The sequence below is a fragment of the Schistocerca piceifrons genome, chromosome 8 (assembly GCF_021461385.2).
Source record: "Schistocerca piceifrons isolate TAMUIC-IGC-003096 chromosome 8, iqSchPice1.1, whole genome shotgun sequence".
NCBI lineage: Eukaryota > Metazoa > Arthropoda > Insecta > Orthoptera > Acrididae > Schistocerca > Schistocerca piceifrons.
Window position 1 is genome coordinate 107,084,078 of NC_060145.1, and position 72,089 is coordinate 107,156,166.

General features: G+C 43.1%; 1 protein-coding gene across 1 annotated transcript; it reads left to right on the forward strand.

Moving 5' to 3' along the window:
- Positions 1-14,971: 14,971 nt before the first annotated feature.
- LOC124712107 (skin secretory protein xP2-like) lies at positions 14,972-29,510 on the forward strand. Its single transcript, XM_047242404.1, has 2 exons — positions 14,972-15,855; positions 29,297-29,510. Exons 1-2 carry the CDS (start codon positions 14,972-14,974, stop codon positions 29,508-29,510), a joined length of 1,098 nt encoding a protein of 365 aa, XP_047098360.1.
- Positions 29,511-72,089: the final 42,579 nt, after the last annotated feature.

Consider the following 72,089-nt stretch of genomic DNA (forward strand, 5'->3'; position numbering starts at 1 on the left):
GCCGCAACAGCAGACCAAGAAACCGACGATGCAGATCGTTCAACAATCGACAATGACAGTGACGACCAGCAAACTGGACTGTGAGGCAGGAGAACAACAGCCATCCGGACCGCTCCAAATATCAGTTACCCTGCAGAAGACTCCAAGACGACAGATTTCACGATCCTATGCAGACACACTGTCGCCTAGGAGAGATCAACCTGCAACGTCTGCCTCCACTACAACCACACTAGGCACCTTGACGCCAGCCATGTCGGACATCGTAGCCCTACTTGTACAGCTTCAAAAAAAAAAACTGACAGGAATCCTCACGCTGGTGGAGGGAATAACCAAGGCGTTTCCAGCTCCTTAAGGAATGGATAACGGCCGCAGAACAAGACACCTCCAACTCTGCGTTTGGAATACCAATGGCGCAAGAAGTAAACAAACCGAACTGAACGAATTTGTTAGTCGGCACAGGTTGGACATAGTTCTGATATCGGAAACGCACCTGACGGAGATGGCTAGTTTCAAATTACTCAACATACATGATTATAGGACGGACCGGGTTGGACAACGAGGTTCCGGAACTGCAGTGTTCGTCAAAACCAACATACGACATCATCAGGACGATCTACCGCCCCTGGACTCGCTGCAAGCCACAGCGGTTACGATCTTCTCGCCAATAGGAAACATAACTTTGGTGGCGACGTATCTTAGCGCCAAGAAACAGTTGGTGGCCAGAGATCTTCATGCTGTCTTCGATCGATTCAATAAGGTCTTGCTGGGAGGAGACCTTAACTCCAAACATGGGGCTTGGCATTCATGGAGGGCCAACCGCAAGGGACAGAAACTCTACGATCTAGAGAACGATAACAAAGTCACAATCTATGGGCCACGGGAGCCGACTCGCATTCCTGAGTTCGCCGTCCAGGAGGCTGACGTTCCCATGTCGCTGCAAATCTACAGCTCAAGACCATCCAGGACCTGTCATCTGATCACTACCAGTTCTCGGACTTCTCGAGGATGACGGACTCCCAATACGTATTCCTAGTTCCAGAGCTGTTAACTGGGATCTCTTTGCCACGTTAACAATAACGTCCGACCGACCCAAGCAGACTCTACAATTCCGGAAATTGACATCGCTGTGGTAACTTTGACAGCTAAAATCCAACGGGCCACAAGAAGTGCGGCGACTGGTATATTTCGTCATGAGCATCAATTTGAAACAGTCCCTCCTCATCTCACCGACATCAAGTATCGCCGCAATACTCACAGAAAGTGATGGCAACGACGTAGAAATCCAGAAGAGAGACGGCTGATGTATCGTTTGTCGTGGGAGCTACGCTGCCGAGCTGAAGAATGACGGCAAGACCTCTGGGAAACAAACATGAACGAAATGTTTCTCCATACTAGGAAAGAGTGGCAACTTGTCAGGGCACTACGCCAATCGACACCACCAAAGAGAGCAATACGAGGTGCCGATGGCCTCTTATACGACTCTCTTGGCCAAGCTGAATTGTATGGCGACGTTTATGAACACCACATGACAGCTCTGTCACCCACGCAGGATGCAGAGGACGCAATGGAAGAGCGCCGTATCCGACAGCGAACGTCGAGTTCCGCCAACTCCCAACAGAGGTCTGTTCTTAGTACTCCTGTTGAAGTTAGAAAATTCATCAGGAAGACGAACAACTCGGCAAAATACTGGAACGGGTGCTATTACAGCGTCTTAAAGACTATCTGGAAGAAAATAACATCATCTGCCACGAACGGTTTGGCTTCCAGCAACGGTTATCGGCGGAGCTTCACAGAGTCCATACAACTCAACCTGAGTTTTCCTAGATTTCGAAAATGCATATGGTCGGGTCTGCCGTGACAAGCTTATAGTCAAACTAGTCGATCAAACCCGTCTCCCCCGACTGTTACATCAAGCTGATTGATAGCTTTCTGCAGGACAGGCGTCTATTTGCACATATAGATGGAAAGAATTCACCACTGAAAACTGTCTCAGCTGGCATCCCACAGGGGGCGGTGATATCGCCAAGCCTGTTTAATTCGTATATTAGCGAGATTCCGACCATTCAGCACGTCACCGCCAGTCAGTACGCCGATGACACGGCCTTCCTAACCTCTGGAAGGCACATCGAACAACTTGTCAACAGGATGCAGCGACAACTTGTCGTCACCGAACAATCGGCGAAGAGCAATAAAATCACCCTAAATCTACGAAAATTGCAGCAATACTGTTTACGAAGAAACGGCCTGACCTGAGGACGCGACTTGCCATCAACGGACAGCCAATACCTGGACTACAATGACGAAATATCTGTGAATGATACTGGATAAAGGGATGACTTTTACCCCACACATACAAGACAGAAAACTGAATACTATGAAGGTGATCCGGGCACTCATGCCGTTTTTCACGAGCAGGAATCTAAACCCGTCAACGAAGTTAAAACTTTATAGAGCAATGGTACAACCCTCTCTGCTGTACGGCTCAACGTCTTAGGGAACAACGTGTGACTATAATATACGTAGTTGCAACCGCTACAAAACAGAAGTTTGAAGTGTAGTCTAGGCGCCCCACGGTGGGCCAAGACGAGAGAAATACACGAGCTGACTGGAAAAGAATACGTCGCTGAGAAGATGAAAGACCAGGCAACTCGTCTTTTTCACAGATTAGACGAGTATCGGGGAAACGTCCGCCAACTTACGAATGTAGGCCAGGCCCTACCACGACACTGGCACAAATACAAGGTGCCTCGAACCATTATTGCACCCGCCCAGGACCATAAAAGATGATGCTATCTTCAGTTATTCGGTGTAGTTACTGTCCATCACTCCTACGACTACCTAACCAATACCCTCAAAGGATTCAAGAACCCACAGAGAGCCCAGGCCCCTTTGCAAGCGAATACACAATGAAGTGAAAGCACTTCTCACACCTTGGCACTCCAGAAGAAAAATTGCCAAAGGCGATCACTCTTTGGACACAACATGACAAAAAAAGAAGAAAAGGCTTTTCCTCCTTTCGCGTCTGCGACGTTCGCCATGACAATCTCAATGCAGGACCCAGGATCGCGCTCTGCTTGTAAAGCTGTATTACAATAATGATGACTGTGGACACATCGCTCTGCAGGAGTTCTGGACACTGAAAAGGTGCTGGTCCGATGACTGCCATGGGTCTGGAGAAAGTGATTCGGAAATTCGTAAAGACGGGTTCTTTTGATGTGCAACCTATTAGATGGAGAAAACGAATTGATTCGACGTCAGTGAAAGCAGTGGCCACAGCAATGAAGGAGGAGACGAGTGGGGGTGTGCAAACGTGTAGTGCACGGAGAATTGTCCGACCACTGGACACACCCGTGAGCACGGTGTGTAAAATCCTACGAAACATCCTTCTTTGCTATCCATTCAAAATTACAGACGTGCACGAGTTGCTTCCTGTTGACCTCCAGCAAGAGAGAAATTTGCATTAGAATTTCTTGCTGGCATGGAAGTGGATAATGATTGGCTGTGGAAGATTTTGTGGACAGACGAAGCCTACCTCCATTTGATCGGATACATCAATACACAGAATTGTTGAATATGGGCAACGGAAAATCGACACGCAAGTCAACCAGTACCACTTCATCCTGAAAATGTCACTGTGTGGTGTGGGTTTACGGCATCAGTTATCATAGGGCCATATTTTATCGAAGAGACAGGTGCTTCCGGTCCTGTTACCTGTACCGCCACTAGTAAGCGCTATGAGTGTCTTTTGTGCAACCACGTGATTCCAGCTCTCCAACAGCGTGGATGTGTGGATGAGATAATTTTTATGCAAGATGGCGCAGCTCGGCACATTGCAAATCCATTTAAGAAGCTGCTGAAGCGCCATTTCGGAAATTCTAGAATTATCAGCCGCCATTTCCCTACAGCCTGGCAGTCCCGATCACCTGATCTTAATCCGTGTGGCTTCTGGCTGTGGGGCTGTCTGAAAGATGTGTTCAGTGTTCCGATTGCAAATTTAGCTGCATTGAAGGCACGGATTGAGCAACACATTCTGAACGTGACTTGAGAAACACTTCGATCAGTTGTGGAACATGTTGTTTCACGGCTGGCCGCTGTGACCGAGCGGTTCTGGGCGCTTCAGTCTGGAACCGAGTGACCGCTACGGTCGCAGGTTCGAATCCTGCCTCGGGCACGGATATTTGTGATGTCCTTAGGTTAGTTAGGTTTAAGTAGTTCTAAGTTCTAGGGGACTGATGACCTCAGATGTTAAGTCCCATAGTGCTCAGAACCATTTTGATTTTGTTGTTTCAAGATTTCAGCTTGTTGCAGAAAACGGTGGACAGCTTATTGAACATGATTTTCGCCAGTCACATGGAAATTAATAATCCGATTTGATTATGATTGATGGTTTTTATGCGGTTTTTGGTCTCTCAGGACAATTAAAAACCGATGTGATTAATGCTTTTTATGCGATTTATGGCCTCAGGACAATTAAAAACCGATTTTTCCCATCCCATGTGATATGACCTTGACGTGGTGGATGGGCATACGTGACTAACAGTATCACATCTGTACACCCATGCGTACTGAGTAGTACAGTTTGTTTAAAGTCAAACATACACCTTAGGCATTGTTGTATTATTCATTTGTCACTAAATTCTGATGCTTACAGCTCCATGTATTGCTACTTTTTGTAAGTATTTATTTTTCCATACGTTTTCCCCCTTCTCCGGTAACATTCCGTTGCAATTTGACATCATTCAGGCCAGTGGTGTTATTTCTACAGCGGTTTGAATGTTACACTTTAATTATAATCACACTGTAGATCCTCCGGAGAGAACAAATGGAATGCTCTTTGATAATTTATAACGTCAGTTTTCCTCAGCCCGCTTCGGCTCCTGCACAGAGGTCCGTAGGCGCTGTTGTAACTGCTACGTGTGGGTTCTTCAGTGCACGTCGGTGCCCTGTGCTGTAATGATTACTTCACGTTTGTATGCAGCGCCCGCCGGACCGTGCCTTCTAATCTGCGAACGCTGCTGTAAATTTGCCTCGCACAATCGTTTGCAACGTACCAACATCGCCCTCGGCTCCCAACTAACGTGCCAGTCGATCCTCTGACTACTGCCTTCCATCCGTAGCTGCCCGAGATTTATAAGTATTCCCTAGATCTGCTTATTCGTGTCGCAGTACAATTCACAGAGACTACATGTTGTAAACTAGCTGGTTAGTACTGAAGCTGGATTATAACACTACCGGTTATTACTAATTAAACAATTCACCAACAATGCTACTCTTGTGAAAAGATTTGGAAATGACCGTGGCTGTGCTTAATTGGTAAGGTGTCGGGTTCAACTTCGTTTCTGGGAAAGACTGCTGTTGAAAGAAACCAGTAACAAAACAAACGGGATTCGAACCAAGGTTCCGTTAATTATAAGTAAACCGTAATTAAGTAAAGAGAACCTTCGGCAGTCTAATTAGGAAAAGTTGTATCAGGTACTAGGACTGTTCATAAAGAAAGTTAACTATACTTGATACTGAAATTCTGTTTTGCAAATAAGATAAAATACAGTAGCACACTAAAGTGGACAGTGTAACAGAGTTTGACATGAAAAACACAGCAGGAATTTTAACTGTTTTTGCAGTCACTGGCTCTCAATAACACCGTCTGTATAATGAAATAGCAACGTAGTGATCATTATAAGTAAAAGGTTTGCTTTTGGCGAAACACTACTAACTTTGGAGCGGATGTTCTTTTCTCACCTTGAGTTATTGGAAAATACTCTCACAGAAATGGTTTACATATAATTATATTATTTTTACTTTTATTATTTGTATTCTCAAGGAGCAATCTCTTCCTTATGTTGGTTAGTCATATTGTTTTTAGTCATAACACATAATATGAGGTACACTGACCTTCCAAACCTGCCCAATAATTAATTCTCAAGCTGGCTTTTCAAATCTACTGGCTAGTAACTGCTATGATAATTATAATACTGTACTGAGATTTCAATAAGAACAGTCTTTAAGCTGAATACTTTAAATCTTTTCTTAGCAATTATACGTTATTAAAACTTGGAGCGCTTCAGAACTTAGGCTCACTGAATAATTTTGAAATTTGCTACTGCACAAAAGTTATTAAATTTCATGAAGGAATGTAATTACTTTTCAGATCAATAAACTACGATACTCGGATTATTGCAGCACTTCGGATACGACCCTGTCTAGGTAAATGACTAAGGATAAAACACGAGTGCCCAACACAAGAGTTAAAGAACACAAACTTATTGTTACTAAAGCACGTAACTGGTTCATGCAGTCATACAGTAGTCACCTGGTTCTTTGAGATGAAGGTGGTCGCAGTGTCGATCTCCTGTCGCTATTCAAAAAAGACTGCAAAAATATGCAGGGCTCTTGCTGTATAACAGGCTCTGGAAATTCTCTTATTGGCGTTGTGGTTTCGTATTTCAAAGCTAACTAATGAATGCCATTTATAATGAGCCTAATTTCATCTACATATATAAATTAATTTTGCTGCTCTTCTTGCCTCGTTCAGTTCACATGATACGAACACTCTGCCCTCTAGCCACCGACTAACTCTTGTGACAAAGAATATTATTTTTAAAACAACATCCAGAAATGTTACATCAAAGAGCGCGGCGATACAGAAGTCACATTAATTAAAGACGGACAGAGAAGTTGGATAACACAAACACAGGTAATATCGATAACAGTGTTAAAAGCTTATTCTCTTTCATATTTAATTTGACCGTTCCACGTTCGCTCCGCACTCGATCACGATACTGAACTATCAAGCCCAGATTTTTAATTTATACCCCAGGTATTTATTGTTCACTATTCTTTAACACAGAATTACGCACCAGAATGCGCAAGTAACACAACAACTTTGAAAAACATTACTTTCCGATTGCCTATGCCGTTTACAAACCGCAGTTACATCGTTTTACCTGTTAGGGCCGTCACACTACTACTACTACAACAACGCATAAGAGCTGAAGGCGCGGGAAGTCAGAGATACTCTCCAGCGACTACCCACAGAGATTTTTACAAAACCGCAGGGTAGTTATTGGGCACAAAGAATGGGGGGGGGGGGGGGGGGGGACGGCAGGGGGCTGCAGTGTTTCGACGTAAATAACAAGATGGCTGTAAACTTGTCATCTGAGAAAAGAAAATGGATTTTAAAGTGTCATTAGAAATGTGAGAACCTGAAAGAAGTGGAAAGACGATGGCAGGCAGAGTTTGATACTGCGCCATCGTCACGTGTAACAATAACGAAATTACGCGACAGATGGGAGAGGAAAGGAGGTGTGCGTGATGCGAAGAGGGGACGGATGTGGCAGGAGGAAATCTGTAGCGGACGAGAGAGGGACGGGCGCCGTGCTGCGAGCTTTCACAAGATCTCCAAAGAAGTCCAGACTGCAAGCTGCACGTGAATCTCGTGTAAGCAAAAACGTGTTCACGCCTTTCTAAAGCAAACAAAGTGGAAACCCTACACGACGAGGATGCTTTACGCGATGAATGAGAGCGATTCATGTAGGTACCTTGAATTTTGTGAATGGATTTGCGATAGCGAACAGTTGACTGATGTCATGGTTGGTTGGTTGGGTTAAAGATTAAAGGGACCAAGCTACAAAGGTCATCGGTCCCACTGATGTCATTCTTTGGCCTGAAAAGGTATGTAATAGACAAGAGATAATCTCCATGTTACGGGAGATCAGCTGTTAATCTTCTGGGTTATGAATGTGGTGTCCTACGTCGGTCAGAAAACTTGTAAGGCCGTTCTTTATTGAAGGAACAGTGACAGGTAGCAAATACCTTACCGTGGGCTCTGAGCACTGTGGGACTTAACTTCTGAGGTCATCAGTCCCATATAACTTAGAACTACTTAAACCTAACTAACCTTAGGACATCACACACATCCATGCCCGAGGCAGGATTCGAACCTGCGCCCGCAGCGGTAGCGCTGTTCCACACTGTAGCGCCTAGAACCGCACGGCCACTCGGGCCGGCTACCTTACCGTTTTTGCAAGAACAAATTGTACCTGCTGTACACAGACTGTGCCGGTTTTTTTTTCCCCAACAAGACGGTGCACCGTCACATTACCGTCGTGATGAGCTGTAATTCCTGCATGAAACATTTGTTGAGAGGTGGATTTCCGGATGAAATGTTGGGTTTCCACCAACATCTCCCGATCTAACGCCGTTAGACTTCTTTCTGTAGGGAAGTCATTAGGATACCTTCTACGCCACAAACCCACGTACGATCAGTGACATGAGGGAGAAGATTGTGACAGTGTGGGAATCCATTTCAATGGTAAACTTAGCACATGTGTGTCGATCAGTCCCCCAGCGTTGCAGACGTTATATTGCTGACGATGGAGGACACTTTGAACATCTTCAACAGTAAAACGTCATCAGTAATGTCGTCGTCGTTGTTGTTGTTGTAGTCTTCAGCCCAGAGACTGGTTTGATGCAGCTCTCCATGCCATTCTACCCTGTGCAAGCTTCTTCATCTCCGAGTTAACTACCGCAACACATAACCTTAAAAATGCTTCAAATGGCTCTGAGCACTATGGAACTTGACATCTGAGGTCATCAGTCCCCTAGACTTAGAACTACTTAAACGTAACTAACATAAGGAAATCACACACATCCATGCCCGAGGCAGTATTCGAGCCTGCGACCGTAGCAGCAGCGCGGTTCCGGACTGATGCGCCTAGAACCGCTCGGGCCACAGCGGCCGTCTCCCACAACCTTCTGAAACTGCTTAGTGTATTCATTTCTTGGTCTCCCTTTACGATTTTTACTCTCCACGCTGCCCTACAATACCGAATTGGAGATCCCTTGATGCTTCAGAACGTGTCCCGCCAACCGATCCCTTCTTCTATTCAAGGTGTGCCCCAAATTCCTCTTCTCCTCAATTATATTCAGTACCTCCTCATTAATTACGTGATGTTCCCATCTAATCTTCAGCATTCTTCTGTAGCACCACATTTCCATAGCTTCTATTCTCTTCAAGTCTAAACTATTTATCGTCCATGTTTCACTTCCATACATGGTTACACACCATGCAGATACTTTCAGAAAAGATTTCGTGACACTTAAATCTGTACTCGATGATAACAAATTTCTCTTCTTCAGGAACGCTTTCCTTGCCATAGCCAGTCTATATTTTATATCGTCTCTACTTGGACCATCATCAGTTATTCTGCTCCCCAAACAGAAAAAACACGTCTACTACTTTAAAGGTCTCATTTGCTAATCTAATTCCTTCATCGTCACCTGATTTAACTCGACTGTGTTCCATTATCATCGTTTTGGTTTTGTTGATGTTCATCTTATATCCTCTTATATCCACGTATGTGGGTTAAAAATTCGTAATTGTTTGCTCGTGTTATTAAAATTGAAATAGCGTAAAATGTTTTGTTGGACACGCTGTACATCAGGGCTATCTAATTATGACAGTATATCAGTTTCTTAATACAGCATCTTACAAGTTGCATAGGTCGTGGTGCACCTTTTTGTTTTATTCGGAGAAGGACGAGATTCGTGTTTAAGGTCCCGTCGACAACGAGGCGGAGCACAAGATCGGATTACGGAAGGCTGGGGAAGGAAAACGGCAGTGCCCTTTCAAAGGAACCGTCCCGGCTTTTTGTTTAGTACAGGACTATCACATCTTGATGTGCGTAAACTGCAGTAATTCCTGGCTATACAACAGAGCTTAAAACTGTTAATTATACACAAAGTTAAATCGTTATTTGGTGAAGGTCTTTTCTGTGATGTGACACCTACAATAAAATCTGAAGTAATTCTTTCTGTGATCTTCCGCTTCGCGGGCAGGAATCCATTATTGAAACGAGAGTCCACGGGCTGAGAAATTTGGCGTTTCCTTATCGGGATCTGCTCCATTTCTCCCGCAGCGGAGGCGGGCCGACGCAGACGTTCTGCCCTAAGCACGCACTAAAGAATGCTCGCGGCAGATAAGGACGGCAAGTTGCGGCTAATCTTTCGCGTCGCAGTCGCAGAAGACTGCCGCCGTCCAACTGGCTCCCAGTAGCGGTCCCAACTCTAGCGCACGGCCTGCCCGTAAATCCACTCCCCCAGCGTATACCAGACGGCCACCGCTCTCTTCCCATATTCGCTGCGCGGCATCTCGAGCCAGAACGATGGCCGCGATAAGAGCGAAACGGTCGTCTTCTTTTAAAGGAAACGCTCCGAACCCACAACGGACCGCTCGCACACTCATTTGCCTGCCTTCTGGAAACTGAACATTCTGACAAAGAGCTCTAAAGCGCTGTGCTGCATATAACAGGACACTGCGGTAGTTCTAGCTTTAGCACAGCTCATTCATTTTTAGATAAGGTAAAGCTGAGATCAACATATAGTTAATTTTTGTATGACACTATTATTCTCATTGACAGGCTACATCACGAAATCCTCAACTGACGTTGACATGCTTGCAGTCGTTTCTTGTCTGCGTTGAAGTTCCACAGCTTTGTATGTCGATCGACAAGCTTCTTTGACTTTATAAATAACGACCAAGAATTTTGCTTAACGATTGTTCATTTGTCTTCCAAAATTAGACCCTGCACTAGCTACCGAAAGTATCAGGGCACCAATTATTGGACATTAATGTGGGATCCGTCCATCCTTCGATTTCGTGACGGCTTCAACTTTGTTGGGGACACTTTCTGCGAAGTAATGGCAGCGCATTCTTCCTCAGGAGCGCCAATGCAGCGAAGTCCACCTTAGAACCCATTCCAAAGGATTCTGTTCAGCTCGGAACTCCGGGCTACCTAGTCCATTTCAGGAATGATATTTTCCACAAACCATTGCGTCTCAGAGTCAACGGCCTTGCCGCAGTGGTAACACCGGTTCCCGTCTGATTATCGAAGTTAAGCTCTGTCTGGCTGGGCTAGCACTTCGATGGGTGACCATCCAGTCTGCCGCGCGCTGTTGGCAAGTGGAATGCACTCAGCCCTTGTCAGGCCAATGAGAAGCTACTTGATTGAGAAGTAGCGGCTCCGGTCTCGGAAAATGACATACGGCCGGGAGAGCAGTGTGCTAGCCACATACCCCTCCATATCCGCCTCCAGTGACGCCTAAGGGCTGAGGATGACACGGCGGCCGGTAGATCCCTCTTGGCCTTCATGGCCTGTGCAGGAGGGGTTTAGTTTAGTTTTAACTGCGTCTCAGATGCTGCTTTGTGACAGGGTGCATTGACGTGGTGATACAATCATCGTCTCAGAAATCTTACACAGCTGTACACAGTACAGCCGGCCGCGGTGGTCTAGCGGTTCTAGGCGCGCAGTCCGGAACCGCGCGACTGCTACGGTCGCAGATTCGAATCCTGCTTCGGGCATGGATGTCCTTAGGTTAGTTAGGTTTAAGTAGTTCTAAGTTCTAGGGGACTGATGACCACAGTAGTTAAGAACCATAGTGCTCAGAACCATTTGAACCATTTGTACACAGTACAGAATGCTATAAAATGTGTTCGTGTCATTTAGAATTTAGCGTTTTCTTGAGTGAAATAAAGAAATAAAGAGACCCCAACCCCCTGACCACGGAAAACACCCCATACCGTACCACAACCACCTCCTGTATTTGATTGTTTGCACTACATACGATAGCAGGCAGGGTTCTTCAGGTAATCTCCGAACTCAGACACTTCCATCGGATTTCCACAGGGTAAACTGCGATTAAAGGCATTTAGTCTCTCGTTTCCAGTCACCCAACACGCAGTGGAGCGGCGTATGAGGAGCAGTTCGACCACTGTACGCCATGAACCCCCCTGTGGACACTGCTGGACTGCTGGTGGACCTTTGGCACACAGGAATGATTTGTTCCACTGATTTCATGCAATTTTTCGAAACTATCTTACGTAATGCTCGTTGGTCTTCGTCCATCGATACATAAAGTCTACCTGGCCCTGGTTTATGTGTCGTCTATTCTCCGCGTTTCCACTTCATAGTTACTTCATAGTTACTGTCGACCTGGACAGCTTTAGACGTGTTGACACGCCCGAGATGGATTTGCTACTCAAGTGACATTCATTGACTAGACATTAAATGTATTTGCAACTGCGAATGTGGACAACCATCAGCTGTAGAATGGAATGAGGACAGTGAAAATTTGTGCAGGGTGGGGACGCAAACTCGTATTTCCCGCTTATCGGTGTGGCCGCTGGCATAGGCGTGTGTGTTGTCCTTGGCGTAAGTTAGTTTAAGGTAGATTAAGTACTGTTTAAACCTAGGGACCGATTACCTCAGCAATTTCGCCCCACAGGAACTTACCACAAATTTCGAAAATTCCCTCTTATCGCGAGCGGCCGCCTTATGATTAAGCTATCCGTGCACGACTGACAGCCTCACCCAGACTTCCATATGTCGTTAACCATGTGTCTACAACGTGTACTCGTACATCCATTATGTACATTCCCGTACAGGTCAGCTTTGCATCGTAATCCAGCATAAGGCAGGCACTGCAATATCGTATTCAGTGACTAGGTCTCGTTTGAATTCACCAAGCTCTGCTGACCGCCCCGTTCTACTGTTACAGCTTCTGTATTCACAACATAATACTCCCGCCTCCTTTCATACTGACGGACCCGCTTCATGTGACATCTGGTGGTTAGTTCCACAGCATACAGGGGTGTCCGGATACTTGTGACCAGTCAGCGTACCTCACTGCAACTGTCTGTTGTCAACTCCTCCTCCTCCATTTCCGTCTGCTGATGACGTAAAACTGGGAAATACGTTGGAATGTTAAATAATGTAAGTAAGTTAACAAAGTTGTTAAAAGCCATTCAAAAGCCAAGACCACACAAAATATTTCTTATTCAAGACAACCACTTTCAAATGTCTTAGCTGTCATCATCAGGTCGTAAACGATTTTTTAGTAAAAATGTTCATTTTACGCTGAACGTCATGTACAAGATGTGAAGTGGATAAAACTCAGCACATTATTTATCCACTTGACTCCTCGTGTCTGATGTTCAGCGTAAAATGAACGTGTTTTACTAAAAACAAGTTTTGAGACCTGAAGATGATAGCTAAGACTGCTTAAACGGGTTGTCTTGAACAAAAAATATTTTGTGCGAGCTCGGCAATTGAATGGTTTTTAGCAATTGAAACAGATCGCCCTTCAGTGTTCTCATAATAAAATAATTCGATTTAGTTAACAAAAGATGGTGCCTGCTAGAGGTCTCTGTTAAAGTTCTTCACAAATTTCAAAAAAGCTTCATTTAGGTATCTGAAAAAAAAAATGAGTTAAGACAACTGTAACATCTCTTTTACTATGCGATATAAGATGGTAAGATGGGATCAGATAAGTACGTAATGATCTAATCGTCAGAAAAATATACAAACCACAACAGGGAGCTATTTCCCTGCAATCTGGCTGCTTTGTATTCTACAGCGGACCAGGAAGACAGGCGGGAAGACAGACAGCCCCGCCTTGGCTGGGGGCCCGAGCCCGCAAGGGCGGCCGCCCTTAAATTCCTCAGGCGAGGACCGAGGGCATCCCTTCGCGGAGCCGCCGCGATTTACGTCCCGTCGCGTTCGACCTGAATCTCATCCGTATCGCGCCCAACTGCGACTCTTTCGCTCGACGTCTTCCCGTTATTTGTGTGCGGCCACGAACTGAAACGGACCGATCGATGTTACGCGGGTGCAATCTCCGTTCTCAAGGTTGGCAGCGTGCGACGTCAGCGGATGAAGAGGCATGTATGACGAACAGAATGGGAAGAAAACTTTCTAATAAGATCAGATCGAGGTTGGGTACTGTATGTTCTAACCCCCTATCTTCCTCCCCGCCCCCATTCCCCCCCACAGCTAACCCCCCCCCTTCTCCCTTCCCCCGCAAGCCATGCAGTCACGGCGCCCTCCATTTCAATGGAATTTGTGGATGCAGATTTAGTTAAAGGCAACTGGACATCATGTATTTGGTGGGGGAAGGGGGAGGGAGAGGAGAAAAGATGGAGCTCACATACAAAAAATGGTTCAAATGGCTCTGAGCACTATGGGACTTAACTTCTAAGGTCATCAGTCCCCTAGAACTCAGAACTACTTTAACCTAACTAACCTAAGGACATCACACACATCCATGCCCGAGGCAGGATTCGAACCTGCGACCGTAGCGGTCACGCGGTTCCAGACTGTAGCGCCTTTAACCGCTTGGCCACACCGGCCGGCGAGCTCACAGACACATACAGGTAAACAAGGGTTGGATAAGATACGTGACCGTGCCCATGTACCCATCTGATATCACTATTAATATTTAAATACCATTTCGTTATTACTCATGTTCACTTTGTAAGGAAACACTTCTTCGAGTTTATGTTTCACGCGATCTCTGTTCGAAAGCAGAGTGGTTTTTGTTCCAGAAAAATGTAAATAATTTCTCGTAACACCCATCTGAAATGTAATTAAAGTAAAATGTTTTGAAACTATTAAGTAAAGAGAAAGTAGTAGTTAAATCAGTTTCATTTCGGTTTTTTACGGCGCAAACAAGGGGACAAGAGAGAGATCCTATCACAGAGGAGGATGTGGCTATGTGTGTACGTGACGGAAACATGAAGGAAAAATCGTTTACAGTCGACTTGAACAACATCTGTGAGTGAGTAAAGTAAACGTTGAAGGGACCCAGAGACTTTCACAGTGTTAAGCGGCAGCTTACAATTGTAATATACACTGAAGCGCCAAGGAAACTGGTATAGGTATACGTATTCAAATACAGAGATATGTAAACAGGCAGAATACGGAGCTGCGGTCGGCAACGCGTATAGAAGACAAGTATTAGTGCAGTTGTTAGATTGCTTACTGCTGCTACAATGGCTGGTTATCAAGATTTAAGCGAGTTTGAACCTTTGTTACAGTCCATCTCCGGCGGTAATTCGTTTGAATACCGCCCTTCGATTGTGCTATTATGGTACCAATCGAAACGATAGGTGTTACAGGTGCCAGCCAGCCCGTCAATGTGGAGCAGTCCAGCCAGCATCGGTCCTCGCCAGCAGCCAGCAGCCAGCAGCGGTCCCCGCCGGCAGCCAGCAGCGGTTCCTGCCAGTGTCCAGCAGCGGTTCCTGCCAGCAGCCAGCAGCGGTTTCTGCCAGCAGCCTGCAGCCAGCGTCCAGCAGCGGTCCCAGCCAGCGTCCAGCAGCCAGCAGCGGTTCCTGTCAGCAGCCAGCTGCCTGCAGCCAGCGTCCAGCGGCCAGCCGCAGTTCCTGCCAGCGTCCAGCAGCGGTCCCAGCCAGCAGCCAGCAGCGGTTCCTGCCAGCGTCCAACAGCGGTTCCTGCCAGCAGCCAGCAGCGGTTTCTGCCAGCAGTCTGCAGCCAGCGTCCAGCAGCGGTCCCAGCCAGCGTCCAGCAGCCAGCAGCGGTTCCTGTCAGCAGCCAGCAGCCTGCAGCCAGCGTCCAGCGGCCAGCCGCAGTTCCTGCCAGTGTCCAGCAGCGGTCCCAGCCAGCAGCCAAAAGCGGTTCCTGCCAGCAGCCAGCAGCAGTTCCTGCCAGCGTCCAGCAGCGGTTCCTGGCAGCAGCCAGCAGCGGTTTCTGCCAGAAGCTTGCAGCCAGCGTCCAGTAGCGGTCCCAGCCAGCGTCCAGCAGCCAGCAGCGGTTCCTGTCAGCAGCCAGCAGCCTGCAGCCAGCGTCCAGCGGCCAGCCTTAGTTCCTGCCAGCGTCCAGCAGCGGTTCCTGCCAGCAGCCAGCGTCCAGCAGCCGTCCCAGCCAGCAGCCAGCAGCGGCTCCTCCCAGCAGCCAGCGTCCAGCTGCAGTCCCAGCCAGCGTCCAGCAGCAGCAGCAGCAGCAGCAATAGCGTCCCCACTGGCCTGCCAGCCAGGTCGCCTCCCCCGCCAGCAGCAGCAGAGTGGGGCTTCGGCCCCAGTCTCCTTCTACCCTGTGTTTCTCATCGCCTTCTTTGTCCTGTCCTGTGCTTTACCCCTTCTCATAATGTCGACCCCAACCACTGCCACTACTGCCACCACCACTGCCATCATATACACATCCCCCTCCGCCGCCGCCACCACTATCACGTGGTGTGCTGCATCACTCCCCCATAGTCCATCCCCCCACTCCTCACTCTCCCATCTCCCTCACTATTTGTCGCCCCATCCCCGGTTCCTCCCTCCCGCACCTCCTCTGATCCCTTATTTCCACTCTTTCCCTTTGCTCCTTCCGTTTCTGTGCCCCCCCGCTAGGGTGGTCGCACAGAGGGCTATGGCCCATGCTCCACTCTCCCCTTCGCCTTCATCATCATCGTCTTCACCGTCGCCTTCGCCATCGCCCTCACCATCTCCTCCGGCGCCCGACTTCAGCACCGGGACCTGCCACTCCCCGCCACATTCCAGACACTCCCATCCCCCACACCTCCGCCGCCGTCAAACGCCCCAATGGCACCCCTGCCTCCTCTACTCCCAAAAAGGCTCCGCCTTTTCCCCCTTCCCCAGCCCATGATGCCATGGATGTCTCCCCGTCTGTCCCTGCCCCCTCCTCCTCCTCCTCCTCCACCACCCCCTCCTCCTACCGCTACATCCTCTCCCATCCTGATCCCTCCCTTCTTGAGGCCCGGAACCTCACCCTCTTCCTTTGCCAGAATTTTCCTGGTGCCCCCAACTCCCTCCTCACTCCTCGCCATGATTCGGTGCTCATCTCCTCCCCCAGCCCTACTCTCCACACAGATGTCCTTTCCCGCATCCCTGTCACCCGCTTTGTCCCTCATGCCTCTCTCACTCCTGCCCCTTCCCCGCCTCCCTCCCGCCAACCCCAACCTCCGCATCGCCCGCCGACCCTCACCGCCGTTATCACTCGGCTTAGTCCGACGATCACAGAGGAGGAGGTGTTGGCGGAGCTTCAAGCACATCCCCATCTGGAGGTGCGTGCGGTTCGCTGCATCCACAACTCTGCCGGCCCCACCCGCCTTATGCGGGTCTTTTCCGAGCATGCCCCCTCCATAGACCGTCTCCTGAAGGAGGGTGCCCTCCTTTTTCACCAACGTTATAAAGTTGACCCCTCCCGTTCCCCTTCTCAATCCCTCCGCTGCCAGAGGTGCTTGCAGTATAATGCACACACGACATCTGAGTGCCGAGAGGCCCCCACCTGCCCGCACTGTAGACAAGCCCACTTCTTATGGCAGTGCCCCAATCTCCAGTCCCCCCCCCCCTCCTGCAATACCTGTAACTTCCCTCATCCTACTTACTCATAGAAATGTAAGGCCCGACCCCCTCCTACCACTCCTGAACTCACCGTTCCTGTCCACCCTCAGGACGCCCCCACCCCTCCCGGCAATGCCCTTCGCCCACCCCCTACTGCTGAGGACATCATCAGATTCCTCACCATCGTCCTTCAGAATGTTCATCCATTTCAGCGCCCCCACACCCTCCAACAGATCTCCCTCACCACCCATTCCGTTTTCCACCTAAAAATATACACCACCTACTCCAACAACCAGGCCCATTTCACCTTCTCCCGTCTTGATACTCTCGTCTAAATCCCTGTCATGGCGCGACAGCACCGTATCCTTTTCAACAACATCCGCTCCCTTCCCACCAACAAGAACCTCTTCCTGCACACCGTTGCCACCCACCGCGTGGATGCCTTCCTCCTCAATGAACGCTTCCTCCAACTCCACCACACCATCCACGCTACGCCCTACCTCCTTCACCGTTCCGATAATCCCCTCCCGATTGCACGTGGTGGAGTTGCCATTGGTCACCACCGCCAGATCCCCATTCGGCTCCAACCTCTCCTTCCTGACCCCACCAAACACGTGATTCTCAGCCTCTTCTTCCCTGGCCTTACCGTTACCTGCGCCACCATCTATGTCCACCCTAACGCCCCTATTCCCTTCGAAATCCTCTCCCACATTGACCATACCTTCTCCTCCTACGTGATCGCTGCCGACCTCAACATCCATAGTCGTTCCGCCGCCCAGTTACGGCGGTGGCATTGGTTCCTCTCCTCCCTTCAAGGCGACCTCATCCCCATCCCCCAGCACACCCATCCCAAATCCAACTCCACTCCCGATGTTATCCTCTCCTCCCCCAACCTCCTTGGCCACATCACGGTGGATGTCCTGGAGCCTATTGGTAGCGACGATCTCCCTGTCCTCCTCACCGTTTCAGACGGTCGTCGCCCCCGCCCTGACCCTCATATTGACCCTCCCCCTAAGTACGTCCATGACTATTCCTGTGCCAACTGGAATGCATACCGGGATACCCTCTCCACCCAGGTCGATAACCACCGCTTCACCTTCCACCACACTGACGACGTAACCCATGCCACTTCCTCTCTCCAGTAGACCTTGTCTGAGGCCGTGGAGGCCCACGTCCCTACTGTCGCCATCCACCCCCACCGTCCTACCTTACCCCCACAGGCTGTCCTCCTCCTTCGTGAATCCCGCCGTCTCTACCGTGCCTTCCTCCGCACACATGACCCGCACACACCACGATGCCACCGGAAACTCCAGCGACACATTCTTAATTTGCTCGCAGCTAAGAAATGCCAGGACTGGCGAAAGACATGCACCCGTTTGAATGCTACCTTACCTATCAACTCGTCCAAGTTCTGGTCAGCCTTCCGTCGCCTTACCGGAACTAAACCATCCCCCTACTATCCTCTTCAACATGATGATCACCCCTTCCCTGACACCCTTAGTAAGGCCAATCACTTTGCCTCCTACCTCTCCAATGCATTTTCCATACCCGATGATCCCCAGTTCGAGTACTCCCTATTCCGCGATGTCCGCGATCGAACTGACACCTCTGTCCCTCCTCTCACACCTGGTTTCCAGTACTTGGACAACATTGCACACACAGAACTCAATGCCCCTATCACTACACAGGATCTCATTGCTACACTCCGCACAAAATGCAACACCGCTCCTGGTCACGATCGTGTCACCTACCTTCACCTTCGTGAAGCTCCTGTCTCTTTCCTCTCCACCCTGGCCAGGCTCTACAGTGTAGTCCTGTCTACCAGTTACTACCCCGACCTGTGGAAAACCTCCCGTATCCTCATGTTCCTTAAACCTGGCAAACCGCCGTCTCCTCCTACCGTCCCATCAGCCTTACCTCGGTCTTCAGCAAGGTCCTGGAATCTATCCTCACCCATCGCATCCACCAGCATCTCCGCCAGCACCGCCTCCTTCCCGTTACCCAGTGTGGCTTTCAGCCATCCTTCTCTTCCGACGACCTTCTCCTTCACCTCACTCATCTCCTTTCCGACCAGCTTAATTCCCGTCGCTCCGCAATCTTCCTCTCCCTGGACCTCGAACAAGCTTATGACCACGTATGGCATTCCGGTCTCCTCTTCAAGCTCCAAATCTTCGCCCTTCCCATTAACTACGTCCGTCTGATCGGCTCCTTTCTCTCCCACCGTCCTTCATATGTCACCATCCATAACACGAATTCCTACACCTTCTTTCCCTCCACCGGTGTGCCCCAATGCTCCGTCTTCTCCCCCCTCCTATATCTTTTGTATACAGCGGACATGCCGCCGCTGTCAGCCCCCATCCACCTTCTCCAGTTTGCTCTTGCCCCCACCCTGCAGCGCTCCCAACACCTTCTCCAATCCCATCTTGACCGGTTCACCGCTAAGTGCAACCAGTGGTTGCTCAAGGTCAATCCCTCCAAAACCCAGGTGATCATTGTAGGCAAAACCACCCCTTCCTTCCGCCTCCTTGATTTCTATCTCACCATCTATGGCCGTCCTATCGCCCTCACTCCCACCCTTAAGTACCTTGGCGTCACCCTCGACCGTCGCCTCTCCTGGACTCCCCATCTCCAGACAATCCGAGCCAAGGCACGCTCCCGACTCCGTCTCCTCAAGCTCCTCTCCGGCCGTACGTGGGGTCTGAACCCCTCCACCATCCTCCGCACCAATAAATCCCTCACCCGCCCTATCCTTTGTTACGCCCATCCAGCCTGGATCTCCGCCCTCCCTACCTTTTATAAATCCCTCCAAGTCCTTGAACGCCATGCTCTCCGCCTCGCCTATCGCATCCGTCTCCCCTCCACCATGCGGATCCTGTACGATCTCATTCCCTTCCCCCACCTCCTCCTTTTCCTTGAAAGGATACGGATCCAGCACACCTCCCGCAAACTCGATCCTCCTCATCCGCTTATCTCACCCACTCCCGCCTGCTGCCGCACCTGTATTCCCATGTCCCACCCAGTCTCTATCTCTCCACCCTCCTTACCCTCTCCCAAGGTGGCTTCCGCCAGCTCCCCCTCCCTGATGATGTCCTCCTCCCCTCCATCTACCCCTCCTATCAACTTTGATACTCCCCCCCACTTCCTGTGTCCTTTCCTTTAGGCACCCTCCCTCCCTTCTCTTTCCTTTTCCCCCGTCCCCTCCCTCCACCCCTCTTCCCCCGGGCTTCCCCTCCCCCTTCCTCCCTTCCCCCTATCTCCCCAGCCCGTGGCATCTGCTCTCCCTTCTCCCTCTCCCACCCCCCCTCCTCCTCTCTTGGCAGGTCTCCGGACTCGTACATGGTTAGTGAACATTCGCGCGCCAGAGATCAACGCGTCGTGTTCTGTGTGTGCCGTCGTTTTGTGCTTAAGTGGTTCAGTGTTATTCGTTTTGTGCACCTACGTTCACGTGTGACGATTTTCGTCTATGTATGTGCCGAAGTGTCTGAACAAATTTTATCTTGGACTCTACGCCCGTGAACGGCTCCATGTATTTTAAGAAGTGTTTGTCTCCGTTTATATGTCCACCGTATTTTTTTCTCTAAATGTCTTCATTTGTATCTTTCGTGTTTCTCTGAGGCCCAAGAGCGGCGTAGTATGCTGCTGCTGGCCTGCCTGTAAACAGGTTTCAAAATAACAATAAAGAAAAAAAAATTGTTACAGTCGGCGCACGAGTGATGGGACGCAGCATCTCCAAGGTAGCGATGAAGTGGGGATTTTCCCGTACTACCATTTCACGAGTGTACCATGAATATGAAATCCGGCAAAACATCAAGTCGCTGACATCGCTGCGGCCGGAAAAAGATCCTGCAAGAACGGGAACAACGACAACTGAAGAGAATCATTCAACGTGACAGAAGTGCAACCCTTTCGCAAATTGCTGCAGATTTCAGTGCTGGGCCATCAACAAGTGCCAACATGCGAAGCATTCAACGAAACGTTATCGATATGGGCTTTCGAAACCGAAGGCCCACTCGTGTGCCGTTGATGATTGAACGACACAAAGCTTTACGCCTCACCTGGGCCCGTCAACACAAACATTGGACAGTTGATGACTGGAAACATGTTACCTGGTCGGACAAGCCTCGTTTCAAATTGTATCGAGCAGATGGACGTGTACGTGTATGGAGACAACCTCATGAAACCATGGACCATATATGTTAGCAGGAGTCTGTTCAAGCTGGTGGTGACACTGTAATGGTGAGGGGCGTGTACAGCTGGAGCGATATGGGATCTCTGATACTTCTAGATACGACTCTGACAGGTGACACGAACGTAAGTATCCAGTCTGAGCACTTGCATCTATTCAAGTCCATTGTGCATTACGACGGACTTGGACATTAATTAATTATTTATTTATTTAGCGTATGGCTAATACAGACATATCATGAAATTAAATGACCTATACATATGTACATATTGACACACAAGAAACTTAAGTTTGTCTTTACAGCTGAATATCCAGTCCTTCAATCCAGCGCACTGCATCTGAAGTTGCTAGCAGGAAGTCCTCTTTGGCGCCGTGATAGGCTCGAATCCTGCATTCACTGACAATGTGGTGAACAGTCTGGTATGGTGCCCCGCAGTCACAAGCTGGATCAGGCAGCTTCTTCCACTTAAAGAGAGCGTCCCTGCATCTGCCATGGCCGGTACGGATTCTGTTGAGAGTAGTCCAGGTCTTGCGTGGTAAGTCGAATCCACTTGGAAGTTTAGCACCTGAGAACATGTTATGCAGGTGCACATCTGTCACTGCTTCCCACCGACCTTTCCATTCTTCAAGAGGTTTGAAATTCTTAGCAACCATGTCAGCAGCATCGCACAGAATTGGATGGCGTAATTTCAGTCTCTTGCGATTTAAAAGTGGCAGGTCGCTATGCACGGGTAGGTTAGAATTCCTGGAGATCTTGTAGAATTCTCTCATTAGGGCAGTACAACTGCGTAGATCAGGGGGCATTATACCGGTTAACAGTGGAAGCCAATAAACTGGAGTAGATCTGATTGCGCCAGATATTATGCGCATTGTCGTATTCAGCTGGGTATCAACAAGCCTTGTATGATGACTGTTCATCCAAACAGGTGCACAATACTCAGCACATGAGTACACCAAACCCAGAGCTGAAGATCGCAGGGTGGTTGCTGAAGATCCCCAGGTAGTTCTGCATAGCTTATGGAGGACGTTGTTTCGAGTCCTCAGCTTTTGAGCTAAGTTAAGAAGGTGTTGTTTGAAGTATAGTGTACGATCCAGGATGACACCAAGATATTTTGGGTTCCAATTATGACGAAGAATTCTGCCTCTGAAACTTACTTCCAGTTTTACGCTCGCCAACCGGTTATTTAGATGGAAGCAGCACACTTCTGTTTTACCCACACTGGGTTGGAGTCTCCAGATTTTGAAGTAATTATCTAATGCAGACAGGTCATTGGCTAGAATCTCTTCTGTTGTCTTCATTTCCTGGTGTTTTACGCCTAGAGCCAGGTCATCTGCATAGCAGTATTTTCTGGACGAAGTGTCAGGTAGATCAGATAGATATAGGTTGAACAGTAAGGGTGAGAGAACTGATCCTTGAAGCAATCCGTTGTTCAGCTTCCTCTCCTTACTTATGTTGCTTCCACTGATTACCTGGAACTTCCGATCACTTAGCATGCTGTTAATCAGTCAAGCCATTGTTCTGCAGGGTATGATGCGGAGAAATTTAATGATAAAGCCTTCCCTCCACACAGTGTCGAAGGCGGCACTTAGATCAACAAATGCCACAGATGTTTTCTGCTTCATTTGGTATCCTGACTCTATAAAGGATGTGAGAGACAATACTTGGTTGCAGCAGCTACGCCCTGGTCTCAAGCCTGCCTGATCAATTGGAACATTCTCTACTACAGAATAGTGCTACTTATTCTGTTATATATTAGCCTTTCAAAAGGCTTGTAGCAGCAGCTGAGTAGGGAAATGGGGCGATAGTTTTCTACCTTGTTGCTGGGTTTGCCAGGTTTCAGAACAGATATTATCTTCGCCTTCTTAAACTCCGATGGAAGTTGACCAGTCAGTAGGATGTCAGTGAAGAATTCTGCCAGCCATTTCTTAGCTTTTCCTCCCATATGGATCAGGGATTCTGGATGGATGCCATCGAATCCAGGTGCCTTAAGAGGTTTGAGGTCCTTCAGTCCAGAGTCAATGTCTGAAACTGTGAAGGGATGAGTATACTCAGACGAGGGAGATGCCTTCTTTTTCAGGTCACGAAGCTGTCGTCTGATATGTCTTGTATGTTTCTTGTCAGGAAGTACTCTTGAGGTAGTAATGATGTGGGAAGCAATTTGGTCTGGTGTTACTTCGGAATTTTTTCTGCATGCTGGTGCACTTCCTCCCAGTTTTCTCAGAAGACTCCATGCTTTCCTGCTCGAGTCGGTAAAGTCCATATTTTCGACTGTTTCTGCCCATTTCTGCCTCCGAGACATGTCCAAGCTGGACAATAGTTCCGTAGCTATCTCTGGGTCACCACTTTGGTGGAAGTGTTGGTACAGTGTTTCACTTTCATCATTCCATCCTGGAACATATTCTTTTCGGTATCCTCTTGGCATACACTTTTTAGCTGTTGCTGTTACTGCACCAATGAAGCGTTGATAGTTATTATGTGATGGAGGTATCCATCGAATGGTCTTATCAAGTTCCGTTAAAAATTTCATTCAGTCAGCTTTCTGGAAATTCCATCGATCGTGTGGAGGTGATTGTATGACAGGAATCGTGCAGCCAATTTGTATTATTACAGGTCTGTGTTGGCTGTGAGGAAAGGCATCTATCACTTTCCTTGTGGTGTTGATGGGAAAGCCAGTTTCGCTGCAGCTAACAAAGCATAAGTCAGGATTTGAATCCTTGTCCTAAGCAGCTGACATGAGATTATTCTCTTCGACCCATTCTGCAAGCATGCTCCCATTTTCATCATTTTAAGAGTACTTCCAAAGTTCGTGGTGGCTATCGAAGGCTCCTATGTAAATTGCAGGACGTTCAGCTGTGTGTAGGACAAAATCGGGCCATGTTGTTTTGGGTGGTTTGTAAACATTTGTAATAGTAATGCCGTGCAATTGTATGACAACTGTATGTATATCTGCCTCCACACTTGCAGAAATCAGTGAAGCTTCGTTTATGTTGTTACGGACATACGTAGCAATTCCATACACCTCGTGGTAAGTTACACCAAGTGCAGAATATCCACGAATTCGACCTCGGCTTCGGAATATTTCTTCGCCGGAAACACGAGTTTCCTAAATGGCGACGACATCGATATTGTTGTCCAGCAAAAATTTTGACAGGTAGTCACACTGTGCCTTGCTAATGCTTTCGATATTAAGTTGAAGGATCTGATAGTTGGTCCAATGTTTCTTGTTAATGAGCTCTGAGAAGAACTGTTTCTGCTATTAGATGATATGTCATTGCCAGGAGATCCTATGGATAGTCTGGCTGCCTGTAATCACTGTTGCTCAATTAGCACCACCCAGGAGGTACGTGTAGGGTATTTTAAGGTTAAACCTACGGACGTGAGCAACGCTACCTCCCGGACTTGGACAATTTCAGCAGGACACACGTCTAGAATTGCTACAGAGTGGCTCCAGGACCACTGTTCTGAGTTTAAACATTTCGGCTGACCTCCAAACACCACAGACATGAATGTCCTGCAACGTGCTGTTCAGAAGAGGTCTCCACTCCGTCGCACTCGTACGGATTTATAGATAGACCTGCAGGATTCATGGTGTCAGTTCCTTCCAGCGCTACTTCAGACATTAGTCGAATGCATGCCACGCCATGTTGCAGCACTTCTGTGTGCTCGCGGGGGCCCTACACGATATTAGGCAGGTGTACCAGTTTCTTTGGCTCTTCTGTGTATATCTGAGCTTTCAGTACCTGAAAGAGTACTATTTTTAATTTTCGAGCATTAAAATTTTGGGTTGTAGTTCTGGACTTCTGTCAAATAATGACAGGTTTGTTTCCGAGCTTATAGACACGAAAACAGATTTTGTTTGGAGATTGTAAAAGGAAACTGCATTGAGAATTGATGGAAAGTTTCGAGATATTGTAACCAAAATTCTGTATAGTCTAGGCGGCAGTAAGTGTGTCTGTTATTTTGGACATGTCAGAAAGAACAGACATCAAACATTCACATAATCGATTCGCCTCAATGGCCCATGAATGCACAGCCTTCAGAGCAGGTGCACGTTTGCGTTCGACGTCCAGCAGGAATCTAAAATTAGCGAGCATGAGGGACACACACAGGGACTGCATACAGGTGGCGCGAAGTGGAAGTGGGAGTTGGCAGCGAAGTGTGCCGAGATAGTCTGCACATTAGTGATAAACACTGTGTGTGGGTGGCGCAGTGGTTAATGCAACTGTCTAGTAAGCAAGAGATCCCAGATTCGAATTCCATTACATTTTTAAGGGAAGGAAAATAACTGGGAGAGTTGTCTATTGATGTGAGTAATAAATTGCGAATCTGACCACATTGCGTTTAATTGAGGACTTTCAGAAAGCAGTATAGCTTGGTGTCTGTCAGCCAAGTAAGGAAAATAAAAATCTATTTCACGAAAATTGGTCACAGATATGGATGGAATTTGGTAGTGACGTATTATCAAGGATATTTCGAGCCGCCTAGCTTGTGATGTGGTACATATTAACAATATTCTTCAGATATTTAGTTATTTTTCCTGCTATCTGCTGTTTGCACTTGGTACGCTATTAAGCCTCCGCTAAAATATCGATAGCAAATGAGTATTTCTTGTGAAATACAGCGATTAATTTCGCTGATCGGTATCTTACCAGCAACAAACTCGACTTATTTATTTTCGGTTAGAGGCTTTAGCCCAATATCGTGAAGACAGAATTTTATATTTTTGCTACATACTTCCTTCGCCGCACGGAGAAACTCCGATACATACGACTTTTGTGCAGTAGCGAGATCAGATAGGTTACAGAGTGTGTTTGGTTTATTTTCCACAAGGTAACTGGCATCGCACGTGGGGTGCAGGCAAAGTTCACTATTTGCAGGATCGTACCCATGGTCGATCACTGTCATCTAGTCTGAAGCAGTGGGAGGTCTAAACCAGAGGCTCAAGTGATGTGATTCTTTGACGGTTTCAGATGCGAATTCCTTGACCCCCCGCTACTGGGTGGGGTATGGTTGGCCGTCTTAGGTCAGGCGTACAGTACAAGCACTGCCAGTGACGCCTGTGTGTCGGTTAAGGGCTTGCGACCAACCTTTCTGAGTGCTATTCACATTGGACCTACACCTGGAGTTATGGTCTGGGGTACGATTTCGTATGACAGCGGGAGCACTCTCTTGGTTAAAGCACCCACCCTGACTGCAAATTTGTGCGTCAGTCTGGTGATTCGGCATTTGTGGTGTAACTCATGAACAGCACTCCAGGGATCTTTTCCAACAGGATAACGCTCGCCCGCATACTGCTGTTCTAACCCAACATGCTCTACAGACTGTCGACACATTGCCTTGGCCTACTCGATCACATACGGGTCATCATCAGAGATAACTCCAGAGTCACCCACAAAAGGCCTTAATCATCCCTGCATTGAGCAATCTAGTGCAAGAAGTATGGAACTCTATCCCAAAAACTGACATCCTGTACCTCTGTGCAACGCAATGCACGCATATTTGAATGCTTGAATTCAGCATTCTAGTGGTAGTGGCTTATTTCGTGCTTACACTAACCTGTGGTGTTGCAACGTTAGTCACTTAAATATGTTACCTAGACAAATACATTCCCAAAATTTTATAATTATGTTTTGGGGTTGCGATTATTTTTCCGTCAGTGTGCTATACAAAAAACTATGAGAACGAGAAATAAAAATGAAGTCCTGTTTCACATCCCAGTTCCTACTGTCAGCAGCAGATTGCTGCACTGAAAAATCGACCTTAATTCGATATCTATACCACACAAATATAAGGCGCCACTATTAAAATTGTCCTTAGGTCGTTTGTTGTACCATAAATAAGTAGTTACCAACAGATGATTCTACAGTGAAAAACACAACAGATTCGTAAATTATTTTCCACAGCTAACATGTTGCAATAATCCAGAATATCTACAAAATACGTCGGCAGCGAACAAAGTGCAATGTTTGCGCCTAATGGCCAGAGCTTAGTTGAGGTTAATACAGGAAAAAAACGCTGTATGACTCAACTAATGAGCAGTCACGAAGATATGTCACAATATTAGGAACATATTTCTGCAGTGTAAAAGAAAGTGCGAGGTAATATCCACATGTTCACATTTTCGCCGAATTATTGCTCAAAATTCTAAAGTATGCACCCCCAGCGCTAGATTTTAAAGCTTAATAACGGTTGGTATTTAAGAATTTAGGCCTAATATTTCAATATCGCAAAGCTAACCTGACCAGGCTTATAAGTGTAGAAAAATACGTGTTAGCTAAAAAATACTCCCCTGTGCCTGTAAACAGGCAGACTGAATGTAACTAATTAGGCCTGCTCGGAATACACTATAAAATTAAATACTCCTGAAACGAAATTGTTCTCAAGCAGAATTTTACGAGGGACAAAGGTAATGCATCGTGTTATTCAGTAGAAACAATATAAACAGCGCTATTGATTGCCAGTTGTTGCTATTATTACAAAAGACGCATGACTCCTGAAGGAAGGCTGTGTACAATACCATCGGTTAGCAGTTACACCTGTGGTGATAAAACACAACAGAATCGTAAATTAATTATTTCCCAACTCTCATACATTGAAAAATTCTATAGTGTCTGCAAAATAGGTAGACAACACAAAAAGTACAATGTTTATCATGTTAGTTGAAGTTAACACATAAAAAAACGCTGTAAGACGCAAATCCATTAAAGTGAAGTCATATACATCTGCAATGTAATTTCCACATATACACATATTCGCCAAATTAATGCTCCAAAATTCTAAAGTATGTACCCCAATAGTCACTTTACATGTGTAATAACAGTTGGCATTTTAGAAGTTAGGCCTGGTAATCGGTGTCATAAATCTAACCAAGCTTATAACTATAGAAAAATACTATATGAAGCAGGCAAATAGACAGACTGACTGCAAATAATGGGCCTGATCTTGGTGTAAGTAACAACACACCCTCAGTGTATATATTCCAACACTTAAAATTGTTCTTAAGTACCATTTTAGGAAGGACCTATATGATGGACCATGTTATTCAGTAAAGAAATGTGAAGGATGCTGTTCATTGCCAATTATTGCTATCTCAGCTGAAACATGTGCTTAATATCAAGTACTCTGCCACAATGTTCTTGTTCGGACCTCCGATATTGAAAGCTTAAACAAAATTGCCCTAAATTTAACAAAGTATGGTAACTCAACATTGCAATGTCACAGTAGGACAGGTGATGAAGATATTGACAGTATTGGGATAAAACTTGTTGTAGCGCATTTGGTTTGTGTGGGTTGCATACATTCAGGGACAAGCATACATTCAGGGCAAACTATCCCCCCCTCTCCTTAACCAATTGATATGATAATTGATTTATGACCTCCTGGGGGTTGATTTATGACCCCCTGGGGATAATACATCCTTCTGAGGAAAACCCCCAGCCGTCCCTTTCCCCCCACCCCCGAAAAATCCCCAACCCTCCTCCTACCCTCACCAGTAAGAGCAAACTTTTGAAATCGGATTAATGGTCTAATTAATTAATTTGATCATTTATTTACACACTTCCCATCCATTCCCCTACTTCCATCCTTCATCTCCAAATTTAATTCTGAGCCAATTTACCCCCTCTGGGAAATCACTGAGCCTTCCTCCCTCCCCACCCCTCCATCGCGCCTCCCAGAAAACATGTGCCACTTTTGATACACGAAAAATTGTTGGGAAATAGCTCAATCGTTGTTCCTCCACTGATATCACATCACCTCACATACTGTTGGTGGATAGTGGTGAAATTGGTTCAGAATCCTTATTACATCTATCCCACAACTCATTGGTTCCCTGGAAATATTGAGGCACGTTCGATTGATCCCTACAGCTCATTTTCATATTTGGCGAGCAATACCTCGACAAACTGACTGTGAGAAATACTGAAATTTGTGCGGGAAAAAAGCTCGCTTAAAGCACTCACCACAACAGACATCTGGCGAAAAAAACCTCTGATCGCACCGTCTACGGACTACAGGCGTACACGGAGCCATGCCCACCAGGACATCGCATCTTCGCGCCGCGCCAGTTGGGAGAGTTTCACACATACTTATACAAAGCCGGCAGCTGTGCGCCCACCTTGCGTACGCTCCATGCGCCACCGTTCCTCCAGTACCAGTCCGTGGGCGTTATCCTCGGCGTCTGACATACACCCTGAAAGTTTTTCTAGGACACACTATTGCGACAGATTTTAAGCTGATAACAGAACTACTACTTTGTATATCAAAGAAAACATTGATTCTTTGTAACAAGGAATGCTGTGTGCCCCTGGTTAACAATACGACTCGAAACTGTGCTATTACCGCTGCTGGAAGAATTTTCTGGGAAACCGAACTGAAAATTACCCTACAGTCCTGGTTCTTCAAAGACACGCAGGTCATGGTTCAATACACGCTACCACAACTGACGGAAAATGTCTCAATATTAAACATATGCAAGGCCTTGTATGCACCGACGTTTGAGATTACAAGCAACCTCGTACACCACAACGTTTCCACCTTATAATAGACGTATCTGGCGATACTAATCAGGGAATGAGCAGCAGAAAAACTACAGACGCCCGGCGAAGCGGTTGCGCCTGTAGCGACCTTCCCCGAGGGACAGCACCAACGTAAATATATGCACAAGCCTATATAGGCAAAAACGTAAAGTTATGATAACTTTACAGAGAAAGTTAATCTCGCATTCTCATTAACAAATGTGTTATCGTTTGAGCGTTTATAAAATGGGACAATGACATAGCCTCAGTCGTAGGTAAAGCAGGTTGCGGACTTTGGGGTCATTGGAAGGAAATCATAAGAATGCAGTCTGTCAACAGCGGAGACTGCATACAAACCGCTCGCCTGACCTGTACTAGAATATTTTTCAAGTATGTGAGACCCGTTCCAAACCCGTCCAACAGGTGACGCTGAACATGTGCGGAGGAGGGCAGGACGATTGGTAGCTCCATAACTGTGTATTTCTGACCTACTCCTGTACAACAAATTTTATTCCGTGAGCTGAGGTTATCATATGAGCTCCCTGTACATCGTTGTCTACAAAGTGGATATGGTGAACAGCAATTACAGTAAGGGAGGGTGTTGTACCAACAGGACAGTGTACCTAGGAACACGTGATGTTTCCCGGTCGCTGTTTCACTGTATTGATCGATTTTAGAATCGCATTGAGGAGTGCACGCTACAAGCCGCCACTGATAGGTTCCGGCGTTTTATACTGTTTTGTTGTCGTGAGATATGACGTTGTGTTTTGTGCAACGTTTGTGAATACGAGGTGGTGCTGAAAAGTAATGCCTCCGAATTTTTTATGTGAAGACTCTTAAACCTTTATGTCTTTATTCTTCATGTCTGCTTATTCGCAGCCTTCTGCCGGTAGAGGGCTCCGACTTGTAAGTATAACATACCGGTGTACAACATAGCTGTGTCGCTGCGTGAGAAACAGCGTGCTGTAATCGAGTTTCGAATGTGAAGAGTTCGATCCGCACATGGAGCACCTTCTCCTTCAGAGTGACAATGCCGAAGCACACACGAGCGATGCGACATCTGCACCAATCCGACAGCTTGATTTCACCGTCGTCGACCATCCTGCATACAGTCTCGACTTGGCCACATCCGACTTTCACCTACTTTCAGAACATAGAGAACACCTTTGATAACGCGGTAGAAGCAGAGGTGAGGTGGTAGTTCCGTCAACAAAGTCAAACATTCTACAGTGACGGTGTTATCAAAACGGACTTCGTTGCCTACTTTGAGAAATAAATATGTAGACATGAAGAATAGAGATCAGAATGTTAATAACGTTTATTTTATTAAAGAGACTTAAAAAGTTTTCACATAAAAAATTCGAAGGCTTTAGTTTGAGCTCGTCCTCATATTACGAATTCTACTTAATTAAGTGCTGAAAATATGTTGGAGCTATTTGGAGAACACTGTTAATTCGTCAGTGACACAGTTTTATGTTTCGTACATTTCTGTATATTTTTAGAACTAGTTACATAGCGTGTGGACGGTCAAACCATACTTCGTCAGTGCTGCACCATCTCGCACTTTGAAATGGAAGGCCTTCTACCGTGGAACACGCGATGTTTCTTAATAGACTGAGTTTTATTAATGTCTTAACATTTTTCCCTGTCTTGAAAATAGAAATTGGTATTAGTTGCCTACAGCTGTTATTTGAAAATGTTTTGTTCTTATAAAAATTCATTTCGATAATACTTTGCTTGGTTTGATTTCACTTACTGATTACACTAACCAACAATTTTTTTTCTTTTTCCCTGTAATTGCCATCAGAACAGCTAATCTTTATATTTTCGGATGTGCTCATACAGAAACCCTTAATGATAATGCAAGATTAGCTCTCATTTTGAAGTCTCGCTAATTTAACGATATTGCCTAAAACCTTGGTGTTATCCCTCGTAGGAAGGTCCCTAACGGCGCAGCCGCTTTGCGTCGCGTTTGTAGTCTTCCGCTGGTGATTCCCTGATCAGCATCCAGCAACTAGCGGCTAACATTGATGCACTCCATATACTGAGGTGGCTCAATTCCAGTTCCGAAATTTGCTGGTGGAAGCGTTCTCCATGCTCCTTGTTTCCAGCACCACAGTTTTCAGGAGAAGAACTCCTAGTGCGACTCTAGGAAATGTAAGTGTAAGGACATGTAGTAGTGCAAAAGATTTGCCTCAAGATCCTTATAGTTTTCTGCCCCCTATTTCCTATTTTTTTACACTTGAACAAAGACATCCCAAGGTAGCTTTTCATCATGTCAGGATGGTGTCGAAATGCTCATCTTTGTACAGTTTGCTTATCTGGCGACAAACGAAAATCTCCTCTTTTATTTTCGCCTCACTGAAACATGAAATTTCTTCCGAAACTAGATAAATGCTTCCCCTGTTTTGTCCATGGCCTTAACGAAGTTTTTCATTATGCCCAATTTTATATGAAGGGCAAGGAGTATTATCTTCATGGATTCGACAAGTGTTTCGTGCATAACACTGTGAGATCCTGATTCAGGTGATTGACGCTTAGGCCAATCTATCTTTTTGTAATGAAGTGCATTGGCGCGGCTATCCCAGATGCACAAAAAGCGACAAAATTTGGCGTAGCTGTGCTGTAGTCTAAGTTATATCCCTACGACTTTAAGATCGCTGGAAATCTGTCCCTTATACTTCTCACAGTTCAGTCGCAATAACAGTCGTATCATGTTATCACATATTTCTTTCAAGTAAGGAGGGTACCCAATCCGAATCGATGTTAACACATTGCAGTAGCACAAACTTGAGACTTACTTTGGAGGAGTCGATGAACAACATCCAGTGATCACTTTAATAGTCAGTACATCACTACAAAATACTAAGTTCTTTTCACTTTCGAAAAAGGAAGGAATGGCATGTGGCGGTTAAGGAATGAAGTTACATTTACCAGTCGCATCATGACTGTTGAATTGTTGTAGCCTTGTCGCCATATAGGACAGCTTTATACCTTTCGGCAATTCCAGATCTCTCACTGGGTCATTAAGGTCAGACTGTATTATTTGGTTAATTTCTGTCCAATCGTTGTTACACACAAAATCAAGATCTTTTGAAGAACTGGGTTTTCAATAATGACGGCGATGCACTAGTTTCACTAGCGCTCTCATCACAAGATCACACAGTCCATCCCCGTGAGGCACTGGGCGCATGGCCGGCGGTACGTTAGGGTATGTCAAGGAGGACTTTTCTTCTTGGAAATACAATTGGTTAATAGAGTTGTCATACAAAAGTGACAGTTACTCTCATGGTTTTATGATTTTCACTAGATCATGGATACAGTAAAGAACATGGGAGATCTTTTGCGATTCAGCCACGAACGTAGACTCGAGACACGAGATATGCAACACACATGAGGAGCCCAGAGCTTGTCCTGGTCCCCAATTACAGAGACAAAGTAGGGTCTCGACGCCTTCCTAATACATGACGTTATTGGTCTCCTTTGTGATTTCAGTGTAGCCTGTCCGCAAATGTAGCAAAAATTGTCGGCACTGTTCACGCACTTGCGAGGCATGTTGAATCACAGGAATTACAAAGACCACAGTCACTGACTACACTTCAGTAACACGTTCTTCCAGGTAACGAGCAGAACCCAGCTTGTAACAGACTGAAACTACGCTTAAAAGGAAACATACAGCACTCTTTGCTTCCTCTTCCCCGTGTTGCTACGCACCGTGGCTAAAAATAGCGACCGAATACACGTAGCTATTGTTGTCTGCAACTTCATCACTCTGTCTGCGATCAGCTGGGTTTCAAAGCCTGTATGGGAAGGGACTGACACTGAATGCTATTAAAATATGATTATAATTAAATGAACCCAATTAAACTTGGCAACGAGAGATAATTCGAGTTTTTCACTGTTGTTTCCGTTATCAGCGTGGTCGATGAAGTTAACAAACATTTAGTTCATCCTCGTTACAAATTCGGTCTTGGCTAGTGTTCTTGGTCTGTAGTAGAGTAATAGTACGACAGTTAGGCGACACAGACGATGAAATACGGTATTGACAAGATTTTCCCGATCGCAACAATTTTGAATTTGAATAGAATATTTGTTCCTAGGTACATAACCATGTTGTACCTTGGAACAGTTTTCCGCATTAGTAAAAACCTTAATTTTCCGGAGCAAATTTGGTAATTTGAGAAGAAGACTGCAGCACAAATGAATTGAATGTTAATGACTAGTGTTGGTACTAGATACCCTCCGCCGTCATGGCTTGTGGAAAATGTATGCCGATGTATATTTCAAACTCTAATAAAAAACATTTTACACTTTCTGTACAAGGTTAAAGGGAACAAGTGGTTGAATATGGAGTGAGAGAGCTTGTAAACTATCCCTGATATTATTCAATACGTACATTGAACTAACAGTAAAGAAAAGAAAAGAAAAATTTGGAACAGGAATTAAAGTTCAGGGAGAGGAAATAAAAACTTTGAGATTTGCCGATGACTTTGTAATTCTGTCAGAGACAGCAAAGGACTCGAAAGAGCAGCTGAATGGAATGGACACTGTCTTCAAAGGAGGATATAAGATGAACATAAAAAAAAGAGATAATGGAATGCTGTCGATTTAAATCGGGCGATGCTAAGGAAATCAGATTAGGAAACGAGACCTTAAAGTAGTAGATGAGTTCTGCTACTTGGCAGCGAAATAACTGACGGTGGCCAAAATAGAGAGGATATGAAATGGCATGAAAAGCATTTCCGAAGAAGAGAAATTTGTTAACATCGAAAACAGATTTAAGGGTTAGGAAGTCTTTCCTGAAGGTATTTGCCTGCATTGTAGCGATGTATGGAAGTAAAACATGGACGATAAATAGTTTAGATAAAAAGAGAATAGAAGTTTTTGAAATGTGATTCCACAGAAGAAGTTGAAGAGTAGGTGGGTCGATCAAGTAATTAATGAGGAGGTACTGAACAGAAATCACTAATTTAGTACTGCAGAGACGTGGATGGGGGTAAAGTCGTGGAGGGAGACCAAGAGATGAATAAAGTATGCAGATTCAGAAGCATGTAGGCTGCAGTGGTTATTCGGATATGAAGAGGCTAGCACAGGATAGAGCAGCATGGAGAGCTGCATCAAACCAGTCTTCGGACTGAAGAGCACAACAACAACATTACAATGTAAGCCTGAGCGGAAGTCCGGGAAGTTTTCAGAGGTACAAGAGTCTCTCCTACTTATTGCAACTGATGAAGCAGCCGTGGACTAGCGCCTTCTCTGCCACTCTTAACGTGATCGTTTACAGCCTGCGAAAGCACAAGCAGAGTTTACACTATGAAGGGTAGCTAATTTTTACTTCTGGCCCCCAGTAATAGTTTGTGACAGCTACATCTCCCGGTTAAAGAAAGCCTGAACTCGTTCGACGGTGCTAAAGACCGTATGTTGGTAATCGTGGTAAAACAATGGCTCATTTCCTGACTGGAAAATCTCCAGGTTATCTACTCATTGGTTTCACATAACGTTGACACAAGTTCCAGTCCTCTCCATTCTACATCGATAACAACACTGCTCTGCAAAACTTAAGGACGATATGGAAAAAGTAACGTAACATATTAATTATTAGGTGGAAATGAATGAAACTGCGGGAGGATGTCTCCAGAGGTCTTCCAGTCGTCTACAGAAAGCTTGAAACTTTTAAATATATTTCTACTTAAGTTGAAACAACAGAGAAGGTGAAACTTCTACGTTTTTACTTAAATTGCCTAATGCAACTGAGCCTTCTAAAACTGCTGAGTGCAATTGAACGTACTGTCACTCTGCTTGTCTATATCGCTTCAACACTGACCTACAGAATTTTCCTTGGCAAATACAGCTCAAACTTATTCCGTTCATTACTGACCCACAATATACAAGGATAGCGCAATCTGACTATTAGTTAACACAAAAGAATGGCCCTGACTGAGAAGGAATCCTAACAATAACCCATATATTTCATAAGTCACTTTGTAACACCATAGCTCTAATACTTTACTGATTTATTAATTTTTTTTGTTCTGTTTAAGGTTACATAGTTGGGCTTTCTGTAAATGTGTTTGAATGGATAACACAAAATTGTATACTCCTTTCTTTGTTAAAACTTTGATGTCATGATTTGATTCTATGCAATGTAGTGTATCTGTCATTTAAATTCTTTGTCCCAGTTGGAGGGAGACGAAACTTACAATATATATTTGGAATTTGTTTAAATAATTTTGTTTAGAACTACCTATATGTGCAAATGATATGTTTTGTTTAAAATGATTATTTGCTGTTATGTAAACTGCTGACCTTCACTTAGGATTCTTAGTTATTCTGTGTGTAAGAGGTAGTGTGGTTCCCCTCGGGAAAGGAACTTAGTAGCGCGCGCAAATTGTGGTTGGCCTAGGTAGAAAAGGTGGAACAAGAGTCAGTCGGGGACGAGCTACCAAACTGTGAACTGCCCATGTGAAAGTTGTATATTGTGTTGATTCTGAGAGAGGATTTTCCTGGCACTATCCAATGCGTCGGATGGATGAATAAAGAGCCGGAGCTATTCTGGAATTGATGTCTATCATCACCACCAAGAAGTGACAGAGTCCGGCAATTCTACCTGCAAATCCACCTACCAACATGCAATCGCCACCACATTGGGCAATCACTGTAGTGGAGCACTATAGTAATGTACAGTGAAGGATCAGCTCATTGGATGTTTTAGTGTGCACAAATATAAGGTAACTTATAACTGAATTTATGTACCTACCTTGATTTTCTCCCTATCACAACACCTCTCAGGTTCCTCTCCATTTGAACTATGATTACCGAGTGTCCTAGTTTGTGGAAAAAATGAAAGCCTCAAAGCCAAATAGTTAATTAAATAATGTTTTTAGATCTTTGGTAAGAAGGGAGTATTCAGATTTACTGTGGATTTAGTGAAATTGTGGGAGGTGGTAAATGTAGCTTTGTGAAAGCCTCCCAGTGATGGAAACAGTCCAAATTAAAGTTTTGTGGAGTTTCAAAGTCACCTATTTAATCATTTGCTAGAAAGTAGAAGGCTGTGGTAATAAAGACAATTTGCTGTTTCTTTTAAAGATTAAAAGTTCTTAAAACTGAGGCTTATAGAGTTTTGCTTAGTTAATGATCATAGTGCTGCCTGTAGTAAATTTTAAAAGGTGAGTCAGTTTCTTGCAAATTTGTCAACATTGTGTCTCACTGTGGTAAAAGTGGAAAACTGCAATAGTGGAAAGTTACATACTCATGCTTGCTAAGTACTTGTTTCTTTTGAGTAATGAAAGTGCATATTAATAGTGTAACAGGATCCACAGGTTATCCTTTATGCTCATGATAAATAACAATTAAATAGGAAGACCACTATTTATGAAAACAATAATTTCTTAATTCAAAATACAGTGAGGAGTAACCTGTTAATGAATTCCAATTAACTTTCATTTTAAATAGTAAAGTATTTAACTGAGAGAGACTTAACCTGTGACCAGTTCATAATTTTGCAGTGAACTACATTTATAATTTTATGTCAACTAGGAAAGTGTTTGAAAAATAATACTTAACCTATGACCAATTTATGATTCTGCAGTGAATTTTAATAGTAATGTAAAACTTATTCGGTTTCAATAAGCCCTGAAAGTAATAGTGTGTTCCGTTATCAGTTATATTTATGCAAATGGTCTGTCCTGTTCTGTCAGCTTCCAATCTTAACCGTGAACATATGCAGGTGTCAGACTTCATTGCACTCGCGTGTGGCAAAATATAGGTTGTGTTTGTCCGTTGGAGTTCCTCATACCTATTTTCTTAAACAAGAATGTTAATCATTCTCTTGCCTAATTAGGCTGGCTACCTTTTTCTTCGTTCTTTAAACAGTGTAGACAGGCAAAATATTGTTCGTTACTGTTCGAATATTTACGTAATTCTGACTTTTATTTCTGATAAGGCACCTCCGTTAGGTACAACACATGAAACGTCCCCTTAGAAAAATTATACATGACTGTGCTTAAACTGACACACAATATTTTTTAGCGCAACGCAATCTGAGTTTCAATAATCCCTACAAGAGAATGGCCCTGACTAAATTAAATCAAATAAAAGATTCAAACTACTGAAGGTACTAACTACTGAAAGGCATAGTTAGCAAATAAAAGATTTTGATAGAGAACAAACAATGTATTTACCTTAATAGTGTTCAAAAGTCATAATATATACATCAATAAAGAAAATGCACACGGAAGTAGTGGATTTCCATGCAGCGTTGAAGAAGTAGTGTTGTCCTTCGAACGGAAAGACAGTGCTGACTGTTGACATGCTGACAGGTAATGGGCCACAACAGAGCAAACCCACCGCAGAGTCAGTCGAAGTTCTGAAGAATATTGGTAGGTAGGTCATCACAGAGCAGACCACTGTAGTCCTGTTAGAGATTACGGCATTGGTGGGCCACCAGAGGTGCAGACCCACTGCATTCCTTGTAGAAATAATGGTATTGGTGGGCCATCAAAGATTCCAACCCACTGTAGTCCTTGTAGAGACGGCCAGCAGCCATCTGTTGCGACTGTGCAGGTGCACAATCACCATCGAAGAGTCTTGCAGAGAATATAGCAAGTCCATAAACCACCACTTGTGCACTCACAAAGTTTTTGGAATTGTCCTTAGAACCAGCAATGCTGTTAACCAGTCCCTTGCTGAATTATTAACACATGTGCAAGCACTAACAGTCCCAACTTCTCACATATTGTGCATATACTATGACCAACAGAAACGTGTGCAGTGAAATGTAACTTACAAGTTACTTAATTTGATGAACTGGTGTCAATTACAATTTTATAACATAAGAATACAATAACAAAGGTACAAAATACATCATTAAAGAACATAACAATACAGATAACATTTGTAGTAATAGGGGCTTTACAAAAGAATAGAAATAAACATATACATCAGTGTTACAGGAATTATGACATAAGTAAGTACATAAAAGGTCAGAATAACTTTTGAAACATCAACTTCACACATGAGCATTAAAACAAAACAGAATAAATAATGTCTAAACATCTTTACAAAGTTAATAACATAGTATTAGAAAAATTCTACAGCATAATCTCGTCAGCTAAACACATAAAGACAGGAAAAACACAAATACCCAAGGGTACACCGACACATAGTGGGATAACACAAGGGGAAAGGGCAGGGTTTGTTTTCAGTGTAACATTTGGTACTGCAGTCCAACCCAAAACCTCATTCCATAGATCTTTCGTATTATTTCAACATTTTTTTCCACAAAAAAAAATTCCTATACATTCATGCTTTCTGTGTTTATATGTTCACATATTTCTTACCTCATTATTTATTTTCCATTATCTTACCTCATCATTTATTTCCAAGAAAATCCTACCTAAACCTGTTGTCCCTAAAGCCTACGTTTTTGTTCATATCCTCTTTCAAAATACTTTTTTGGCCAAACCATTTTCTTATAGCTTCTCAATGGATTTCTTCCAATTCATCACAACTCGTTCTCTTATATAGCCTATCCCATCTTAAGCTAACTTAAATCTACTGAGCTCAGATGCTAAACTAAGGGATGAGGCAATGCAGCAGCACAAAACAATTAACACAAACAGCAATGACAAAAAATGCAAAATGGCAAAGCAAGCATCAGTATATCTAAATTAGCAAAGCAAATGCAACATTATCACTAATATGAGCCAATGTGCACCAAAAACAAAAATAAATCAGTAGTAAAACTGGCTTAACAGAGTAATACAAAGTGAAATTTAATAGCACTATGCCTGGCAAGCAGCAGCAGCAAATGCAATAACTTATATCTAATCGTGACAAAGCTCAATCAGAAAAAAATATTACAGTAAAGATGGCCATGTCTAATACCTATGTCACATCTTAACACTAGAGTGATGCATCACCTTGACTTACTCTAGCAGATAAGTTATCAAACTGTTAAAAAATTATTTTTGCAGTTCCTGTGAAGGGAAATGTCTATTTGTGCTCTCTTTTCTACGAAAGTACATCATAAAATTATTCTTTACTGGGTCTGTAGACAGAAAACAGTGATATTAGCACATCTATTAAATTTTATTTTGACCAATGTTGCTGCAGCTAGAAACTTGATATTAAACAAAATGAGCAAATATATATATAAAGCAACATATGAAACGTCATTCACTAGGCAAATGGCGTCTCCAAAGGCGAAAAATTCTCTCAACTAGAAAGACAATAGATGTAAAATGTTTCTCATCATTTCATTAGGCATTTTAGTAAATATCATAAATTAAGAGCTCCACAGTATAATCATATGTTTTCATGTTTGAGCGTGTCGTATTTGCGATGCTTTCTACAAAGAAATGTCAATAGCGAGGATAATGGCCTCCTTTTTTCTCCACCTGTGCCTCTGAAAGGCACACACTAATGGCTTTTTTCCAGGCGACTGTTGCGCAGCTGGGTGCCCACAACGCATTTATGAAGTCACTTAACTTTCTTACCGAAATATTTACGACACCAGTTTGCACTACAGTGACAGTCTCATACAAAAAATTTCACAGGTCGAGAATTTGCGTAGCAAATGTGTAGAAACAAAATCCTATGAATACAACAATGTGCAAAAAATTTTCACCTGCATTGTGATACATTCACGCACTTACACACATTTCATAACTCTTAAAGTACGATTCTCAGCTTATTGATCATAAACATACCTCAACAGCATAATAAACATTGTCATCATAATAATAACATCATAAAAACTCAACCAAATCTCAAAAATGTCATAGCTTTCTGCAATAATTTCAAAACCTAAAAAAATTCTCTGCTCATTTCAGTAGTGTCATCTACCTCAATCGTATTTTAAAAATCGTGATCCTATACCAAATATATCATTCAAAGCTCTCATAGTATCACAATGGTTCCGAAAAAAATATGAACAGTTCACAAAGTACAGACGAAATACAATTTCATAAGTGTGAAGTTATCCAACTGTGTAATTGTGTAAACATGTGTCACTGATGTAGTAAAACAACATGTTTGTCTCTCTCAGTTAAATGATCAGATAGCTGTGTAATTATGTGTTAGAGAAATATGGTACCAAAGTGTAAAGTTGTGTAAGCAAATACCATATTAGCTAGGGCTCCTTGTGCTTGCCAGACACATGGTACACAAAGTAAGCGTGTACCCCCGGAGGATTAATGTAATTATACCCTCAGGTATTACAGATTACAGCAATGGAATGAAATACATCATGGAAATCCTTTGTATCACTGTAATTCAAAAATCTTTAAAAATAAATGTTTCTAAGTACAAAATTAATCACTCAAATACGTGTACTGTAGCGCTAAGTTGTGCGTCTTGTTGTAAGATAATCTCTGAGGAAGTGTCGTAGTTATCATCCTCCGAAAGCTAAGTTCTGCAGAAGTCAATGTACTTACCTCATGACAAACAAAAGTGAAATGCTTTGCGTATAGATATCTTAGCTATTACGCTTATTGCCATGATGAAGAAAGTAGTATAATGTAACGTATTGTTGTGCTATGGAAAAGGCTGTCTCTTTGTAGCTATACCGCAAAAGTTACTACTAAAACATGTTTTGCTTTCCAGAATAATACAGAAAAACTGTGCAGATATAAAACAGAAACACCGCAAAAGCAACATTGTAAATTGTCACTCATTAGTAGCGTCGTGATAAAATCGTGTAGCTGTCACATAAACTAACCACTGTGTCATCTGGTATCTCACAGAAAGTACTTTAAATCCAGAATGTATTTTCAAGTAAACCAAAATGTTGCATTAAAATATCTTGTAAGTCTTATAGTCGTTACGTAATCGTGCAACTAACAAGCAAGAATGTACACACACAATAACACTGTGACGTATGTTCACTATAACAATGCATTCCTAATTTCTGTTTATATAAGTTCTCTTGGTTCTTGACTGAATATTTAACTTCAAACATTGTTGCATGTTAACAGATTCTAAGTATGACAAAGCATACTAGTAATGTAAAGTGAAAAGTTTTATGGCAAAGACAAAGTTAAAAAGCAGATTATCTTTCAATAAACGGTTTTACATGTGAAGTGTGGTGTAAACCTTTACTCTTCCTAGTACGCAGAGTTTCAACTTCAACGCAGTTATCATGTGGTATACGTCGGATTCTGTAAGTTTCATTGTAAACTAGAAAGAATTTGTGACTCAAGTGTTTCTTCTTATGTGACAATGAATGAGCTTTAATGAGAACTTTCTGACCAATATATAATTTCTTTGCAGTTGCTTTACCGTGTAGTTTTCTCCTTTGCCTGCTGCAGATTATATATTTTTAATAGCCAAATCAATTATGTCTTTGTGTCGAAGTTTACGTGTATTTGGGAAAGGTACAAGCTCTCTGATTCTGTTCGGTGGTTCTTCATTCTTCAGTACAAGTGTAGGTGGTAAAGCAGTGGAGTCATGAGGCATATCATTCAGCACATTTTGAAATAAGTGTAAATATCTGTCCCAATGCTGATGCTTTCTGTGACCATAAAGTCCGCAAAGCATATTGATTTCTTTCATAATCCGTTCAGATGGGTTACAATGTGGTGAGTACAATGAAATAAAAGCAGGTATGATTTTATGATTCCGAAGCATGCGTGACCAAACAGCGGATCTGAATTGCGGTCTGTTATCTGAAACGACTTTATTAACGTGGCCAACTTCACGTAAGAAATTTTGAACAAAGGCGTTGGATACAGACCGTCCAGTGGCTTTACGTAACGGAGTGAAAGAAACAAATTTTGAAGTAAGTTCAGCAGCGACTAGAACGTACGAAAATCCATTCAATGTTCTAACAAGGGGTCCCAAGAGATCAACAGCAGCAAATTCTTTTAATTTAGAAGGAATGATAGGAAACAACGGGCACGATATGAGATAGTAGATGGTTTCGCCTTTGGACAAAGTTTACAAATAGGCAAGACTCTTCGAATTCTCTTTTCCATATTGTTAAAATAACAAGTCGTCCGAAGAATATGATAACATTTTCGTGGACCAAAATGTGCGTAGCTGAAATGAATGTACCAAATGAGCTTATTAACAAAATCATCTGGAATGCAAAGTACCCATAGCTTGTCATCAACAGTGCAGCATTTGAAGAGTATGTTGTTTCTAACCAGATAATAATGCCGAATCTGAGTGTGTGTCTTTTCATGCCATTTACTTTTGATGTCTTTCCAAATCGGATCTTTATCTTGTTCATGAGCAATGCCCTTTAAAGATGTGGTGATGAAGTTTTAAAGGCGACTTTCTGAATGTAAACAATACTGAAATTTTTCTCGATGTTGTCTTCTGTGTTACTTTCCTCAAGCCCAGCCGGTGCGCGTGACAGTGCGTCCGCAACAACGTTCTCCTTGCCGGGAATGTAGACTATTGTGAAGTGGAATTCTTGCAGAAACAATGTCCAACGTTTTAACCTGTTATGATTTAATTTTGAAGACATAAGAAATTGTAATGCACGATGATCACTGTATACTGTTACGTGCTTACCAGAAAGAAAGAAACGGAATTTGTTAAATGCCCAAACGATAGCTAAAGCTTCGAATTCAGTAACGGAATAATTTTTTTCAGATTTTGTTAGCACTCGGCTAGCAAAAGCAATGGTTTTCTGAACATTAGTGTCATTTTCTGTGGCTTCTTGAAATAAATGGACACCAAGACCGACTTTAGAAGAATCCGTGCTAAGGCAGAAATCTTGTGACAGATCTGGATGAGCTAGTATTGGCGCGTTAAGTAGCGATTCTTTCAAAGAATTGAATTCCAACTGTGCTTGTTCGTCCCAGTTCCAAAATTTTTTTTTTCCAGTGAGAGAACAAAGTTTTGGTGTAACTAGAATTTGCATATTCAGAAAACGACGGTAAAAATTTACGAGACCTAGAAAACTGCAGACTTGTTTTTTTGTGGATGGAACTGGAATGGCTCTGATTGCTTCTAACTTTTCAGGATCCGGCTGAATACCTTCAGAAGAAATAATATGTCCCAAAACCTTCACCTTTGTCCTACCAAATTCAGACTTTTCCAAGTTAACTGTAATTCCAGATTCTGCAAAAATATGTAACACGCTGTTGAGAATGCGATTATGTTGATCCCATGATGCTTCTGCTATCAGAATATCGTCCACATATATGGTGATGTGACGTTTTAAGAACTCAGGTAATATGGAATTTAGCCCGCGAATGAATGCTGCCGAAGAAATGTTCAAACCAAAAGGAAGTTTCCGAAACTGATAACAAACGCCGAAACAAAGGAAAGCTGTGTATTTTCTACATTCTGGATGAAGTTCGATCTGATAAAAGCTGGATCTGAGATCAATAGAAGACAACACTTTTACACCATTAAAATTTTGAAGAAGTTCTTCCAACGTTTGCGGCCTGTCTGTTTCAGGAATGATGATAGTATTGATTTGTCTCGAATCTAAGACAAGAATGATCGATCCATTTTTCTTCTCAACAACATGTAATGGATTGTTGTATGAGCTAACTGAAGGCTCAATAATGCCCTCGTCAACCATAGATTGTATTTCTGTTCTAACACGGTCCCTATAATGTGCCAGAATTATGTATGGTCTAACACAAAATTTAGCATGTTCACGAACACGACATTGGTATTAAAATCCCTTGATTGTTCCTGTTTTGTGAGTAAAAACTGTGGAATGGGCTTGTAAAATCTCAAAAAGGTCCTGACTATCAGTGTCATTACAGTTCTCAACTGTTTGAATTTTATTCTGAATTAACTCATTAGTATCAAATATGCCGTCGATATCATCCCTGTCAGTAATTGCAGAGTGATTGTTAGTGTCTAGTTCCGTAGAAAATTCCGATCTGTTGTCTAACAGAAGGTAAAGCCAATTAATTTCCTCATCATGGTTTGAGAGCCAATCTGCAAATTTCAAAGCTATTGACTTACCTTCTTTCTCTAAACTTATTTCAGCATCGTGAAAGTTTAAGATTGCTTTGTATTCATTCAAAAAGTCTACTCCCAATATAATTTCCGTCGACAATAATGGAACAATAAGAAAGTTCATAGAGAAGCTGTGGCTTTGACAAAAGTATTCTAAGTTGGTTTGTTGGCGTACATCTACACTTTTTCCCACGATTGCACCTTGTAATTTAATCTTACGTAACGGAAGTGTGGGGCAATCGTTCGATTTGTTGCATTTGCTAAAGGCTGTTTCACTAATTACTGAAATGGGACTGCCAGAGTCAAGTACTGCCGTAAATTTTACGTCATTTATTGTAATGTGAATCACAGGATATGCAATGTTGTTATGTTTTACGTCGTGTTCCTGGAGTAAGATGTCCCTAATGTCTTCCATTTTCACGTAATTACTAGCCACGGCAGCTGCGTCGTCAGCTTCATAAGTACGTTTAGTGGCTGCCAGCGGTATGAGACATTGCCTATCGTCTCTTTGTTGGCGTGCGTCGTTAATGGGATTTGGAAACCTAACTTCTACAAATTCACCTTGTCGAGAGGGCCCTGCCCTGTTTGAATCCCACCAGTTCTGATGCAATTCAGGTCTGTCGTTACAATCATATCGTCTGTCGTCATGTCGGTACATTCCATAGTTTCTTTCTTGTCGGTCACGTGGTGGAGAATTTCTCCCTGAATCCTAACTGGACCGTTGCGTCTAAAGTTATTCTGTCTCCTTGATAATAATTATTTTGGTTCCCATATTGTCTGTCTCTCTGATTGTCTCAGTTACTACCACGGAGAAGTGATCTTTCCCTGTAATTATTACTACTCTACCAACGGTTGTCATACGGGTGGTGTCTCTTTTGGTCACGATTTGTGTTGTGAGAATAGCCTTGTGTCCAGTTATTATTTCTTTCATCGCGGAATCGCGATGGATGTGACCTGTAATTGTTGTGTTCCTGTTTTCGCGTTCTGCGATTGTCAGTGTCAATTTCTAATTCTTGTAAGAGTCCCTGAAAAGCTTCAATGTCGTCTTTGCAACGTCCTGCCAAAATAATATGTCGTAAATGTTCAGGTAATTCGATTAAGCAAATGCGGATGAGTTCTGAGGGCTGTATGGGTTTGACAGGTACTGATTCTTGTGCAACATGTCTTCAAAATATTTCACAAGACTGGAAAATTCAGATTGTTAGAAATGTTTCATCATTATGATGCTATGTTTTACTCGGTCTTGTGTAGCTTGAGACCAAGATGCTGAGAGGAAGGCACGATAAAATTCTCCTTCACTGTGACAATCGTGAATGACCAATCGCATTCTTTGAGCTGGTTCATTCTCTAAGTAGCCACACATAAATTCTAATCTGTGCTCTAATGACCAGTTGGGAGGAAAACAATGAGAGAATTGATGGAGCCACGATTGTGGATGAATGTCGTTACTAGAATTCTCAAATATTTTGAATTTACGTGTAGTAATGAACAGCTTATAGTCAAAATCATCATGTCGGCGAGTAGCAGATCGCTCATTGTTACGTCGTTTCGGCGGTTCCATCTCAAAATTCGGTGTACCTCGTCAATTTCATTCATAATTTCCGAAGTACCCCGTGTTATTATTTTGTGGCTGTTCCGTATTTCTATGTCCCTCTTCCCATATTGGAGTGCGAGTGTCCTCTGAAATACGTAATTGTTGTATTACCTCTGTCAGCTGATCTTGTACTTCCCAGATTTATCTTTGGTGTTGCGTATTAATTTGATTCTGATTTTGTTTGAATTTCCTAATTTGTTCGCACTCTTCTGTGTCATTAAAGACTACCAGTTTTGTGTCATTCAGATTATCATCTACCTTCGTATATAAATTATTTAGCTGATGCGGAAGTTCAACTACTTTCTCTGATAATGAACTAATTTCCTCCATGTGTCTTTCTGAACCAATTTTCAGAGTATCTACTGTGTCCTTTAAGTTTTCCTGAGTTTTTGCAAGTTGCGTAACCGAATCGGTAGATGCAACTGAGTCAATTTTAGCATGCAAGGTCTCATGATTTTTATGAACAATAGTTTGCAGTTCTTCTATGGCTGCTTCGTGATTCTGTAATGCATTTTGATGCCGTGAAAAAGTTGGTTGGAAATGATCACAAATTTGTGTTTTTACGTCATTACAGACTTTTTGACATTTCGATTCGATTTTATGTGACTCAGTAGTTAAATCTTCACGTGTTTGTTCAAGTGTGGTGTCTAACGTTTGAAGATTTTGTTCCATTGCGTCTAACTGTTGCTGTGTTTGTCTCTGGTGTTGTTCCATTGTGTCTAACTTTTGAAGATTTTGTTCCATTGTGTCTAACTTTTGAAGCTTTTGCTGTGTTTGTCTCTGATTTTGTTCCATTTGTTGCATTAATTGCAATAATAATGTATTAGTGTCTGGAATCTGTTTCTCTATGCTGTTTGGCAGTGCATTTTCACTGGCAACATTCACATTTTGACAAGCTGAAAATGGGCCTTGACTCATTTGAGAAAACGGTGAGGACCCAAAACCTGAGTTATTTGCAATATTGTGTTCTGTCATTTCGGATTCCTGAGGCGATCTGTTGCCGACCGATCGATCGATAATGCTTCCCTGTTCACAATTTGTTTCACTGTGTACACCATTATTTGCCGCCCGCTCCATTTCCCTATGCACAATTACCAAATTACTACTTCGAATGTCTGTTAATTCATTACACAGTGGTACTGATAAGCTACGCTCGTCGTCACTATTATTTCTCAATTTACTTTGGAGCCTAGTGTTACGTTTTTCACACGCCATTATTGTCACAATATTTCACACGATAACACAGAAAAGCACAATTTGAAGAGCAAAAATAAGAGAACACATTAACATAGCACTGAAAATAATATCTAGTTCATTGCAAGCGCACCTGCGAAATACTTGGTGCAAATCTACATGCATGCCACAACTGTTTTACAGTACAACAATGAAAGACTGCAACTACAAAGGAGATTCTCTCTACAATTACGTGGTAACAATAAACAAAAGCTACACTAATTACACAAACTACAAGAAAAAATCAGAAGATTCCAGTGAGGTATCCTCGGCTAAGGATCGACATATGAAACGTCCCCTTAGAAAAATTATGCATGACTGTGCTTAAACTGACACACAATATTTTTTAGCGCAACGCAATCTGAGTTTCAATAATCCATAAAAGAGATTGGCCCTGACTAAATTAACCTATACGTTACACAAATCACTTACCTCACAAAAATCTTCGTTACTCGAACTACTGCAATGCAGCGAGCGCCACTACTGCCAGCTAAATAAAAGATTCAAACTACTGAAGGCACTTACTTCTGATAGGCATAGTTAGCAAATGAAAGATTTTGATAGTGAACGAACAATGTATTTACCTTAATAGTGTTCAAAAGTCATAATATATATACATCAGTCCGTGATATCCAGTATTACAAATTTACTGTCTCTGATGGACACACGTCCAGATCGTCCGCTCTCAAGATTCCGCCTTCTCTCTCCCCACATCCACCACTGCTGGCGGCTCACTTCCAACTGCGCAACGCTAGGCGCTGTTAACATCCAGCTGCCCAACACTACAATGACAGACAACAATACAAACTAGCCACAGACTGCGCACAGCACAGCCAGTGATTTTCATACAGAGCACTACGTGGCGTTACCAATAAGAAAACCTAAACAGCCTAATTACACACGGTCAACATAACAAAATTCCTCTCAGAGGGTAGCACTGCTCTGTTGTTTTATACCATAATTACTCTAACAACTTATTTCACAACCTGCCTCCAGCTCCAAGGTTATGGTATAGCAGTAGCGGACGGTAGTGTTATACGTGGCTTTTCCGTGACAGGACTAATTGGTATTTGATTGCATAAGCTACGTAAATGCAGTTGCAGTGTTATAACTTACCTCACAGAAAATCATGACACGAACTACAGCAAACACAGCAAGTAAACAGCCGGCTAAATAAAAGATTCTAACAACTAATAGGCATGTGGTTAGTAAAGGAAAGATTTTGTTGCAGAGCAAACAATGTTTTTAGCAGATTTTCGCTTAATCATGTGACATCCATTTCCAAAAATTATATAATCGTCAATAATTCCATTACCCACATTTTACAATCCATGTCCAACCAATATTAAATCTCCATGACGGGCACCCGTCCTGACCGTCCGCTCGCGCTAACACTGCTTCTAACCTCCATCGCTGCTAACTATTAACTTGTAACTGGGAGTCCGACCAACCACGGAGCACGAGGCAGTTGAAGGAACCGAAAAACAGAGATGTGTCAATCAGCGATCAGTTACCTTCACTATGGTGGTGTTCTTCGTTACAACATGGCCCGGAGACAACACATGGATGACATCAGACGGGGAAGAGTAATCAGGAAACTGGAAGAAGGACGAAGAGTGACGAGTGTAGCCCAGGAGTTTGGTATTGCTCACAGCATTGTATCAGATGCATGGGAAGCGTTCCGATCCAAAGGTACTGCTGCCCGAAGCTAAGGAGACGATTGACCACGATCAACTAAAGCAGCTGATGACTGGTACATAGTCCAACAGGCAAGAAGGGATCCACATCAAACAGCAAGTGCAATTGCGACCATATTTAACAGTACCAGACTGCACGCAGTCAAACGCTCCTCCACTGAGGCACGGTGACTGGTTGCTGGTGGTCTCTTTCCCAAACAACCAGTACGTTGTGTTCCGATGACACCCGCACATCGGCGACACTCTGTGCGCAGGAACGAGGGAATATTCGTCCTATTGACTGACCTGCCCGTTGCCCCGGCTTTAATCCCACCGAGAACGTGTCGGATGCTTTGCGAAGAAGCCTTGTAATACTTCCAGATGCACCTACGACCATCCAAAAGTTGTCAACCGCGCTGGAGGAGGAATGGAACGCCCCACCACAAGAGCTCCTGGTGAACCTCGTGGCCAGCGTTTGAGCACGTTGCACAGCAGGCACTGCCGTACGTTGCGATCACACACGTGGGACCAGCTAGCTCGTGGTCACTTCAGTGTAATTACCGTCTTTGATTAAGAGTGCCATTTCTTTTCTTCTTATGGCGAATTTCTTTCAGTTACCTCCTGTACTACAGTGTTACAGTTTTTCTAAGTGTGGTAGAAGTTACATCGAGCTACGTTATTTGACAATGACTCGTCACGGGAAATCTACTTTCGCCGTTAACGTTTCGCACACCATTGTATTTTCTCTGTACAAGTTGACTCAAAGCGTTGGGCACAAATTAAAGGGGCCGAGTCGAAATACACTGAAGGGTCAAAGGAACTGGTAGATCTGCCCAATGTCGTGTAGGGCTCCTGCGAGCACGCAGAGGTGTCGCAACACGACGTGGCATGGACTCGACTAATATCTGAAGTAGTGCTGGAGGGAACTTTTAACAAGGTAATAATAAGTTGTCGTCTCTTTCTCTATGAATAGATGATGAATGCAGCTAGCCGCTAACTTTGTGTAATGTCTTGTCTGTATAGACGTGTATCTGTTGCCTTTAAGACCCTTTCACCTTCACACATAAGTATACAGTAATGTAAGGGCCTCCTGTGTCTTGGCTGATCCGTGATAAGACAGGCGAAAGGTTAGACTAATGGAGGATTATTAGTATTATCTCTATTTTCATTCACTCTCTCTCTTTGTCTCCTTTATCTATGTACAGTTTTTAATATAATATTTCATTACGTGAAATCAGCCAAATAGGATCTTTGGTGGAGTCCTTCGTCTTGGTAATCAGCGGCTGGCTTGCTGTAAGAGATCTTTACATGTATTATTACTGTTAAACACTGTATTCAGTCGGGAGAATCAATCGTGTGGACAATTTGTTCCTTTTACGAAAGATTGCGAATTCCAGATGTGTACGAAGCCTTTTTGGACGATTTAACACAGACTCAGTGATTTCAGGCTCTCTTCGACACAGCTGAAACTTCCCCACTAATTACAGGGCCAACGTGATCATCAAATGGTTCAGAAAAACTCATTCGTTCATTCACTCCGGAACAAAACTCACAAACCTTATTTATGAAGGAAATTGTGTATTAAATCCATCTCCATTACATGTCCAGATCTCCGGTGATTCCACGTCTTAATTATTTTCCGTTTACACTCTCTTTCTATTCAAACAAACCGCTAGTGGCACAAAAGTTAATTCGCTCGATTTAGCGAGAAGAAAATCACAATATGTAATTCTCAGAAATACGTCAATCCCTCAATCCCTACTCCAGAAGCTGTCCTAGTTACCACTCTAACAACCATGGAGAATGCATATATGCATCTCTGTTATTTCAAAGAATAAACGCGCTGGAAAATACTTCGGCGTCGTCTAGCTGTCGCCGCATATGTTACGAGAAAATCAGATCAGATACTTTTCCAAAGTGAATGAATGCGGATGATTTGATTGACAATGATTAATTGGTGCGTGGTAGAGGGTATTTTCTGTGGGGACATTACAATGCCCCTCGCAGCGAGCGAAGTTTGTGAGCCTAATTTTGATTTACCGAACACACTTCGCGAGCTATCTATTATTGTGGGTAACCCGGAAGTGATGAGTGTCAGTCCTCCGACTGAAAAAGAAATAATTATGTTTAAGACAGACGAAGAAAATAAACATTGGAAACATAAGAAATGAAGAGACAGGTTCCGCGGCTGTATTGCTTTTACGTGCATCAAGGTGTTATGTTTGCTGTGCACAACCAAGGAAGATGATCTTTCATGAGACTGTTATCAGGGTCTACCCATTCGGGAACTTTCTTAAGCAGGGAAACCTTGGAAAACCTCTTAAGCCTAGACCCCCAGCCTACGGTACATAGAAGATAGGAAAGCCTACAGAAAAGAAAAAATAAGTTTGAAATAGATCTCTAAAGGAAAGATAGGGATCGATTTATATAACGATTTGGAGAAGAGTGATTTGTGCCTCTAGCAAAAAAAAAAAATTACAATAAATGACTGGAGTTTCTTTTTTTTTACAATCTTGTTCCCAGGACAATATCTTGCGATGCTGAAACTCCCCCGGATCTTGCATGTCCCCGACGTCCACATTTGTAGTCGGTCTTCTACGCGGTCCACAATGGGAAGAGTAGAAGGAACAGGGATACCAGATTTCACATGCAACATTCATTCCAAAAGAATTAGCAATGACCGAAAGGGAAACTCTTCCTGTAAAAGAACTGGTTAGGTTCCACCGTCCAAGATTCTCCTTTTTGAAAACAAAATTCCTATGGCTTCATGTATCCTTTTTCTTACGATGTACTGCAAGGAATTTAGCCATTGACTTAAAATTTCCGTTTATCCATTGACTAATGCTGTTGCCGAAAACATCATAATAATTACTCTAGTTTGAATTTTCTTTTGGGCTTCGCATCACCATTTGTGCTTGTAAGTCCAAAAATTCTGACACATTTTCTGTCAATGATTTGTTGTTCGTAATTTAAAGGATTCATGCAACTTGCAGTACATTTTGGATTCAAATCATCGAATAATGGAAAGTGTGGTTCATTTTATACAAAGACATAATCCATCATTTCCTTGAAAAGTCATATCATTTATCTATACTCATAAAAATTTTATCCTAAATACATATATTTCTCCACTTGATTGCTGTAATGTAAAAGTTATTACTAGTGAGGAATGTGGATTCTCTTCTTTCATTTATTCTCTGATTCATCCGGCATTCATACATGCACATATCTGGAAATGGATTTTCATACAAAATTCCAAAGTGAACAAGACCCATTAAATAACTACTAATTCTACGAATAGTTTCTTTTGACATTCAACAACAAATCAAGAACTCTTAACGTCTAATTATGACACTTTTTTGAAGTTCAACATCAATCAGTTTCCCCTCGCGTTTGATGCGAGTCTCTTACAAAGCATATCTGTGTCGTCTATATCGATTCTAACTCTCGCGCCGACGTCAATTGTTTTGCGCGGGAAATTATCCTTGCGGCGTTAACCGTCACTCATGATTCACTGCCTAAACGCATCACTTCACACGTTTACACATCTAAGCGTGCACTTGAAAGTATATATGAACATTCACTGGGAACCTCTTTTGATATGCAGCGTCATTTTCGGGAAACATTTCTTTCTTCTTGAAGGTCATTCAGATCCTTTATAAATCTTGATGACATTAGCAATGCTAAAGTTCCATGTTTACCCAAACACAGGTGAAGCCTATCTCCACTGTCTTCTTAGCAGCACTCGATAGTAATAGTTAGCCAATATTTATACAATCTGTGTCACTGATTAATTATTTCAGTTTAAAGTTTTCTAACACTAAACACACACAGTTTATTTTCATATTTTTTCGAGCGTTCATCTCTGTCACTCGCAATACCATTCCTCCCTATCTTCTAATCTTCATTAAATTTTTTCAAGTCGTTATGGGAAAATAACCCTTTAATTTTGTTAGATCCCGGGTATGCTAACAGATAAGCCCCAGTTCGGAATTTGTAGAATGATGTATGGGCCAGTATATAATAACTCCCATTTCTTTATACTCTTCTTTATTAAGGATGATTTGGTATGTCTTTTGACTAGTACCTTCTCTCCGACGTGGTACGCCTGTACCCTTTTTATTAATTTGTCATATTGTTGTTTTCTCTGATCAGCCTTTTGTGTCATATTTATGATGGCTTGCCTTATTTTTTCTTCCCAAGGCATCTCAGTTTCCTGAGTTTTGGGCATATGTTCAGTCCAGAAGTTTTCTTCTTTTGCCTCGAACATCAATTCATGAGGTGTATATCCAGTGGAGGAGTGGGGCATGTTGTTGTATATCTGCTCAAATTCTTCCACATAATTCGCCCACGCAGTCTGCTTATTATGGCAATAGGTCCTCATAAATCGATTGAACTCTCTAAAAATTCTCTCAACCAAATTGCCTTGTGGGTGGTAAAATGATGTTAGTATGTATTTCACACCGACTTGAGACAAAGCCTGTTTCCATCGGAGTCCCATGAATATCTTAAGCGTTGTCTGTTATTATCGCCTTAGGTATACCAACATGTTGAAGATAATCCCTTGTCAATCTTAATACAATTGCTTTGGCTGTAGCCGCCTTTATCGGGTATAGCTTTACGTATTTCGTACACACATGGAGAAATGCCAACACATATCTAACACCTCCTCTTGAAGTAGGTAACGGTCCACACAGATCGCACGAAATTAATTCTTTTGGTTCTCGGACTAATATAGAGCATAATGGGTGCTTACTCCCTTTTGAATCCGGCTTTGCTTTTTGACAGATTATGCATTTCTTCAAGACCTCATGCACTCTGCGCTTTATGCTGGGAAAATAACAGTACACACTTATCTTGTTTGCACATTTTGTCGCACCGAAATGTCCCCAAGTTAAATGGGTGAACCATACGAGTTTCTCTATTTGCGCCTCAGGTATACAAACACACCAACGCACTTTGTTTGGCCTTCCACAGCGAAAAAATAATACGCCATTTACCAGCTTGTAATAATTTACCATCTGATCCGAAGGTTGCTGTTGTAACCTTTGAATGACACTTCCCCATTGAGCATCTCTTTTCTGTAACTGTGCCATATGCGCACACAAATTGACGTAGTACGTCTTATATGGATTTTCCTGCAGCAGCAATACAGGGAATTCTGAGTTATTATTTACTTCAATCTCTTTGGTCAAACCCTGTAGTGACCTTGATAGAGCGTCAGCAATAATGTTTTGCTGTTCTGAGACATGCACGATCTTAAATTGGTATTGTTGCAGAGCGAGAGTCCATCTAGCCAGTCTGGGGTGTAACAGTTTACACGTTTGTAAAAACGTTAATGATTGATGATCGCAATATACGATAGTCTTTGACCCATATAGATAATGATGAAATTTTTTAAATCCCCAGATGACCGCAAGAGCCTCTAATTCTGTCGTCGTGTAAGTTCGTTCACAGTTGGACAAAACACGACTAGCAAACGCAATAGGACAGAAGGTGAGTTGTCCATTTATCTTGCGTACTTGGAAAAGGCGCGCTCCAATACCCACATTCGAAGAATCTGTTGACAAGTAAAATTCTTCTTGCATGTCCGGATGGTACAAAAGCGGTGCATTTACTAATTGCTTCTTTATCTCTTCGAATGCTTCTTGACACTCTCATGTCCAGAGCCAGGGCACATCCTTCTTCAACAGATTATTTAGAGCTGCTGCGTTCATCGCCTGATTTGTTATGAATCTTCTAAAAAATGAGGCAAGGCTCATAAACCCTTTTAATTGCCTCCTATTCCTGGGTGTTGGAAACTTACTAATCGCAATTAGCTTCTCCTTGGTTGGTAAAATTCCCTTTGCGTCAATTATATGCCCCAGGAACTTGATTCTGTTTACTGCAAAATGGGATTTCTGTAGGTTAGCAGTTATTCCCATGGTTTTGAACACGTCCAACACTCGGTTCAGTAAGGTAATATGCTCCTCACAAGTTTTCGATGCAATAAGCAAATCCTTAACAAACACTGTTATCCTGCTTCTGAGTTCTGGGCCTAGTGCATAATCTAGAGCTGCTATAAAGATTCCGGCACTAATGTTGAGTCCGAAAGGAACTACAGTAAATTGGTAACTTCTTCCGGAATAAATGAAAGCCGTATACTTCCCTGATGACTCATCCAGCTTGATTTGCCAATAAGAGCTCCGCAAATCAATGCTCGTCAAATATTGGACATCCTGGAACCGTTGTATAAGTTCGTCTATGTTTTCCGGATGTGTTCTCACTGGAATTATGATTTTGTTTATTTCTCTGGCGTCTAGTACCAGTCTAACAGTCCCATTTGCTTTTGGCACGACTAACAATGGGGAGCAGTATGGGCTTGTAGAGGGTTCGATCAAACCCCATTTCAACATGCGATCTATTTCTTTTTGAACTTGTGCCTTTAACCTCCAGGGAACAGGATAGAAAGTTCTACAATACGTTTCGTGCGGCTTAACGTAGAGACGGCATATGTATCCCTTAATAACTCCTGGCTTTTCATCAAAAACGTTTTCATACGTTAATAATAATTCATTGAGCTGCTTCTTCTGACCTTCGATAATGCAGTCGGATTCATTTAACTTTTCAAACACTAATTGACCGAAATCTTCTTTGACTTGGAACTCATTAATTACGTGCTCTTTCGAATTGTGGCCGTCCTGATTACTTGCACACTGATCCCACAATTATATTTTCTCGTAAGGCTTTCTTTTCTCAACAACTCCAACTCAATTTCTTGTTTATTAACATTCAACCAAATTTTTCCTGTTTTAAAATCTATTCTGCATCCGTATTGACGTAGGCTGTTGACTCCGATAATGCAATCTACCACCAAATTTTTCACAACAAGGAATGTGCTTAATATTGCTACATTTCCGACTTCCACACCAAGTACTGACCGCACCTTTACATTAGCCGATCGAGCCCCAACGGCGCCTATTATTCTGCTATTTTGAACTGGAAAAATTGGTACTCGCCTTATATTTCTGATCCTGTTGAATAGTGCCTCCGAAATAACATTTGTGATTGCAGCTGTGTCTAAAACCGCCACTATAGGTACGGTCTCCATAATGACTTGCACTTCGGCTACTGCCACCTGTTCCTTATCCTCATCTTGTGTTTCTAAGTCCTCGGTCAGTTCATCTGCCAGTAATCGTCCATCATTATACGTTAACATGGGTACACATATCCTGTTGCCCCTCAATCAATTGTTGACCGTTCCTTCGGGGCACGAGTGGGTCCTTACAAGTTTGTTGGATTTTGATTTGTCTGCTGGTTGAAATCATCCGTCACTTCGGTAATTACCGGTTGATTCGTAGATGTCCGTCCCCACTGATGTTGGCTATATGAATTCATTCCTCCCGGTTGATTCCACTTCCTATTATCGCTATTATTCCACGCTTGGGGTCTGAAATTTCTTTCGTTCCCCCACACGGGATTGTATCTTTTCCCGTTCCTGTTGTTCCTTGAATAGCCCCTCGCAAGACCATTGCCGGGATTACTATTGAGATTTTGAGGGGTTTCTCCATTACTTAACGATCTCTGTTCATTCCTTCTAAGTGTCGATTGATCGCCATTGGCATAACACATACTTCCACCTTGCCTACCGTTTGGCGGAGGTTCTATCTCCCTATATTGGAATCTGTTATTACAGGCTTTCTGGTTGTTCTCTTCGATAATATCTACATGGTCTAACGTCGTGAGGAACGACTCCAAGTCTTTGTCGTTGCCGTAAATCAATTGATTCCGGATGCTAGTTGGTAGTCTTGCCTTAAGTATGTTTATTATGTCTGGCAAAGGCATAGGTCTGTCCAGTATCTCGTTTTATTTATATATTTTTCGAAATACTTTCTAAGGCTTCCTTTCGAAAAGGAGAAAGGCTCTGGGTAGAGTACCTCATGCCTTAGGCTTTCCTGTACCCCTTCTGACCAGAACTTTGCTAAAAACGCCTTCTTAAAATCGTCATATGTCGAGCAAACAGAAGTCATGTCCAAGGCCCAGATTGCCCCAGAACCTTGTATATATCCTGTAACAAAACTGATCTTCTGCCACTCCGACCAATTTCTGGGTAACACTCCTCTGAAACTTCGAATAAAAACAATTGGATGGACCCCCCTTTTGTCAGGGTTAAAAATCTGGAATTGCCTATGCTTTATCATTTTTTCTTCGGCATGGCAAAGGCTTTCGTAATCTCCGTTGGATAAGAATTCACGCGAACAGCCCGCTTGTGGCAATTTTACGTTTGAATTACTTACACAAGTCGGTATTGTGTGCGAATGGGCAGTAACTGGCTCTATAGTCGCTGCCAACTTCTGCTGCTGCCCTGTATTCATTTGTTCTGAGCTTTGTTGTGAAGCGCGCATCGACTCTTCTATCGTTTGTTCCCAATGCTGTAAATCAGCACCTAACTGCTGTCGCACCTCCTCAAGTCCTTTCGCAAACAAATTCTCTTCCTGTTTGCCAGATAAACTCTGGAATGCTATCTTAACATTTTGCTCAACGTTTTCACACATTAGCCTTTTGTTTTCTAATGTGATTTCGGATAATTTACCCGTTAATACGTTAATTCGGTGGTCTATAACATCTTGACGCTCTGTCAGATGTTCAACACTTTCCTTTAGGTTAGTCTGTGTACGTGCCAGTTCAGGAAGTTGCTCAATTGCACATGACATGGCGTCTTGCTTTTGTATTAATTGCGGAACCATTTCCACTTGTTCCCGTACAGTATCTATCTTAATAGCCACATACTCCTTCATTTCGACACGTACTCGGTGAGTAGATTCCTCACATTGTGCTTTCACCAATTCTATTTGTGCAGTTAATTTTCGTTCCGTCTCTTCGGCCTGATCTTTGAGTTCCTTGGTCTTCGCCTCTATCCGCTGCTCTAATTCGGAAAAACTGTCTTGTAACTGCTGCTTAATCTCACTGTGGACTAATTTCATTTCTTCTTGAGTTTGAGTGACTGTCACTAATTGTGCTTTAATAACGGTCTTCAGATTTTCCTGCCCTTCAGTAACTGAGGCTAATTTCGTATTCAAATCATTTTGCCCTTCAGTAACTGAGGCCAATTTCGCGTTAATGTCGGTTTTCAAAGTATTCATGCTCTCGGTTATCATCTGCATCTGTCTCATGATAATTACCAATGGATCTAATCCCTGCTGTGTACTTGCTGTTACACCTCATGCCGTGTCTACAGGGCGTTCTATTGCGCTATCTGTAGCCATCGGTCCTACAACTCTTCTTACTACGTCATTATTATCAGTGCCAACAGCTGAAGGCTGTTGCGTGCTGCTTTGCTCTGCTTGACTCATCCTAAACATTGCCCTAGTTAAAACCATATAAATGTTTTACTGTCACTATATATAACTCCCTTCTACTGTCACTATATCTAATCCCTGCTGTGTACTTGCTGTTACACCTCCAGCCGTGTCTACAGAGCGTTCTATTGCGCTATCTGTAGCCATCGGTCCTACAACACTTCTTACTACGTCATTATTATCAGTGCTAACAGCTGAAGGCTGATGCATGCTGCTTTGCCCTGCTTGACTCATCATAAACATTGCCCTAGTTAAAACCATATAAATGTCACTATATGTAACTCCCTTCTACTGTCACTATATGTAACTCCATTCACACAAAAGTACTTCTGTGTCTACCTTCTTAATGTACATATACAGATAAATGCAACTGGGACAGGTCAATGAAAATACATCTGACATGAACACAGTTAACCAATGTTCAAATATCAAATAACACTAAGCAAAAATGCGTATACTTCAAGTATACTAGCAAGCTTTATTAATAAAAATATAGATCTGGCCTATTCTCTGCGCCCAGCTTTTTTTTAAAAAAAAAAATGTTACAATACAGCATCACCGGTCTATTGCGGTCTAACTGTGTTGGTGAGGCAGTAAATTTCCACAGGGCAGTGACTCCGTCACTGCAATTCACTTTGGAGGTGTGGCGGTGGGACTTATAGTCCCGTACCACCCTCTGACGGTGATAGTACTACATGAGTCAGGCAGAAGAATTTTGCCTAACATGGGCGGGTGAAGGTGTGGCGGTGGGACTTGTACTCCCGTACGCCAGGTCAGGGACGATGCTGTGCGCTCAGCGTGCTGTCTTTCGGCTTTATTTGTAGATCCAATTATATCACCTGCGAGTCTTTCTTTTCCAAGCGTCAGTTAGGTTAGCTCGTCGTAGTTGACATGAAACAGAGAACAAAATTATTTTAGCAACGTCCAAAAACGTGTCCTGTCACGGATTGCCATTTTAACAAGATAATAATAAGTTGTCTTCTCTTTCTCTATGAACAGATGATGAATGCAGCTAGCCGCTAACTTTGTGTGATGTCTTGTCTGTATAGACGTGTATCTGTTGCCTTTAAGACCCTTGCACCTTCTCCTGCGGTAGCGTTCTCGCTTCCCGCGCCAGGGTTCCCGGGTTCGATTCCCGGCGGGGTAAGGGATTTTCTCTGCCTCGTGAAGACTGGGTGTTGTGTGATGTCCTTAGGTTAGTTAGGTTTAAGTAGTTGTACGTTTTAGGGGACTGATGACCATAGATGTTAAGTCCCATAGTGCTCAGAGCCATTTTGAGCCTTTCACCTTCACACATAAATCTATACAGTAATGTAAGGGCCTCCCGTGTCTTGGCTGATCCGTGATACGACAGGCGAAAGGTTAGACTAATGGAGGATTATTAGTATTATCTCTATTTTCTTTCACTCTCTCTCTTTCTCTCCTTTATCTATGTATAGTTTTTAATATAATATTTCATTACGTGAAATCAGCCAAATAGGATCTTTGGTGGAGTCCTTCGTCTTGGTAATCAGCGGCTGGCTTGCTGTAAGAGATCTTTACATGTATTATTACTGTTAAACACTGTATTCAGTCGGGAGAATCAATCGTGTGGACAATTTGTTCCTTTTACGAAAGATTGCGAATTCCAGATGTGTACGAAGCCTTTTTGGACGATTTAACACAGACTCAGTGATTTCAGGCTCTCTTCGACACAGCTGAAACTTCCCCACTAGTTACAGGGCCAACGTGATCATCAAATGGTTCAGAAAAACTCATTCGTTCATTCACTCCGGAACAAAAGTCACAAACCTTATTTATGAAGGAAATTGTGTATTAAATCCATCTCCATTACATGTCCAGATCTCCGGTGATTCCACGTCTTAATTATTTTCCGTTTACACTCTCTTTCTATTCAAACAAACCGCTAGTGGCACAAAAGTTAATTCGCTCGATTTAGCGAGAAGAAAATCACAATATGTAATTCTCAGAAATACGTCAATCCCTCAATCCCTACTCCAGAAGCTGTCCTAGTTACCACTCTAACAACCATGGAGAATGCATATATGCATCTCTGTTATTTCAAAGAATAAACGCGCTGGAAAATACTTTGGCGTCGTCTAGCTGTCGCCGCATATGTTACGAGAAAATCAGATCAGATACTTTTCCAAAGTGAATGAATGTGGATGATTTGATTGACAATGATTAATTGGTGCGTGGTAGAGGGTATTTTCTATGGGGACATTACAAACTGACACCATGAATGCTGCAGGGCTGTCCATAAATCGGTAGGAGTACGAGGGGCTGGAGGTCTCTTCTGAACAGCAAGTTGCAAGGCATGCAGGCCAGAGGAAGTGTTCCTGGAGCCATTCTGTAGCAATTCAAGATGTGTGGGGTTCCCATTGTCCTGTTGGAATTGCCCAAGTCCGACGGAATGACAATGGACACGAATCGATGCAAGTAATCAGACAGGATGATTACGTATGTGTCACCTGTCGGAGTTGTATCTAGACGTATCAGGGGTCCCATATCACTCCAAATGCACATGTCCCTCACCATTACAGAGCCCCCACCAGCTTAAACACTTCCCTGGTGACATGCAGGGTCCACGGATTCATTAGGTTGTCTCCATACCCGGGCAAGTCCATCCACTCGACACAATTTGAAACGAGACTCGTCCGATCAGGCACCATGTTTCCAGTCATCAATAGACCAATGTCGGTGTTGACGGGTCAACGTGAGGCATAAAGCCTTTTGTCGTGCAGTCATCAAGGGTACAGGAGTGGGCCTTCGGCTCCGAAAGCCCATATGGATGATGTTTCTTCGAACGGTTCGCATACTGACACTTGTGGATGGCCCAGCACTGAAATCTGCAGGAATCTTCTGAAGGGTTTCACATCTGTCATATTGAATGATTGTCTTTAGTCGTCGTTGGTCCCGTTCTTGCAGGATCTTTCTCCGGCCGCAGCGATGTCGGCGTCTTGATGTTTTCCCGGATATCTGATATTCACGGTACACTCGTGGAATGCTCGTACAGGAAAATCCACATTTCATCGCTGCCTCGGAGATTCTGTGTCCCATCACTCGTGCGCCAACTGTAACACCATGTTTAGATTAACTTAAATCTTAATAATCAGCTATTGTAGCAGCAGTAACCGATCTAACAACTGCGCCAGACACTTGTTGTCTTACATAGGCGTTGCCGGCTGCAGTTCCGTATTCTGTCTGTTTACATATCTCTGTCTTTCAATACGCATGCGTATACCAGTTTCTTTGGCGCTTCAGGATACAACAGCTCCGGAAACGAATTTTTTCGTTTTGGAAGTGATCTTGAGCCCGTTAAAGTTTTGGAATGCGAAGAACCAGTGCTGTAAGTTCTGCGAAGGTAATGTACAGGTTGTTCGTATGTATTGTTTGTGCCTACATACAGTTGGATACTGCTTTACAGAGCACCTGCAGACTCTTCTGTGAAAGTAGTTTACGTGCTGAATGACACATATCCGAGATGTTAGATCAGAAGGGGACGTCCAATTGCATGGCCACATCGCTTCCCTGATCTATGAACTACTTATACCTGCACAGACAGTCGTGGTCACAATTTTGAACACCTTTTGTAATATTTGTGAAGGTCCATCCTTCTTGTGGACGTGGGACAGCAGCTGGAAAAAATGAAATGGAAATGGAAGACCGCAGCCGTATTAACTGCGGCTGCGATGTTCCATCTCCATTACCCCATGTAACGTTCAGCATTGTTGAGTAAACAGTACATTATCTTTTCTGAACTTTAAACGCTTGTTCCTTGACTGCCCCTGTTGTTCCCGACATTTCGAAGCTTTCACAGGCTCAGGATTACACGCAGAAGCATAAGTTCCTGTTCCAAATTTGTTATTATTTGGTCCGCTATCATTTCCTTTAGTTTATGTGCAAACCTCGAATAACGCTGTATATCATAAAAATAAGGGTATAAAATTTTGGGTTCAGTTGACTAGGATGTGAGACTGTAATATCTGGCAGTGCATTTTCATTTCCGCATCTCTTTTCCGGCGTAATTCGTAACAGATTGCTTTATTTCCGAATTGTTAGGTTTCCAATCACACGGTAATTGCGATTAACTGGTCGATTTCAGTTAAATATAAATGAGATGTCCGTTCCGCCTCTATTGGTAGAGTAATTACTTGAAGAATTATTTCATTTCATTAGCATGTTTTTCTTTAACTTGGTACTTAATCCTGCACAGACTAAGCTCGCTGGAGACTGCTTATTGTCAAGAATCCTTAGTCTTGAAACATTATTCAGAAATTCCTGAACATGTGGATACCATTGAATTTTACACGTATGTGTCATTGCCTGTATATTCCTTTGTGGAATCTGCGTTTAGAACTTTTTAATTGCTCTGCCACTCAACACATGTAATCTGCCTCCTTAGCAGATGCAATCTGTTCACGATACAACATTCTTTTTCGTCATAGGATTAGCCATTTGAAGTGCACAACTGGATAACGACTTTCTCCAGCTATACGCATCGGCGCTGTTGTAGCATGTTGCTTAATCTCTGATCACCTACAAGGTGGGAAAAATGAAACTTGTCGGGGAAATACAGGTGTGTATGTACCTTAAGACAGGTAAGCCAAGTTACAGGGTGACAATTATTGAAATTTATGGGAAAAAAACGTAAATTAGTTACAAACTATGACGTGCACACAATTTATTCAATATATAAACGTCACCACAGATATTCGGATTTAGGTTATGACGTGTTCGATGTGCCTGCCGATGATGTAGCGCAGACGAAGAACGAAATTCTGGGTGACCCGCTGAAGTGTCGGAACATCGATGCTGTCGATGACCTCCTAAATGGCCTTTTTTCAGCTCATAAATGGTTTTAGGATTATTGCTGTCCACCTTGTCTTTAATACAGCCACACAAAAAGGAGTTGCATGTGTTCAGAGCCGGAGGATATGGCGGCCAATCGAGGTCCATGCCAGTGGCCTCTGGGTACCCCAGAGCCAGAATGCGATCCCTAAAATGCCCCACCACGCCATCAAACACTCTCCTGCTTCGATGGACTCGAGCTCCGTCTTGAATGAACCACATCTTGTCGAAATTAGGTCCACTTTGGATAATGGGGAGACAGCATCTTCCGAAACCTTCACGTATTGTTCGGTAGTCACTGTGTCATCAAGTAATATCGCACCGATTATTCCGTGGGGCTGGACATTGCACATCACAGTCACCCGTTGAGGGTGAAGAGACTTCTCGATAGCGAAATGCGGATTCTTAGTCCCCAAATGCTCCAGTGTTGCTTGTTGACGAACCCATCCACACGAAGGTGGGCTTCGTCGCTAAACCAAACGCGCATGCACATACTAATTCTCATCGTGACTCGCGCCCAACCATGCAGTCTGAATGTCCTAATGCAAGCCGTTCAGAAGTTATGACGATTTTATATCATGTAGTTCAATAATTGTCACTCTGCCTGTCATCCACCCCATGTGTGCAATATGAAATTTGGGTTCCCTGTCTTAACGTGCATGACATATAGTGCCTGACAAAAAACGCACAGCACCCACAGGTGGAGGGGAAAGCTAGGTGAAACTTTACTGGTAGACAGGGTATGTGATCCTACGTCAGCGATTACAAAATCGTGTCAAATTTTCAAAGATCTTGGCAGTATGAGCCCGCTTATCAGATTGAAGTAGCAACTCTGGCTCAAATGCAGATGCTGATTCGGTTGTGAAGGGTGTCATAAAGTGGTTGAATCCTCATCTAAAGCGGCTGGACCACAACTGCTGTAACTGGTCGTTAATGTCCTGGACACTGGCACTGGGACAGAGTAGATATCCGAGCCGGTCCGACACATGCCTGTTGGGGGCAGATCAGGGGATCTTGTTGGCCACATGATTCCTCAACATCAAACAGACAATTCAAAGAGACAAGAGAAGTAACACATGACACGCTGGGTGCCTATGACGTTACAGGTTGTCGTGTTAATTAGCTCAAACTCTGCCAGCCGTGATTTGAAGTCTTACGCGATGGCTCTTCACACCATGATGCCAAGACTAACATCACCGTTCCTCTCTAAGACATTGGAAGAACGGGGCCCCTCCAGAGTCGCCGGAATATTTGTTGATGATGGTCTTCTAGATAGTGCAGAACCGCCATTCATCGCTGAACACAATACGACGCTACTTATCAGAATTCATGTTTCGTGATCATGCCACAACTCCAGACGCAGCCGTTTCCGTTGTGGTGTTAACAAAATGGTGTCCTTGTTGTTCTTATCCCCTAGTCCAACTGGTGCTAATTTATGGTTAATTGCGTGGGATAACACAGAATGTTACAGGGAGACCATTATTTCTCCTCAGACGGCAGGCGCTGATGTGAAGGGGTTAAGATGAGCTTGGTGCACAATACGGCGATTCTTCTTTATCTTGGTCAGACATCCTCGACCATAAACTTGATGACGACCATACCTGCCCTCACATTCCCATGTTATCCAATATTGGGCCACTGGCATGTCCAGATGCCTTCACAAATCTGGATACTGCACGATTTGACCAGCTGGCCGAATGGAGTCTCACAATCAAACCTCATTGAAGTTCTGTCACATGCTGATAATGCTGTCTCTAACAAGTATATAGCATCTCCGTCCTCTTCACAGTTATCACACAACAGCTGACGCTGTCAACGCCTCTGGTATATCCTACCATGCCTGGTAACAACATTACTTAGTAGTCAGTAGGTATTCAGGACCAAATACGCACACCAGCCGTTCCTTGGACTGTGGCAGATGGCGACTGCCGGATCACTCCTAAGTCAAATTCAGTTCTTTGAAATAGACAAATCAGAGAGTCCTAAGCTCCCACACAAATTTATATCTCTCAACCAAAGCCCAATTTTTACTATTCAAACACATTCTCCACAATCATCTTCAGCGATGTCACTTACTCGAAAATTATCAATTAGGGAGCTTCTGATCCAACACTAGTACATTTAGATCTCCCGATCACAACACAGTTTTACACCAGCCACTAAGCCGAAACAGCCAATCTCTATATCAGACGCACACACACACACACACACACACACACACACACACACACACCACATTACGTTCCCCCATTCACAGCCCATTAAAACGGAACAGGCAATCACAGCCCAAGAAAATGAGTATCAAAGTACATTAAGATATTGACTCTACTGATCTAAGTTGCAGGTTAAGACACACTTGACGTTTACATCATCATTTTGGATTCTCAAAATTAAGCATCACAATATTGATCCCATGTCTAAATTATCTTCAATATTATCAAAATATGTAAAAATATTGGCCTTAGGCCTACTTGAGGCTCTGTTACTGGTGCTACAAAAGCGAACTTTCATTATCGCACCAAGCATTGTTTTAGGAAGGGAGAAGATAATGCTCACGTTCTGCACTAGGAACCTGTAACTGGTGTTATTGAGTGAATAATGTAGCTTCTTTTATTGTCTGTCTCAGGCCTGCTTGAGGTTATGTTGCACAGTTAGTACAAAAATTCACTTTTGCGGAAGGCAGCAAAATTTACTGATCGGAACTATGGTGGAAACGTTATTCAAAACGTTTACATGATTTTCTTTCCTTTTCATAATCAATTACTAGATAAAATAAAGATGTAAAGCACATTTACCCACAGACGTCACATTTTCCGACATTTTAGCACAAGAAACTGTACTAACAATGTCGTGTTTTTGAGATATCTTTAATGCAGTGTATCATTTACGCTGCATGTTGTATTACGCAAGTATAACTGCGAAAAGTACCAGATATCACACATCAGCTTCCTAAAAACTTAGGTCAACAGCTGCTCGGTTTGCTTCTCTCAAAGAAATTCCACAATCTCTTAGATATGCCACTATGGTGGACGTGGTTCCATACAGAGAAAAGTTCAATGTTTGACGGACGAAAATTCGATCTTGACACGGAACAAAATAGTACTTTAAAGAAAGCATAAATTATCTATATTTATCAAAATACGTAAAGATTTCTCCTAAATCGGTAGAAAACACACGTAGCTCACTCACTGAGTCTACTATCGTAACTAACAAGTTAAGGTGCACTTGGTGATGAGTATAGTTCGATCACTGTACCCCACTTGATGCAAGGCACAGTATTCCCTCAAATTAAATATCACAACGCTATTTCCGCATATATATTGTCCTTATTATTGCTACATAACAGTACAAAACATATGTGGCTCGCTTGTGGCTTTACTGATCCAACTTGTAGATTACGTAAGGTAAACTTGGCAATGACTAACTTACGCTGTCACACTGTAGAAACTACATGACATTTCAATGAAATAACACACTGAAAATTTGCTTATGACGGATTCGTATATGCAAAAAACGAGTGACTGCTATACTTTCAACTACAAACTTTTTCCCATTTTCAAAGTTAGCCAAACATTATAGCCATCCCATGATAGGATATTAATCTTACCTTGCATTGGAATACGTTGCCATCTTCTGATGATAGTGCTAACTTCAGCAGTCGCACAGTGGAAGTCGAGATTTAATACACTGAGTTAGTCTTCACAGGATCAAACACACCACCACTTCTGTAGTTATAAATCATAGCTTCTAGTCTTGTAGTAACATGGTCTTTAGCCGAGGAATGTATACAAAGAAGGGCAGCACGAATGGTCACATGTTTGACATGTGGGAGAGTGTTACCGAGATGCTGAAGAAACTGAACCGGCGGACTCTTCGTGGGGGTAAGTTCCTATGGGACCAGGCTTACATACTGCTTAATCTAACTTAAACTAAATTACGCTAAAGACAACACACACACCGTTGCCCGAGGGAGGACTCGAACCTGGGGCAGCCGCGTGAACCGTGCCAAGACGCCTAAGACCGCGCGGCTTCACTGCGTGGCCCGGACTCTTGAAGATAGCTGTAAACTAACCCAAGAAAGTCTCTTAACCAAGTTTCAAGAACAGCCTATAAATGACGTCTCTAGGAATATACTAAAACCCCCGTATATTGCAGACATAGGGATCTTTAGGACAAGATTAGAATTATTACAGGTCGCATAGAGACATTCAGTTACTATTCCAGCACTCCATATGTGAAAGGTGAGGTAATAAAAACCCTAACTGCTGCAATGGGATATACTGTCTGCTATGCACTTCACGGTAGTTCGCAGAACACAGCTGTAGTTGTAGACGTGGATATAGATGTAAAAGTTTCTTGTAGAGGCGTATCAGTGCAATTTATTAAAAATATAAGATGGCTACCGGTATCAATGTTCATTCCTGAGCTTGTGGTTTGACATATAAATTTGTTATAGACGATTCTACGATTGGATCTCTTCCTCATTAAGCTGTCTACTCAAACTCTCTTATCGTTGACATAAAAGTTTTTCTTCAATGTTATAGCGTCATGTTGTAAAAACTATACTGGTGAAACCAACATTTTGACGACGATTGCAGTGGCCTTTTTCTTGGTCTACGAGGTCGTACGGAAGACTGTATAAGTGTGTTAAACATGGACTTCCACTGCGCGACAGCAGATTTAGCATTGTCAGTAGATGACAAATACTTTTTACCGCAAGTTAAAGATAATACGAACTTGCAGCAATCTCCGGTGTCTGTCCTATGTGGTCTGTTTACTGTAATTGAGTGGACCATAGACCGCTTTGAACATCACTGCTGGGGCAGTTTTTGTACATAGGCTTTCACCTTTATAGTAACACTTACGATACGGATGGTTTGAAAATGGAAGCAGCTGTCCGAATCTAGTCACCATCAAGAAATAAAAAACATATTTCTTAATACATCTTATTATGGAGTTTCAAACATTTATTTCACTTAGTAAAGATCATAACCTAGGCATGGTGTCCTAAAATATTCATCTGACTGAAAAATTGTTGACACTGAGTAGCTGAAAGTACATCAACCGTATTTTCTTACCTACATGAATGTGCACTAAAAAATGTAGAGAAATCGATTTTTCTATGTACACAGGATGGGACGAATAAAAGTGGCCCGGACAACTGAGCACGATTGGACGTGAATGTCTGCATATAGCCACACGCCGTGACGTACACACCACGTGTACGCCGGCCACGTGATCCACACCGGTTCAGACTGTAGTGCGGGCTGTGTCGGTGTGAGAGGAGCAGCGGAAAAGTTGACGATGGTACTGACAGTGGAGCAGCGGGTGTTCGCTGTGGAAAGTTACGTGTCAACAAAGTCTTGGGAGCGCTGTGGTCAGTTGTCTGCTGAGAAGCTCAACAGCGTCAAAGTGCTAGCGAAGAGTGCCGTTCAACGCCTAGTCCAATGGCATCAGACAGGATCTGTTTTGAACAAGTGACAAAACATTTCGCAACGTGCTCACACACAAGAAAATGTGGCTGCAGTTCGCCAGAAAATGGCTCAGAGTCGAACCAAATCAACTTAACGCCTGACGCGAGATATAACACTTTCATGCCGATGTGCTCTTTGACCATTTATTATTGTATATATACTTGCTTTTATCTTTATGTAAATTTATATGTACACGATCTATGAATTAATTTGTTTATTTTGCTGTGTAATCAATTATGTATATTATGTAAATATCGCTGAGGGAATGTTAGGGAAACGTTAGGTTTTTGTCAACGAATAAGTATCGTTGGAGTAGCGGCGTCTCTGGACGTGGGAGGATGTTACGTCAGAGCGCGCACTACACAGAGAGAGAACTCTGGTGTGAGACTTGGTGAAGTGCGGACGCACGGATGGCGTGCACTGTACTGGAGGAGTGATTGTTTAGCAGCACGTAGCAAGTGATGAGCGTGGGCGGTGGAAGTATTGGCTGCAGCAACATCGAGAACCCGCCACGCCAGTATCATTGCCAATAACTCCCGTGCTCGCTAATTATCGTGGAAAGGAGCCAGCAGCAGTATGGTCGTCAGCAACTTCGTCACGGCGAGAATGGACTGAAGTAAGATAGCTGCATCACAGCTTATTGTCAACTAGTTGTGTAACGGCGTTACTCAGCTTTGTGATGTTTCGCGAGTGAATAATTACCATTCTCCTAAAATCATTCACCAAGTAGGTTCCTGTCCTGTCCTATTGTTACAATAATCCGAGTACCGTTTATGAAAAATGAAAATTGCAGTGCCAGTTAATTTTGCTTATGAACTAAATGATTTAGTTAGATTAAAGATTTGAACTTAAAGCATTTAGTAATTTCAGTCTCACTAACTTTAAATTTCAACTTTAATCTAAGGCGATCTAATTGTTGCAAATAGTAAATCAACTAATCAAATTAAAATGATTCCTTGCACTATGAACAAAAGCACTAACTAGAATTAGTAAGTAAGTGCAAATATCAGTGATTATTGTAATTTGTTGTTAGTAAAGTTCTGATCCACATTTTGACTTGCAGTCGTGCTAAAGTATAATAATTACCTTTTGATACAGTAATTATCAGTTTCTACTTCCCTGTTCAGAAGTCAATAGAGTTTCTTTTAATTATTTTTTGCCATTTTCCAAAATTCATATGAAAATAGTAGACGTTATTGTGAAGTAGCGCGTTACTTACAACAAGTAACCATTAATCTATGTGTTATCTTGTATGCTTTCAAAATTTCAGCTCTATTAGTTAATGACATTTCGAGTGTAAGCTATTTTCTTTCTCGCTTTATTACATAAATGTTTTGTTTTTGCTAACGTGCGTGCAGCCCTCTGTTGCCGCGCGTGTTCGAGTAATTCTTGACATTGACTGTACGGCTCATTAATTCATCTACCGAACAGAAATTTTGCCCAATTGTGCTGGTGACCGTATTTCTTTTAGCTATAATTATGTCAGTACCTCTTATTACTCTGTTCCGATCCACGTGGTACCCCTTCTCTATGGCACAGTACGTGAATGATAGCACGATCCTTTCGAACAACCATACTAAATTTTACAGTAAGTAGGCAGAATAAGTTGTCCTAGAAGGCATCTTGTTGTTAACCTCACCCTCATTTATCGACTTTATATTGAATCTTCGGAACGATACCCTTTTCAAAATTTTATTCAAATTATTTAGGCACATGCTTAAACGGTCATATATTTCTAGCATTGTCGATAGAAGGGAAGGGGGACGTTACAAAGAACCCGGCACATGACGTCGATCTTGCGGACTAATACTCCAGTTGGACCTTCCTGTGCATTCCCACCAAGTTGTTAGCAGACGTCTGTCCGGGCGCGGCCCCAGCTGGCTACCCAGGTCGCATGCTCTGTTAGTGTGTGTTTACTTTGTGTGTGTGTGTGTGGGGGGGGGGGGGGGGGGCTCGAGTCTAAGGCGTATCGCAACAACCCTCATAGTCTTCAAGAACTGCAGAAGAAAATTCCGGATGAGACTGCAGCAATTCCAGGAGTCTAGCTTCGATCTGCCCTCAGCAGCTTGCTGATCGGGGCTCAAAAGTGCCAAGAGATGAATGGTGATCACTTTCAACATCTGCTATAGTCAGGTTAGTACTGTATTTTCTTTCCTCTGCTGTGTTTCCTTGTACCCAGGTAGTCTGTTCTCCTGGGCCTCGTTTATTTGCCGACGCAGTGTAAATCGATTCAAGTTGCATGCAATTTCTACTGTGTAGCAGTGTAATTTAGCATTACCAGCAGAAGATGACAAATTGTTTGTACCACAGGATAAAGTTGTAACCTTAGCAATAGCGACTATAACGTTTTGCTCCCTTTGAGACGTAGATGAAAGTGGTTAATTGAAAGCATAGCAAACGTCGTTTCTTACCTATACGAATGTGCACTAAATACATTTTGATGAGTCTACTGTTGAGTATGTTATTTCATCGAAGTGTCATATAATTTCCACTGCGTGACAGCACAAATCACTCATCACCAAGTGTACCTTAACTTGTTAGATGCAAATTGCCACAATCTTGTACAGTTGTAGAACAATAATACAGACAATTTATGTGTGGAAATAACAACGCAATAATTAATTTGAGGGTCTATTGTTCCTTGCACCAAGTGGAGCATTCAGCGTCACTTTTTCTTGCAGGAGTTAGCATTGGTCAAAACTAGAAGGAAAATTACTAAAATTGAATGTCTGACACCCAATACCTGTTGAGATGTAGCCCGTTTTGCTCGTGATAAGTGTTTAGGACTCGGCGGTGCAGGCAGTCTGAAGAGATGCTATAGTAAATTAAAGCAATAAACATATTTGCGCAGATGCAAATTATGAAGGTGAGGCATCAGGATCCCTTCAATATCACTCTATGGGGAGCAGTTGTCGATGTCACACTTATAGAGTCAGACACATAGTCAAACGGATTAATAAGTGCTGTGCATTACTGATTTCCGAGCAATGAATTAGCAGCTCTATTGGAGGACGCTATTGCTGAAGAAAGACAACGATTGTGATTTAGGCATGACGAGGCCTAACGCCATTTTCTGTATATCATGCGACATTCCTCACTGCAAGGTGTCATGGGCAATGGATTTCGTCGGTGAAGTCCAGTAGCATGGCCTC

Bases quoted from the DNA above. Each gene is read 5' to 3' on its own strand.
- LOC124712107 (XM_047242404.1), top strand. From the start codon at position 14,972: ATGTGGAGCAGTCCAGCCAGCATCGGTCCTCGCCAGCAGCCAGCAGCC. The intron at 15,856-29,296 runs GTGGGGCTTCGG...TCACCACAACAG, and splicing joins CCCCCGCCAGCAGCAGCAGA to ACATCTGGCGAAAAAAACCT.